Source organism: Ixodes scapularis, unplaced genomic scaffold (genome assembly GCF_016920785.2).
Source record: "Ixodes scapularis isolate PalLabHiFi unplaced genomic scaffold, ASM1692078v2 PGA_scaffold7__128_contigs__length_106722199, whole genome shotgun sequence".
NCBI classification, from domain to species: Eukaryota; Metazoa; Arthropoda; class Arachnida; order Ixodida; family Ixodidae; genus Ixodes; species Ixodes scapularis.
The window spans coordinates 106,293,449-106,365,537 of NW_024609882.1; the positions used below are offsets into that span (position 1 = coordinate 106,293,449).

At 45.1% G+C, this 72,089-nt stretch overlaps 1 pseudogene; it reads right to left on the reverse strand.

Moving 5' to 3' along the window:
• Nucleotides 1-25,463: 25,463 nt before the first annotated feature.
• Nucleotides 25,464-41,240, reverse strand: LOC115312894 (annotated as a pseudogene).
• Nucleotides 41,241-72,089: the final 30,849 nt, after the last annotated feature.

Consider the following 72,089-nt stretch of genomic DNA (forward strand, 5'->3'; position numbering starts at 1 on the left):
GGATGAACTGACCTGGGATGAAGTGAGTAGCCCTTGAATCGGCTGAACCGTGTGGACTATTCTGGTATCAAATGTCGTGGTATGAATTGTCCATGGGATGAACTGTCTTGGGGTGAAACATCCTGGGATGAAATGACTTTGGTAGGATGTGTCTGGGATGAACTGCCCTGGGATGAAGCGACTTGGGATGAAGTGTGGTAGAGCCCTATTTGGAGCCTTTTTGTTTGAGAAGAAACAACAGTGAAAACATACGTGGCTTCACGTTGCAGTCGCGCGAAGTGAAAGTTCTTTCGTGCGCAGACGATGTGGCTGTCTTTTGTGTTGACCGAGAGAGCGTGCGTGAAGCCGTTAGTGTTGCCTCCTCCTTTTGCAAAAATACGGGCAGTGTAATTAATTGGGGTAAATGTGCAGGCTTCTGGCACGGCAGCTAGGACACAAGGCCTCAAATCTTTCTGAATGTTCAGTGGACATCCTTGCCCATGAAATATCTTGGTGTGCCGCTCGAGCACTACAGTGATAGCAGCCAAATGTGGAACGAAGCGACGGAAAGAGTGAGAGAAAAGCGGAGAATTGGAAGGGTAGGGACTTGTCGATGTTTGCGTGTGCTACAGTATGTAGTTTATTTTTAGCAGCAAAAGCGTGGTATATACTGCAGGTTATCGCTATGTCGCGCCTCAGCGTACAAAAGTTGCACAGAGTTTTTGCAGTCTTTATCTGGGGTTCAGTCTGGGGAGCGTTCTACCCGTACAAATTTGTTTCGCGCTGTTCGAAGTGGTGCCCTGGGATTCTCCCACCTGCTTATTCGGCAGATTGTGTCTAGGTTTCTGTTTTTACGCGACCAGAATGATGTATTCTTGCGTACTGTGCTGCAGGTGCGATTACGAAATGCGTTGCCGGAATTTGTTGTTTCGTCCAGTAACAAGCTATTGTGCTCTAGTGTTCAAGGCTTTATGCGTGAAGTTGTTCTTTCATTTCAAAAGCTAAAGGAACGTTTTTTTTTTTTTAAATTACCTCAGTTCAGTCACTCGGAAAAGACTGTATAAAGATTTAGTAATGTTTTGTTACCAGTACCCCTGTACAGGTCACTGTACTGCGAGGGCGATGGGCAGGATGTTAAAAAAAAGTTAAGAAAATGCCAGTCAAGCCATCCGTGAAGTCTTTTTTCTTTAAATTGCATAGTGGCGTTCTGCCAGTCAAGCCTTGGCTGAAGGAAAAAGACCTTTTTGTACCGTGGTCCATAAATTGCATCCTATGTAAAAAACCTGAGTCGATTGACACGCCCTCAGAGAATGTTGGGACGCCGTGTTCCACTGGGACGTTCTTCAGCGTACCTTGAAGAAAGACCTTCCTCTAACTGCACAAGGCATCCTTTTTTACCTGCCGAGAACGAGAACGGTGTCCCTTATGACATGTTCATGCTTCTCGGCCTCCATAGTCTATGGAAGACAAGAATGAGTGTACGCCATGCGGATGTTAATGCGCGCCCCGCAAAAGAAAATGTTATAGAAAGTGTAGCATATATCCGGGAAGTCTATCGAGCAATGTCACAACCTCCTGGTTGGTTGCTAATTCTGAATGACGTAGTGTGTCTGAAAAGATTTTAACGCAATTCTGTTTGCCACAAAGTGGCTGACTTGTTTCCTTTTTTTTTTAATGAAGCGATCTAAAGGTTCCGCCTCCATGCTTGTGACGTTAGTAGGGTATATGAAATCAAGCTTTCATATCCAAGATGCAAAGAAAAACGTTATAAAATCGCTCTAGCCCACCAAGTATATTCTCCATTAGATTTATGTGCAATCTCAATGAGCACCCGTTTTAACGCCGGTTGATTTGCCTCCTCAACACCCCACAGACGTATCAGGTATACCGATATATCAGTAGTTAAAACATGTCAGTATATTAAGTGTAGAAGTTATGCACCTTATGATGACATGGAATTCGATAGTAATTGTAAGCATCAAATGAAACTTTGCAGACCAAGGCAAAAAAAAAGAGTGCTTAAAGTCGATGAAAAATACGAACACAAGGCATTGTCAAGTAGTGGCGGTCGCGTAACGCGATTCCAAGATGGCTGCGCCCATGCAACGGAAAATGGGAATAACTATATTTGTGGACACCGCGCACGTCGTTAGTCGCGCTTATAGCAGCCTGTCGCGGGTCCGGTTTCCCATGTTTTGCTATTGGAGGCATCCTTGCTTTAAGGTCGTTCTATTAATCACCCACGTCTTGTAGAACCAGGAAATTGCAATACGCGTGGTGCTTTTATACATATTCATCAGTGACTTTTATACATATTCATCAGTGACAGGCCGTGACGGCGGCATTAAATCCTTTTCTTTGCAAACGGCACCCGGCGGAGCTACTGTCTGGGACGTACCAGCGAACTTCCGGTTCACAGAAAGAATTACCAAATCCCATTAACACCGATATTTGAAGCAAAATTAAACATTCAAGCAACGAGTTTACAGCTGAACGCCAATCAAACCAAGAAGCCTGAGATATGTTCAACATTTTGGTTATTCTTGTGATCCGACAGTTTTTCTCCAAGACGTTATAATGTACAGCCAAATGTAATCGCTAAGTTACCAAAATTGTTGCCCGTGTAGCATTTCTCTCTCTTAGCACTCTAGACACAAGCAAGCTCGACAGGCTTGCAAAAACGTAGCTTCCGGATGTCGCTTGCGAAGCAAGCAGCAGTTTATAGTTGGAAAAATGAAAAAGGTATATAATGCTTAATAAACGCGTTTAAGCGGACAAATCTTTGGCGCAGTGCTCAGGCCAGCGTCCGCCAAGGCAGGAGCAGACGCTCCGAGCTGAAAGAGCGCGCGCCCAGGTGCCATGAAAACAAAGCACTTCTTCGTTTTGTTTGTTTATTTATTTAAGTTATGCCCTCAGGGCCCGTCTGCTCGAAGCCGGTCAACTTTAACCGCGGTTAAAAGTTAACCGCCCTTCCCTACTAGGTACCTACAAGTACCTAGCCAAGTTTGACGAGGGTTGGATGAGTGATAGCTCCGTGTTTTATTATGGGGTGGTAGCTGGTGTCACCTACTGGCTATAGCGAATATACGTGGCTTCCGTGGAAAGGTTCCCAAATGGGGACCCCCCGAAAAATGAGCGCTGCCTGGTTTTCGCGATGCAGCGCGGCATACATTTGAGCTTAAGAAACAATTGTTATTGCTCGTGATACAAATAATCGCCAAGGTAAAACTAAATCAACCCTTGTTTGGAAATTTTCTAAATATTTGGTTGTATGAAGTGAAGGAAAGCCTCGTTGAAATTTCATTCCGAGTTCGAAAGAGGACGACGAAGTTCAGTCCTAGAAACGATGAGAAAGAAGTGAGCAGTGAAAGGCGGGCGGTGCACCGGCAGCATGGTTGGCCAGCATGTAACAACTGTATATAACACCGTCATAAATTGAAAAACCTGTGACTCGGCTTTACTGAAAATTGACCTATAAGGAGTATTCACTGGGCGCCATATTTGTGGGTGCTGTTTAGATCGCATGCTCAGAACGAACTCACATTACTAGGTTGCTAAGACCGGCAATCTTGATGGTGTGGAATGCACGTTGCAAAAGAACTGTGAAGCTCGCCATGAGCACGCGCTCAGCAGTCGCGCACACGGATATGGGCGCCATTGAAAACTCCCTATTAGTAAATTACCCGAACATCGAGAAGAACGCTGGAAGTGTAATTCTACGATCCGCGCGCGCTGGCCTTCCACTTGTAAAACATTTGAAGTAAATAATCATAATAAATCTTTGACGAACGCACGTGCGCGGCAAATTTAGTTTTAGGCTTTTTGCTTCAGAACAGTTATTACTGCAGACGCCAGCAGGTTGCTGCGCGTGTAACTACACTCGTAGCAAGCACTTCGGTGCTTTTGAAATTTAGCAAAAGGTCTATAAGAACGCTCTCTGCTTTTGTGTGGTATCAACACCCGGCCGATTGAGTCAAGGCAAGCCACTTCCAAAGACGTTGCCATGCCGACAACTATCGCGTTCATTTAGGCTTAGGAATGGCCAGAGTCGAAAGTCAATCTAAAAAATGCGGCGAGGTCATTGCTCATGTTTTGCGTTTTAAGTGAGGTAAGGAAACGCGAAAACCTCCTCCACCATTCATTGCTGACTAACGCGCCCGCTACTGCAGCTACTACGACGTAATAGTTCCAAAGCGAGCGGCGCTCACTCACCGGGGCACCGCCACGTTTCCCCGCCGTCCTTACGCTACCTACCCAAAATTCCCCCTCTTAGGGAAATCCGGTTAACCGCGGTTAGTTAACCAGCTTCGAGCAAACGGGCCCAGCACCAACATTCTTATATCTATCAGTGGACAAGCTCCGCGAAAAAGCGCCGTTCGAAAACAATCCTCCGCTGTTGTCCACACGCAAGCCGGTACTGGCAGACAGGGATCCTTGCATCGCAAGGAAGCGACACCGCGCCTACTAACAGCGGAGGAGGACCACAATTCGAACGACGTTCGTTTTGCGCAGTTTGCACAGACTTTTTTAAGTTCACAATAAAAACCGCAATGTAATCACAGTGAGCAATGTGCAGCCACTGTTGCTACGGATCGGCCGCTTCTATTCATAGGGCGGACAAAAAGGGTAGATAGCGTCACCAAGTGACCCGCCACGGAAAGCCGAAATGCGTTCTAGGAAGCTTTTTATTTCACTTAGATACTGTAACTTTAGTTTGGACATAGAGTTATTATAATGCACACTATGGGCATTACTGGCGCTAATGTGCGGTCTTAATTTATTGCAGACTGCGGTGGCTTAAAATGAACCAATGTAATTCATCTCTATAAAAAAATGAGTGCGTTTTTTGCCAGCGCTTGATTATAAGAGCAAATAGAAATATTCCACTCAGTTTAGATGGCTTGAATTATTTCTCAGTCACGTAAACAAAAAAATTGTTCAAGCACAGAAAATATTTCTTGCAAATAATGTCTATAGACCTTTTCCGCTTACTCTCGCCCCCGACCGTCAAGTAGGCATATCGGTATGGGCGACCAAAAAATATCAGAACGTTTCAACGTGCAAATAGTAAAAAAATAAGGGGAGGCAAAACGAGAATCTGTGACGGTTACGTTTATGTCCTAAACGCCTTCTATTGGCGTGGCGACGGCAAAACAATGTTTTCGCCCATACTGGAAGTGACGACAATTCAAGATGGCGGCGCCCTTGCGAAAAAGGTCTATAAATCTGAGAAACCATGGTTTCGTGCTTTCAATTATATCACAGTCCAACCCTCTTATCGGAAACACGGCATCGGCGCTTTCCTGTAGGTTTCAAGTGCCAAAGAAATAAAAATAGTCTCAAAAATCAAAAGACGTCAAGTGCTGCGCTCTGACACAGGGACAGTGTCTACCTCTGCATAGAGACTATCAAATTATCGTGAGTCAGGAAACTAGTGCGATTTGCAATAAATAACATTCGTTTTATTCACTCCGCTGCTCGTGTCAGGTGCAGATGTAAGATTGTTATACACCAACACAGTGTTTACAAACAAAGCCCGCCTTGCCCGCAACAGGTGGGGGCACGGCGCTTGCGCAGAAACCAAATTTAGTAGGAGTGGGGCATCTGCGCATGCGCAATACCGACAGCAGCGCCACCGTATTGGCGTGACGTCAGTGAGTTGAGTTGGCCTATAGAGAGCCGGCAACGGCCAGGCGGCGCCAGCAGGGTGAGGGCGCACGGTTATACCCTATCTCGTTGTAACTTGGCAAACGGCGAACGATAAGCCCCACATTGTGTGCCGAAGGCTTCGAAATGCGCGACGTATACGAGCGCAACGCACACATATTGGAGCATGACGCAGCGAAAAGCCTGATACTTCTTCGGAGTTGAGGCGCGCTCCGGTGATAGGCAGTCACGTTCCGATTGGCCCGCCAGGGCCGTAGCTTTCGCTCTACTGGCACGTTACGCGATCACGGCTTCCTGGGATACCCAGTATTTCTTGCTTCCGACACTAGGCTCAGCGGCGCCACCAGAGTAAAAGCTCACGTTTGAACAATGCAGCCGCCACTCCCAGGGGCACCCAATATTCCTTGCTTCAGTCGCTAGATGGCGCCATACCAAACAGCATTGCAGGTTGCCTATAGAGCTCAACTCACATCTGCACGCTCACAAACTTTTAGAAGTGGGGAGAGTCAGACACACTTTATTGCCCAATACATTCAGCCACTATATTAAAAAGAAAAACACAATTTATATTGCGACTAATTTTAACCGCTAGAAAATGCGGAAACTTTTAGTCGTATATAAATATCGCAATTTACCAATATTCGTATCATTAGGATGCTGGCGCTTCTTGAACAATCTTTACGTTCCTTTAAAGTGTTAATCTTGTATAGATTGGACGCTTGTCTTCTACGCTTTCTGAAGAACAGAGGACTGTTCTCGAAAGGCAGGGAAATAAAACGTCGTTCACTGCTGTTAAAAAAAGAAAAAAGAAAAAAACCTGTGATTAGCAGCAACGCTGCCTTGTTAACGTTAATGAAATTACCTAAAATTCCTCTAAGGCCATACTATGGAAGGTAATTTATTTTACTCTCCGGTGAAGACACAAGACTCACTCGCGTCTTTCAATAGGAATGCAAAAGACACCACAAAAGTCGACTGGTTGCTTTCTGCTCCAATTTGAAAGCGGAAATCACAGACAGTAGCGTCAGTTGAACTTCCAGGATACATAATAATACCTCTATGTGCAGGAAGGCGGAGCTGCTGTCATTGGACGCTACACGGGAAAGCGCCAATTTGACTATATCTATGGTCGAACGTGAAGCTGCGTCTCCGTGCTGGGTCTTCTCACCAATGTTTATCGTACACTGTGGCCAGACGGTAACCTTACGGGAGTGCGATATTACAATTTCAATTACGTGGTCTTGAATACGTAATGCTAGCATTCGTGGTAGACCTTCTAAATTAACCCTCCTCTCTGTTACACCAGTAAATATCTAAGATGCAGTTAGACCCCGCTCTGTAAAATTCCTTGAAATACTCATTTTGGGTTATATTTTTATAAGTGATTACTTAACACTTCAATTAAGAAGAAGCCTCGAATAATAACCCAGTCGTCATTTGAATCTTGTCATTAAATAATAATAATAATAACAATTTTGTATTTAGGAACATTAATAAATTCATACAGGAGTGCGGGGGCCATCAAAGCCAGCAGTGGTTTGTGTGACGCCGCCCTCCCCTCAAAAAAGCAACAGAGGTATGATGTCCAAAAACACAGTCAGTAAAACGTTGCAAACATCTCACGGACATCACTTTTGCTCAGCGAGTTAAAATGCTAGAAAATGTAGAATATGCACCTAACCTAGTTTCGAGCTGCTGTGAGAACCTACTAAATAAAGTTAAAAGATCTGTACATGTGATTCCTTATTGGCGTAATGTGTCTCACAACATTAAAAAGATAGCTAGCAGATACGATGTAAATGTTGTTTTTTCGGCCCCCTGGAAGGCTCTCAAAAATCTGTCCGATGCTTACACAGCAGAAAAAAAGCACTCTGTTCTAAGAAGCACGCTGTACAGTACACTGAATGTGTGATCAATGTTGTATACGAGATACCATTAAGCTGTGGAAAAGTTTATATTGGACAAACCGGCCGCTGTTTTAACGATAGGGCACGGGAACGTAATCTTCTGTGCGCAACAACGCGGGGGGACACCTTGCCGACCGCTGCAGGGGATGTGCTGACTCTAAGCCTCTTTTGGCTGCAACAAAGTTTTCAAAGAATTCAAGAGCTAAAACCGAGAGAGAGAGATTATACAGTTTTTATATCAAAAGGAAAGATGACAACTGCGTTTGCATGCCTTCCCTCTTTTTCCTCCAGAAAGAAGTAACTTCTCTAGATACCTGCCTGTGAGAGTGGTGATTGGTTGTAGTGTAGGTGTGGCAAATGATTTCGTGTATAAAATTGACAGTGTTTTTTCTAATAAAATCAGCTGTGAGTTAGCGCCCGTCCTGTCGTCTTTGTGTCTTTATTCTCCTTGTTTTGTTTGCGCTTTTTAACCTTTAAAAAAATTGGCATCATAATGGTAGTTGAGCTGGTGTATGCAGATATTATTTATATTGAATCGGTGGCTCGCATGATCAATTGCAATACCTTAATATCTTGCTAATACAAATTCTATTAATACGAATACCGCTATACACAGACTACATTTTAGGGGAACCTGGGTAAGCACATGCAAAAAGTAAAGTACGCGAAATGTCTAAACTCCAAACGCCAGATGAAGACACCTGAGCGCAAACGCGATCGCGAAATAGGAGAAGATAACGCAACTTACGCCTTGGCTGTACAAACATAAAACGTTATATTTGAACTCATCCTAATTTCAAGAACTGTGCTGGAATTTTTTTTTCCGATTCTGAATAAATATTCAAACTTACCATTGTCGTCTTCCAAGGACGACATTTCACTTTGGTCGACCTCTGAGAAAGCAAAGTAACAGTGAAACCCAAGTTTATTAAAAAATCAACATTTCTATTATCAAGCATGTAATACTTCTTAACGCTACCCACCAATCCCAAAACGTTTTCCTACCGTCCGTCCTTCCATCTATCAGTGTACTTCTAGCTAAATATAGCGAGGAAATGGGTATCACTTGACGTTACCTGACGTCTCGTGACATATTGCCGTGAGCGAATACATGAGTCAGCATCGTGCTAAAATCCCACTCCGCTGGCTGGGGTCTTATCCCCGACAGCGCTTGTACTTTTTATCTCTCTTTGGTTTGCAAGACTGGAAGTTCCAAATTTCTCAAGAATCTTTTTGTTTGCTCGAGCGTGGACATTTCTAGATACCCACGAGCTTACAAAAGCAGCTATGCATTGCTTCTTGAGTAAGTCGTCTTTCCGTCGCCCTCAAAGCACGGTCTTTGTTACGTTATGTTTCTGGGCACAAGTTGGCCGCATTAAAAGCTCATTTTAAGTTTAACTGCTGCAGTTTGATTTTATGCGTGACATTTTGGTGAAGGTGCGGGGTAACGCTATCAATGTCCACGATGCGTAGAACCTTTGAACACGATGACTCTGAAGATGACAACCGGGAAGACGACATCCCCGACAACGTCCTAGGAGGACTCCAACTGTGACATCAACGGTGACTTCCACTCTGGATTCCAAGAGCTCCCGGACTATGTGCTCAAAAAAGCCCCTGGCTACGACCTCGACGATAGTATGGTGACGACTTCGACGAAGACGCCGACGAAGAAACGGAGAACGATTCCAAATACTAACCCCGGCTACTACGTCAACTACCAGCTCGACTACGTGCTTGACGACAAAGAGTGTCTTCGACCTTGACGACGAGACTGACGACTACACTGACAATGACACAAGCGACGACTAGACGATGACATCAACGACGGTCTCGACTGCGACTTCGACAGCAATCATGACGATGATTTCGACGGGGACGCAGGGACGACCCAGACGATGACTTCAAAGACAACCCCTACTAAAACCTTGAGGACTACCTTGATGACGAACCTTATGACGATAGCGACGACGGGTTGAATACCGACCACGAAGAAGAATGGGACGACGGCGCTCCGTTCGTCACGCTTCGAGTGGAGGAAGTTCGCCAGCGTGGACGCATTTTGATTCAAGCTGCACTACATGCTGATGATGTCCGGTACAAACTTGGTCCCCACGATGCCTTATTCCAGTCCAGCTTACCTGTGTGGATCTCAACACCAATTCATTGTCGCAAGCCGTTAGCCGACGGAACATGAACATTGCCACGTCGACCTCTGCGACCCAAAAGGTAATTAATTTCGTCCGACACGGACTCAACTGTGCTTGACAACACTGTGACAATCTGTGTTTTAGGTGACTGTAGATTTTGCGACTTTTTTGTTTTGAGTTTCCGATTTCTATTTGTGATGTATTGGGGCGATGCAATTTTTCAAGAGGGGAGTAGTGCCGAGCGCGGATAGCTGAGTCAGCAGCGTGCTTGAGTCCCACGCCGATGGGTGGGGTTAGATCCTCGCCAACGCTTGTCTTTTTTTATTTTTTTATTTTTGTTTCTTTGGCCGGAATGTTCCAGATGACTCGACAATCTTGCTGGCTATTTGAGCGCGAAGATTTCTAGATACTCACAATCTTACAAGAGGAGCTTTGAATGCGGCTTGAGCCAGTCGTCCTTCCGTCGCCGTTAAAATATGTAGCCAATGTTCTACTTTATCTTTCTCCGCACAAGTTCGCTGAATTAAACGCTCATATTAAATTTTAATGATCAAGTTTATGTTTGTTTATTCTGGCAATATGCACCTGGGGGAAATTCACGGCACGCGACCCATACGTCATTTAAGTTTTCCCACTAAATGTAGCAGGAAAATGCACGTGTTGTGGGAAAAACGTCAATGCAGCTTCACGCTGAATTTAGCGGGAAATTAAAGCGTTGTAAACTATTCACCAATTCAGTTCCCCATTAAATTTAGAGTGAAAATTCACGCCTTGTAACCTGGACACCAAACCAGACTCCCCGCTAATCTTAGCGGGGGACATCAACGTCATGGGACCGGCACAACAATTTATTTTGCCAGCTTAACTAAGCCGGAAATTACATGTCAAATGGCAAAACAATTATCTCTAATGTAGGTCAAGCACTACACAAATTAAGCAAAAGGTCGCTGCCGAATTCGGGTGCCGCCTTTTTTTACCCAGGGTTACTCTTGTATCGCTCGTAGATTGCAGCAGAGCCGCTTGAAGTCGATTACTGGCAGCACCAGCTGCTTTCGACCATATAGTAGAATTGACAAGAGGCCCTTTTTGGACGGAGAGTCACTTCAAAGGGCCCATCTGACCATAGAGTACTATAGCAGATAATTTGTGGTTGAGCCGCATTGGAGCTACTCAGGCTCGGCAATACATTTAACGGCGGGGAGGAGGAGGAGGGGGGAGGCGTTTTGGTGCTGATTTTAAAACTTTGGGAATAACGAAATAACATCACCTAAGTTGTTTGATGTACTCTTCAGTCCACATAGAGTGAAGCGTTATAATGTTGTGCTTGGTCTCGAATGTGTTTAGAGTTGGCATAGAAGGACGAGGAGGAAGAAAATGGGCACTGACCTGCGCCGGCGGCTACGCAGTCCGCATTCCCCCCTTTAAAAGTGCATCGCCCTGTTGCTCCCGATACAAAATAAGGCATATAAATAAAACTATTATGAAAAGTCATCGGGAACGCAAAAAAGTTCACAGTCCTATCAAGTGTAGGATGACTTGAGTCGAACGACGTGAACTACCTCGGGTCGCGGTCGACGTCTTGAGGATGCTTGTGTTCTGTCGGGTACTACCTCGTGGTTCAGCTCTCCATGCCGCCGAAGTAGCTTGTAGGAACCAGAGTAGCGTTTAGGAGATTTCTGCTGAGGCCCGGTCGTCGAATTAGTATCCACACTCACAACCGATCTCCGGGTTGGAAGTGGACGTCACGACGATAAAGGTTGTACCGGCAATTATCGACACGGTCTCTGTCTTGTAACTTGAGCCTTGCTAGCTGTTCGACTTCCTCTGCCAGCTAGGTTACCATCTGAGAGTCCGCTTTGTCGTATTCACCAGGTTCTTGGGGCGTCATTGCGTGCACCCTCGTCGTTACTTTCCGACCATGGACCAGCTGGAATGTTGTGACCCCAGTATTTTATTCAATCGCAGGACTACAGGCGAAAATCACATCCGGTAAAATTTTATCCCACGTTTTATGCTTTAATTCGACATACATCGACATCATGTTGGCGACGGTCTTGTATAGCCGCTTTGTCAACGCGTTGTTCTGCGGTATGTACGCAGTTCTTCGCCGGCGGCTCGTGTGGCTGAGTCGGAAAGTTTTCGCGTCAGACGACAACCCTCGATCTGTGATCAGCACTTTGGGAGCAGTGTGCCGGAGAACAATGAATTCGGCGAAGAACTTGGGGACTTCACCAGCAGTCCCCGACGGAAGGTTTCTTGAATTGAATTTATTTAGTTAAAGTTAGGGAGATGGAAAGGGAAAGAGATGGCGAAAAATGGGGCCAGGACCCGCAACCTTCGCCTGTCCGGGGCGGGCCTTAAATCAGCAACGGCTGTCGTCTATTCAGTTCAGTGAATTCGAAACTAACAGTACACAGAGAGCTGGTCAAAAATTGAGTCCGTTAAAACCAGCGGCCGGGATGGTCTAATCGGTTAAGGCGTCGCCCCGGACAAGTGAAAGTTGCGGGTCCTGGCCCCATTTTTCGCCAACTCTTTCCCTCTCCCTAACTTTAACTCAATAAATTCAATAATCACTTTCTCCCCTCCGCAGAAGGGTATGCACTTGGGCTAATTGGTGATCAATGTTTTTGAGGGTAAAAGCCCTAAAAACGACGGACAAATAAAAGAAACATTCGTTGTTCGTTGACCACGGCTGCACTTGTCAATCTTCACTTATTCACAATATATATCTATATATATATATATATATATATATATATATATATATATATATATATATATATATATATATATATATATATATATATATATATATATATATATATATATTTTTTTTTATATATATATATATATATATATATACAACGGTCGTGGTGGCGGGAAAAAATCCTTAGTGAAAACAGCAACGACGGACGATTTAATCTTCGACGTTTCGGCCGGAGTCTTCCTGACGAAGGCCGGACTCCGGCCGAAACATCGAAGATTAAATCGTCCGTTGTTGCTCTTTTCACTAAGGGTTTTTTCTTCTCAGTTATATATATATATATATATTACGACGAAGAACTCGGTTGTCCTTGTTTTGGGGTCATCGTTTTCGTCAAAAGCTGTTTGCATCCGGGTTTGAGCAAGGGTTTGTGTTTGTCGTCTTTTTGATTTACAACATGCATGAAAAACTGAATGTCTCAAATAAATTTACGAAAACGTTTTACACTTAATTTTTTGTCCAATATTCACTGTCATTTGGGCGTTTAAATGTTCACTATACCATGGAAGGTCTGACAGGCTGAATGGGTTGGGGGTGCGGGCGTTTGACGGGCTGAAAGGATCTCAAGCTCTGAAAGGGTTCCACAACAAATGAGGGCTCAAGTGTTATTTAAATATGCGTTATTAATGCGAAATCTTGCTTTCACAAAATTATTATTCAGTTACTTATATGTTCTATGTCAGGACGTCACATAAGATTCATTTTTAAACTTGTGTTTCTCTAAGGTCAATAGAAGGACACTTGTACCACATCCTTATAAATAAATTAATCTATTTACAATGGTCTCGAGTAGATTCACGATGCTTTTGTGAACAAATGGCCAAATGCGAATTCTCTCTAATTAAATGAATGGCATATAAAATTCATAAATATTTCTAGGTCACTATTGTACCCAATTCTGGGTCTTGAACGCTGTCCGTGTATTACGTGTTTTTTGTGTGTCCCTTGTCTCCATTTGCGTTCGCATACCAAGATGTTTAACCAACACGCCCTCACGATACTATCTAAAATATCTTACTTCTTTCTTCTGAAATAAGGGGACACAATGTCACCAGGTTCAAAGCATAATAAATAGGAAACATTCTCCTTTGAAGCCTTCAAATTGGTGGGTGAACATTCATCCAACGTAGTCAATAAATATTTTGATTTATAAGACGGACAGCTGAATGGAATAACTTTAAACATCTTCACTAATGTACGAGTTTTGTTGTGCTTAGTTGTTTCTGTGGGATGCAATGTGGGAGTATCAGAGGAATCGCCTCAAGCTTGCTTACCTGACATAAATGTCGATTCTTCACTGGCTTCAGATCCAGAAAAAAAAAGTAAAACAAGAATAGTAAGAATGGATGTTGGTAATCAGAGTCAAATACATTATTTCTTTAAATGCGCCGCGCAACAATACTGGGTTGGGATGCTTTCAATTTTACAGACGCCTACTAATACAACTTTTCCTGGAACACGTTCTCGTCGTGTTTGTTTAGCGGCCTATTTCGCTCATACATCAAAAGCTTTTCCTCAGTGGCAAGCAATGACATCACAGAGCATGTGCGTCATTATAATGCAATTAAATGCAAAGGTGTAAGCGAGCTGGACAAGAATGACGAAAGTAATTTCTGGAGAAGGGGAACAAGGGGGACAAAGGACAAACATAAATCTCCAAACACAGCTAGGTGACTGGTGCGCGACCGAAAAAATCCGCCTGGTCCGGGTATTGAACCCGGGACCTCTCCACTTGTAATGGAGAGGTCCCGGGCTCGATACCCGGACCAGGCGGATTTTTTCGGTCGCGCACCAGTCACCTAGCTGTGTTTGGAGATTTATGTTTGTCCTTTGTCCCCCTTGTTCCCCTTCTCCAGGGATTACTTTCGTCATGTGTGTCATGCTGTCTGATATCGTTATCCTGGCAGTCAGTGCTAAACGTACCGGCAAAAAGTCGACACGAAAGCGAGTGCTAATGTTTTCGTGGAGGTAAAACTTCTAACTGCTGAAGCATGTGCGAACTCTTAGGCGGGACACATCCTGCAGCAACACTGGCATCTGCCACATCCACAACCGCTTCTCGAACAACTCCACGATGGCGACCGGCTAGAACATGACACTTCTGTGATGTCATCTGGTGAAGATTGAGGGACTATTTGTTAGAGACGGCGGATACTCGAGTCGTAGACGCGTTCCAGGCACTGTTCTACTACAAGTATGATACAAGTGTACGTGCACCCTTGCCTTTCAAACATAAGATTTTCTCGTCGTGAAATAATTAAAGCGGAAGATTTTTTTACTCTCTTTTTTGTAAAGCTCATTCCCGTAGTCGTTGACAGTATGCTAATGGGGTAATCGTGCGGAATACTGCTGATGACGTCAATCCTACGTGCATCATGGATAGCGTCCGAGTTATGTGTGAAGGCTCGACTTGGGCTTGAGTCGCCACAACCAATGACTCGGCGAATTTTTCTGCTTTACGTTCGTTGAATCGCTTCGACAAACACGAGACACGACAAACACAAATTCTAAAAGTATTTGAAGCTGAAGATGTTCCATTAGCATTACCGGAACGAGCCCTCGGATGCTATAAGTAGTGGCGGAAAATATTAAAACACGGATCACGGTTCCTGGTTTTTCTGGTACTTTGGCTTTCAGTCGAGGAGGTTCAACGCAGTTTTTTTTTATCATTTTTTAAGGCTCTGGTGCGCAGTGAGGAAACAAGGGAACTAAGCATGGTTGTACCAATAATTCTGGTATATTACAAAAAGGTTCTTTCTCCGGAAGCAGGTGGATGAAATCTAAGACGTAGCTTTGTTTAGACGAGAAAATATGGGTGTTGCCTGCCATTCAGGCTCACGCGCTACTAAACTCAGAGGAAGGTAAGCCCACTAAATATGTCATCTCAGTTAATTGACCAAACTATATCCAACCAGTTTGACTACGCCACCGAAGCCGCAATTCACCGAGGGAAGTTTAGATTTTCGGCACGTACAACCACCTCGCTGGAGCTCTGCGGGTGTAGAGCACGAGACGGCACGATCCTATGCCAGCACGGCCGTCTGACAACAAGGAACTAAAGTTATTGCGGCGCCACGCATGCGTCGAATGCTTAGTTAGATCGGTGTATTTGTGCACTAGAAATGCCGTGAAAGCCAGCGCGGGAAAAGTGGAGCGTGAAGTTGGGTCTCAAGCGCCACGAGTGCTAGCCTTGGCAGGCTTAATTTTACACAAAGTAAGTTTTACGCCGATCCTAACAAGTCCGACTGGATGACATTGGTGACCGTATCTTTAGTTCTTAAGAATGAGAAGGGGGACGCTCAAGGAGGGACCGGCAAATATGCAACGGAAAGCGTGCTTTGCTCGTTATTGACAAGCGTGTGTAGATTTGGCAAATACCCATAAATCCAGAAGACTAAACCAAAATGCCGGTTTCTCAAGAGAGGGTCAAACAGACAAGCCAATAATTTGAACAAATAAGTTATATAAAGCTTCACAGCAAAAAACATTTGTGTCTACATTTTTATTTTACGTTTTATTTATTTTTTTAATCAAAAGCATTACTGATATTGCCAAAAGGCCACTGTTTTTTTCCGAACCATATTTATTACCTTATTTCTATCTCATTTTAAGACCGGGACGTTTTCCAAGGATTCTAGTCACGCGCATATCCTCTGGACTTTGGAGATTCTAATCTTGTGTCTTTTTTTTCTTCAATAGAAGACCGATAAACGCCCATTCTTTGTCCGAACGCAATAACAGGCACCGAAGAATACCCAAAGTCGACTAAGAACTCCCCCCCCCCCCCCCAAAAAAAAAAAAGGAAAAAAAAAAAAAAAAGAAAGTAATGAAATAGCAACGAGTTTAGCGGAAAATGTTCAAGTATACACAATACTCTACCTATATGAACGACGATGAATAGTTTCAATGGTTATTTACTGGAAGCATAAAAATCCTTGCAAGATTGATTTAAACGCTCGGATCATCTTATCTAACCGCAATATATCTTACATTTTCTTAGGCACTGCACGTGACGTATACGTTTCTAAACGCAGTGCCTAGTAATCATTGAAACCTTTGAGTTATAACACCAGTTCTTAGCAAATTTTGAGGCCACTCAATGTTTGTGCCGTTTTGATACCAGCAGTCTAGAAATAGTAGTCATGTTCATTGTAGAGCAGCTCGTTAGCGCATTTAGATTCAATTCACTAAAAAACAAGCTCACACATGCTAAGGAACACCTTGAAATTTCACGATAGCTAAGTTTTTCGTACGATGCTACAGACAAATTAGTACGCTTTGATCAAGGTATCCTGAGTGTAATTTTTTATGTGCCTAGGAACTGCTCATGGCCGGATATTTGACTGTCGTGTATTATTGAATTTTACCTTTGTCCCTCGAAAACATAAAGGGCAATTCGCCTGAATATATTTGTGGCATTTTGCTCTCAAATAATGCTGTTTTTATTTATGGACGTAAAATGCCTCCGTTTGCATGTTTTACGGGGAGAAGACATCATTTTTGGCACTTCTTGGGCCAGCGCGTGCCACATTCGCGCACTCAGAGCCTGACTTGTCGCCTGCAGGTATGCACCCATTCTATTTGAAAGAAATAACTAGCTTCATGCTGCTTATGCAGCTCGAACGCGCGGGGCCGGCCCTGGTCACGGCCTGTTCACCGCCAATTTTAGGTGAGCAATATTTGTCTGCTGTTACACGTGTCAGTCAGGACATAAAACCGGCTCTGTATTCCAGATAATTCCTAAGTTTTATCCAAGTTCGAACCTTTGAAATATGTTTGGTGGACGCCACATATGCTTGTTGAGTTGCGCGTTTCTGGTGCACTATCGTTTTTCGTGTTTGTAGTTTCGTCAGTTGCATGACAGGGAGTTGCTAAAGCAACTGACACAATGATATCGTGTGTCGGCTTCGGCGGCGATTGGCACTTGTTTCTCGCTTGGAGTTTGGTGACAGCTAACACGAGGCACGGCGCTGTAACAAAATGCACGCAGTGCGAATTTCACTGCTGAGCATCGCTTCGGGGAAGTCAGCTTTTAGACTGGAACTTATAAGAAGTAAGACAAGATGTATTGTACGTGTCTTATTGGAGTGACGTCATTTTGCTGTTTTCAAAAAAAGAAACGGCTAGATGGCGCTTGGCGCTCGAAAACGGTCGACTGACTTGTATGCACAATTATACAACCGGAAGAGCCATAAAACGATTTTGTGCTTTTCCTTAATACTACTTAAAATCACTCCCTAACATTCATAATGGAATAAACGTGCCCTCGATTCTCTTTCGAGGCAATGGCGGTCGCCAAAAACAACAAAAAAATAATAATAATAAAATGGAGAAACATGAGCCTCGTTCATCCCCGAAACAGAACAAGCGGCCTCGTGGCCTGGTGCCGATCCTATGAACACAAAAGTTAATCATATGCACCAGCTAGGGGTGGAAAAGTTGCGAATGCGTGCTGAGCTACATGCATTGCCCGAGTTCGGCTATTCTTATCACCGCAATTGTTGGAAACGAGCCACTACCCGAGTGTCCTCCGATGTATCGAATCTTACGAGCCAAACGCCATTGGTGATGCAGTTCTCCTGTTCAATCCATGAGCTGCCTTCGACTGTCGTCAGTCGGGTAATTTTTATTTCACAATTACGTCATCCAGCTTCGCGAACGCAAGACTGAAATAGATAGTCTCTTATAATCTTCTATATTTCACCGCGTCAAAGAAGTTTTTGAGTTAGTGGCGGTCTGTGCGAGTGTTCTTCGGCAAGACAAGGACCAGTATGCTTCTGCAAAGTCACAAACAATTCAACCCGATATCGTTTCATGACTCCTTTATGAAAACCTTGTGCCTATAGTTGTAGATGCTAAAGTTGGTTAATGCAGTACACCTGCTAGCCTGGGACCTTTAAGGTGTACCATGCACTTGTGATACACGACCGCACGCTGGTGCGACGCTCATTCAAATAAAAAGGGGCAGGCATGAGGGTTGAATCCCCTATTTATGAAATCTGTGGCACGAGCTCTCGCTAAACGTGTTCCGAGCTGAGGTGCGCTAACTTACCCAGCCACAGATTCCCACGCTTCTGGCTTTGAGACGTGCATTTCTAGTGCAAGCGCTCGTTCTGCTGAAGAACGTTTCGAAGCAGCGACCTCGAGTTGTCGTGTTCGTGGCATTGGTTGCATTCTCAGCTTAAGAGTGAACGCAATATGGTTCAAAGAGTAGACTCGATCGACGTACATACACGTCCTGCTCGCGTGAAGAAAAGTGTAGGGAGGTGTACTTCCGGTCGCATCTCAATACACATACCGGAAGTACACTGCCCTACACTTTTCTCCACCGGTGTAAGAGAAGCAGGTAAATTGAACGAGCCTAGTTGAAGAAGAGGCCAACAGTCTCTTGCTATTACGCGGACTCGTCAAGTTGTCTGGACCCCAACAAATTACAATGTTTTGTTTTTAGAGCGCAGCTCTTAGGCACCTGTTTCCGGCTTTAGCGACGTCGGCGTCCGCGTTGCCGTCGGCGTAACCGCGCGGTGCATTATGGGACGTTTCTTATAATGACGGTAATCGTGACGTCGCCAGTGACGTCATAGATGATGTCACGCGTGACGTCATTAGGGTCACACGTGGCGTCATTGATGGCGTCACACGTGATGTCACGTGTGACGTCATGAGGGTCACCGGTGACATCATGGATGACGTCAAACGTGACGTCACAAGGGTCACCAGTGGTCATAAATGACGTCACGAGCCACCAGTGACGTCACTCGTTACGCCACCGCGCGTGCATTATGGGTAAAATTCCCCGCTAAATTTAGTGCGAAAATTTCACCCCGCTAATTTTGGAATAAAAGTGTTCCCGCTAAATTTAGCAGAAAATTTTCCCTGCTAAATTTAGCGGAAATGTTTTCCCATTCCATCTCGCGGAAAATTTTCCGCGCTAAATTTAGCGGAAGAAATTCCCCGCTAAATTTAGAGAAATGATTTTCCCCGCTAGAAAAAAATTCGCCGCTACATTTAGCGGGAAATTTTCACCTAAATGGGAGGTGAGCACGAGAGGAGTGGAGAGTACGGATAAGGAGAGGGGCATAGCCTCCTCTCCGCATCTTCCCCTCCTCCTCCTCGAGGGCTTCGCTCTAATTCGGCGTTACAGAGGATTGTAAACATCTTTCATTTTTTCAGGCCAAAAACAAACTATACATCGTCGAATGGCCATTTGTTCCCATATATAGCGCTTGAAGTGCTAGCCGGATGGTAAATGTTCAGCAGAAACCGTTGTTTTAATGAAAAGGTATAATTTTTTTTAGATTTTTTGACGAGAAATGGGGACTATTTCCGCCCGTTTCGCGTAAATGGCGCCATAGAGCTTCATGCATTCGAGAGCTCTGTACCCCCCCTTTTCCCATTGGAAATGTCTCACTATCAATGAGAAATATTTAATAAGAAAACGATTAGTGTTGAAGCTATAGCATCTGGTTAGGACCGTTAGCGCTACATATCGGCAGGGAGTGAGCGTTCGGCAATGGGTAGTTTATCTTTGCGTTAAACAAATTCCTGTATACGTTTTTTTGGGACACCCTGTACATGGTTTGCACAGAACGTCCCCGCTCCCGTGATGTTGGTCAGTTTTCTTCTTTCCGACACGTTCCCGGCAAGAAAAACAATATCGATGGTGTGAAATGCGCGCTGCACAGGGTACGCGCTCAGCAGTCACCATCGTAGGTTGCATCGATGTACTGTGTTTTGGATAATGACATTCTTTGTAGTGGTCGATGCCCGACAGCATGCGCGAACAAAAAACATGCAAAGAAGTCGCCGAAAACATGTTGCCGTAGCGCAGTCAACGCAAAGAGCACTTGCGGGGAGACACTCTTCCGCGTACAATAAAACGAAACAAAATTCTTCCCGAACTAAATGATTGTTTTTATCACTCGAAGAAAAGCGCATATGAGGGCTCCCAAGACCACCGATGTGACTTTGAGCGCAAGCCTCGTGTAGCACCACACCCGTTATTTCGCGTTCCGCAATACACAGTACGCGTGCTTACGGTTAAATATAAAATAATATTTCTTTTTTCAGCGTACGGTACTTTTGCTGAGGAACTAACTCACCCATTGATGAGCTTGGTGTGGAGGACTGTTTCGGAAACAAAGTTGAATGACCTGGGTACTTAGAATATAGGGATGGATCGGGCACCAAGCCCGAACGGGTAGAGGGACGAGCGTCAGAAAGATCCTGTTTTTTCTGGAGCACATCAGCACATGCGGAACAATAAAAACAGGTCTCAGAACAGCAGCTTCATAGATGGTTCAGTAAAAACAAACATTACCTGACAAAAAGTGCTGGAACATTTGCAGATGTGTGCGTGACGCCAGAACCGATGTTCAGAATGAGTAAACGTGGCGATTTCTTTGTTTTCTTTTTCCCTTGTGCGCGAGAGCGCGTTCAGCCAACGTCTCCTGTACTAAGATGCCTGTCAAGTGGCTCGCTCTCCCATTGCGGCCGGTCTGCCATCATATTGTAGCCAACCGCCACGAGGTGGCGCTCGCCTCCGACCCTATTTTTTTGGCTAGCCAGGAGCATGGTTCGGTATCACCCGAATCAAAGGGAACAGCTACAACATCGTCATCATCAACTCGCGCTGGGCGCCCGGTCATCTCGGCGCAACTAAAGCCCCTCGATATGTTTGCGTTTGTCCTGCAAGTAGCGTCAAATGCGCGAGTGCACGAGACCCGCATCTCGAGCGGCCCTTGGAAGCGAATGGCGGCGCAGCACTGAATTGAGCGGCTCTAGGAAGCGAATGGCGGCGGAGCACCCGCTCGTGGCACGTGTCTCGCGCGGTTCCACAACAATGGTTGGCGGTACTTGTAAAAAACGCCTTTATCAAGGGGCTTTAGGCGCAACTGGCGCGGCCGGCCGCTCGCAACTGAGTGCTAATTTTATTTATTTTAACATTAATTTTAGTTTCAGTTTTGGTTCACGGTTTAGCATCCTATTGAAGAAAAATACCCAATTATTCTTCATGGTACACAGAGCAGAGCGCGTTGGATAGAGTACAAATGACACGGAAAGAATAAAAACACAGAAAATACACGAGGGACAGACGCACTGTTCTTTCATTGAAATGTGACATGTGACACTTGGACAGCACAAACAAGGCTCTAACTGAGTAACTAGGTACACATAGCAGAGCGCGTTGGATAGAGTACAGATGACACGGAAAGAATAAAAACACAGAAAATACACGAGCGACACACGCACAGTTCTTTCAGAAAGAACTGTGCCTCTGTCGCTCGTGTATTTTCTGTGTTTTTATTCTTTCCGTGTCATCTGTATTCTCCATGGCCCTAGTCCATAATACCAAAAGAAGACGGAGACGAAGACGAGAATCTACCAAAGAGTGAGCCAGTGCTGTGTGAGTGTGTCTTTCTTTTGTGTGCGTGGACTTGAGTAACTGTTTTGCGGGTACGCCGTTCCGCCTGTACAGCACCACGTCATTCATAGCCTATGCGGTGCAAAGGAAAGTCGACGCAACCGGCTCTCTTTGCGCTGTTAACGCCAGGGATGACACTGCACTATTCGATTTGAAGCACTATTCGCACACCCCTACTGGTATCACAATAGCAGACGTCAAATCTCCCGCGCTCTCGCTGCCGCGAGCGATAGTGTCAGTTGGCAGCGCCCCTCGCGGTCGTTTCGGTGAAGGGCAGAAGGAAAGAGGAAGAGGGCACGGCAGAACGCCCCTTTGCAAAAAATAGCTCAATCCTAGTATGCTTCTGCTGTGCTTATTATGCGTACTACCCCTGTAATAATTTTGTGTTAAATTGGCCGATCTTGACTATACTCGCCGATAATAAAAGCATACCATTAGTATGCTTGCAGCTCTATTTTGGAATAGTTTTCAGGACTCCGTGCATTCTGCTATTAAAAAGTGAGCATACCTTAGGTGAGCTTCCAGTCTGATTTCAGTGATCTGTAAGCTTGTGAGCTTATTCTGCTAAAAGGGCACTTGAAGCACCCGATAACGAGAATTTAATGTCAGGCAAAACAATTATATTAAGTGGTATAGTGAAATGAGAATGTAAAAAAAATTGCTAGCAGTGGACACAAACCTAGTCTTTATCACAGGGAATTGAGGTTTATGTCAATGCTGACAATTTGTTTGACAGAAGGCTCACATTTCAATATTCCACCTAAAATAGTTTCTTTACCAGTACATTTCCACGTGCACTCTCAGAAACGTGGGGTGGAACGTTCATGCCCCTTTGCACTATGATAGCAAAGAAAGTATGAATGCATGCACTCAAAAATTTAACAACGGAGAAACTTTATTTATAAGTTGATATACACCTTGTATACTCCCCAAGCTTATCTCTACGGCTAGGATATTCGACTCCACAAGAGCAGGATAATAAGACACCCATTCCCCTAGCCATACGACAACTCATCAAAGTGGCACCAATCCTACACGACATCCACTTGACGTACAACAAGGCACAACGAGCAGCAGGGGCACAAGCGGTATATGCACAGTACGACCATTTTTCCTCCACTCGCCATGCAGACTAATCTCCTGACCCCCACAAATATGCCCACGCTGTCAGTGTAACCGATGCCAATGTAAAAGAACTAAAAGCTGTCACGCTCATTACGGCATCCATAGAAGCAGTCGAAGAAATTGCTATCGCCATAGCTAACACCACTGGCTAAGAATATCTAATTAAGCTCACCGACTCCCGAGCTTCATGCCGCAACTTCCTCATCGGACGGATATCACGACCAGCATTGACAATCCTACAACAAGCGAGGCACCTTCCGAAACTACACATTGTATGGTCCCCTAGACACGAATCTCTCGAAGGGAACGAGGCGGCTCACGCCGCTGCCCGTGTCCATACACTCCGGGCCGTTTCCCTGGAGGGAGCAGACTTCCAAGCTAAAGACACCTCTGAGCCAACACCCATCGAAAAATACGCCAATATTCTCACCCTCTACTGGCACAAGCGCCAACAATATCCGGCATTCCACCCGCTCCTATCCAGAGACCAAGTAACCGTGTTCCGACAACTACAAACTAACTCTTACCCTACAATAATTTACTCCTTGCCATGTACCCCCCCCCCCCCACACACACACACACACTCTACCCTGCCTCTTATAAATACTGCCCTCACCCAGGCACCGTATACCAACTAGTATGGGAGTGTCAACTAACCCCCTCCCTCAGTCCTAATCCCCAACCCAGATACAAGAAGTGGGCGGCACAGCTGGCCAGCTCCCTCCTCTCCTCTCAGCGTACTCTGGTGGAGAGGGTCCGGTTAGCCAACACATGCCAGGGTATCCCAGACGAGAGGAAACCCCCACCAGGAAGGTGCCTAGACATCAGCACCTAAGGCTCGGCTTATAGTATTAAGTTTATTCTTCCTCCTCCGCAGAGACAAACATTTTTCTCTCCGGACAACAGATTTTGTCTTTGTTTTCATGGGCGTTGATGTTGAGTCTACAGAATAGATTTTAGAGCGCAGCTCTTTGGCACCCTTTTCCGGGTTTAGAGGCGTCGTTGACGGCGTCGGCGTAACCGTGAGCGTTACATTATGTTACGTGACAATTTCCCCGCTATATTTATGGTGGAAACTGATGTCACGTGAACTAAACACATATTCAGTTTCCTCGCTAAATTTCGCGGGAAAAATTAACTCGTTAAATTTAGCGAGCAAATTTTCCCGCTAAATTTAGCGGGTAAAGATTCCCTGCTAGACTTAGCGGGGTAATTTTCGCTACATTTAGCGGGAAATTTGGCGGAATTTTCCCGCTAATAAGGAGGGGAGCAGGAGAGGAGGAGGAGAGGGGGAGGAAGGGGAGGAGCGGCATACCTTCCCCTCTGTACCCTCTTCGCCTTCTTCTCAAGAGCTGCGCTCTAATTTGGCATTACAGAAAATTGTAAACGACTTTCATTTTTTTTTGTGTAACAATTCAAAACGGTCACCGGACAAGTCGACCAAACTTATCTGAAAACATCCACAATCATTTCGATGCACAACGCCCAGATGGAAATCAACCATGCTCAATAGAACACACATCTTTGAAGCAAAAATGTAGATGACGCCTCATACGAAGGGAGGCTCACCGAAGTGAGTGAGGGAGGAGGGGCGGGGGAAGCCCCCCCCCCCCCCTGCGCACTTGTTCTACAACTGAGGTAATTTAGTAACGTTGACCGTAAGTCACGTGATGCCAGATGAAGTGCCGTGTCACGGAGTGCACGGACGAGCATGCTATGTGGTTTAGTTTACGTTACAATTCTGCTTCATAATATATGGATGGCAAACAAAGCTACGGTACAAGAGACAGCAGAAAAAAACGAGTAATCAAGGAAGACAGCGTCTCATTGAGTGCCATTAGCCTGCAGATTCCAATTACATAACCTAGTTTACGCTACAATAGTAGAATTTCTTCCCACGTTGTGTCCCATACTACGTGTGGCGACATAGGCTGAGGCAAGCCCAACAGCAAGCCAGGCCTGCACAGGATGCCACGCGCCAGCCCAAAAGGGCGACAGAACAGGAAATAAACACTACACCGAGGAGGTGCTTCGAAGAGAGTCGTCCTTTGAATTTGTCGGAGTTGAAATGTTCACCGGCCACATACCTATTCAACCTATAGGGAGTGTTCACTGGACACCATATTTGTGGGTGCTGTTTAGAGCTCACATCAATAGGCTGCTAAGACCGGCACTCTTGATGGTGCGGGATGCACGTTGCAAAAGACTGTGGAAGCTCGCCATCAGCACGCGCACAGCATTCGCGCACACAGCTATGGCCGCCAGTGAATACTCCCTATTCAAATGTTCAACGCCACATACCTATTGATTACAGGATCTTGCAACCACAAGGCGCCAATTGCTTTCGTAAATATTCGCGTTAAAAGAGGTCAATAAAACAAGGCCGGGTGCCATGATTGCAGGGGTTTAATAATGCGACGTATGGTGGCCAGAAGACTACAGAGAACTCATGGTGTTGTTCCAGCGACGCTGGCGATCCAGTCCAGTTGTGTCGATACCCTGGCAAAGACGCTTGGCTGCTTTGCCTTTGCACATACTGCACCCCAAGATGTGCACCCTGCGAGGACGTAACGGCCGTCCGACCTCGAGCATTGAAGAGGTCCTCCGGAGTCACCCTGGGGCGGAAGTGAAAACATGCTGCACGAGTCGACGAAGCAGAAGCAAGTCCGGGATTACAAAATTTGCTGTACTTCTGATCCTTGAAGATCAGATCAGCTTGGAAAAGATATCAGCGGAATCTCTAATAAATTGTCGCTTTGGGGAGTGAAAAATAACATATTTTAATGCTAGCGCCGCGCATTCGCAGTACGGCGTCTCTGTTGAGAAGAACGTAGTGGTTGAAATAAGAACGGTAAGGGTTGGAAAAAAATGGCCTGCGAAAGCTTCGTATTGTTGAATCGTTTCTCCGCTAAATTTAGCGCAACAATTGGCATCACGTAATGTGTATCTACCTCGTAGTACTACAACTTGGCACCACGGCGTCACGTTAAGTGACCACATCAAATGACGTCATGGAATGACGTTACACCATAAATTCACACCGATGTGACGTCAATTGCCCGGTTACATTTACCGTGAATCGCAATGACGGACGAACAAACTAATTTCTGGGATCAATGCGTACCCCAAAAGAAACATTCCATGTTTTAATGTAAAAACCAATGGTGACGGCATACTTTTTTCTCCAGCATACTTGCCTTTAAATAGTATAGGTAGAACAAGGGGAATCGTGATCGCCTTTTCGAAGTCTATGGAATTGAACAATCCAGAGGCAGAGAGAGGATTAACTATATCTGCATGGGTTTAGGTTTACAGGTAAACACGGAGCGCATGTTCTGTCAGGTGGTTCTCTAAACCGCGACTTCCAACCGGCAGGCTCGTAACATCCGACAGCATGAGAGGCCGGCTTTTGTGACACCCCTTGTTGCAACTTCGAGACCACTTTTAGCGTATGGGAAAGATAGGACAGTCATTACCTGCGTCAATGACGCATTCCAGGCACCACAGCGGCGTAGCCACCTATACACTAATACGCGGCGTTGACGTCACGCCGCTCCGGTGTAACTGCTATTGGCAGGGCACATTCACAGACGGTACACTTCAAGCGAACCTGGTTTCTGCCCAGGCGCAGTTTTCACAACTCGCGAGGGCTTGCTCGTAAACAGCGCATTGGCCTATAGTCGCTTTCAAGGAGAGAACCGTAGTAGCGGTAGCTCGTCTCTTTCGAACGCCCGGCCTCCGACATGCGCCTATTTCTTTTCGGCGTAGTTTGGCTGCCAGTCTCCAGGCTCACAAGATGATTTATCGAAGCTCTTAAGCTCGCACTGGGACAACTGCAAGTCCTCCCTTTCGGCTTTATCAGTTCAGTAAAAAAAAGGTCCTTTTAGCGGTTCGCACGCTAGAGCTCCGTTTTGCTAGTGCGAGCTCATGCCGCCACTTCGAAGCATGGATTGATCACGCACCCGATGGGCCCGCTTTCTGTAGCGTACAACCTACTAAAACTCTCCAATGCCTCATTCACACTGGTGGTTTAACCACATTCGCGAAGCGGTTCCGAACGCGGTTGCTGAAAGATTCAGCGCAGTTTTACGTGCATCTGATGATGAAAACGAGCGTTATCTATTACTGTTTATTGGCTATTTGGTTTCTGGCATGTAAAAAATTTGAAATGTTCTCATTAACGGCGAAGGAGAAGTTAAGATTTGAGCAAGAATAAAAATGTGACTTAGTCGCTAGTCGGCGCTGCGAGTCTGTTTCCTTTTGTGTGCCTGTGAGTCTGACTGTATATCCAAGTTGTTCCATCCAAGCTCCTGAAGAGAAAAAATCTGCGTGTCCCGAAAAGGAGGGAAAAAAAAACATCTCCAGATGCCTTCCGCGAAACCCGCCTGCCACCGTCGAAGGTTTCGTCACAAACATCAAACGTGCTCTTCAAGCACAAGCCTCCCATTACCAAAGGCTTCAAGGCTTCGCTCCCCTCTCGCCGTCCAGTAGCAACACTCCGGAAATCAGCGAGATCACCCTGATCGTCGTCAGGGAGGAAATCACAAACTCCTACCTGCTGCCTAAAGCCCGGCTTCGCCCTCAATCTCTGAGGCATTAAGGGAAAAAGTTCATCAACCGCTCCAGCTACGCCGCCGTAGCTCGTCACCCGCCGCTCCCGTCTTTTCGGCAGTGCTCGGGGGCACCACGATGAGAAGCCCCATCGCCAGAGTATATTCCCCACCAGGAGCAACGTAGTCCTCGAAAGACCAACGTGTGGAGGCGTCAGGCAGGCGCCCAATAAGCCTCCACTATGGAGAGGCTGGGCATGTCTATCTATCACCGCTGCTACTACAGCCAGCTTAGGCTCTGAGGATTTCACCCGAGCGGCCAGTGCCCAAGATACCGCAAGCACCTCGGGACATCGGCGAATACCTCCGCCAGTCGCCATCTCCGGGGCAGTCTACCCGCCGCGGTTTCCGTTCACCGTCACCCCACCGCCCACCATCGCCTCTACGCAGATCCGCCGTCAGAGTATGTTCCCCCTGTACCGCCGGAAAAACAAAAGGCGGCAACCCGTGTAGGTGGAAGGTCCGTGGGCGGACGACGTAAAGAGCATCCAAGATCGCCGGAGAGCAAACATTCTTACGACGGCACCCATCGAAACAACGCCTTCACAAGAGTGTCCAACAAACTCAACGCTGTCATCAACGACCACAATGCGTCGGCACTTGTAAATACCGCAGCGGACTACTCCACTTTGAGTGGAAGCCTCTCTCGGCGCCCTCGGAAAGTCACTGCACCGTAGGGTTGCCTCAGATACGAACTGCCAGAGGACACCTTACTCCGTTGGAAGGTGCACCGCCCGAGTCACGATTCACGAAGAAAACTGCCCGATAAAGTTCGTTGTTCTTCAGGATCGTTCGAGGGATGCTATGTTCGAGTATGGTGCGGTCATCGACCTAGACGAGAACGGGTGGACCCTCCGACAACCTTGCCCAACACCAATCGGATCTATGATAAAGGGAGCCCCTGTTCGAGTACTCGCCGGCCATGTGAACCTGCTGTCACAGTCCAGTGTTTTGACGCTTCCTGCCTAAAAGTTCTGCTCTAGGGCAGCGTCCTGTTGCTATTTAAAAAAAAAAGGAAAGAGGAGTCGCAAGCGATGTAACTAAGCTTCAAGACGGACGTGCCGCAGTCCACGTTACAAACTTCCGTCAAGAGTCGCAACACCTCACCAAAGGTACCGCCGTGGGTCACATTGAGGGAGTCTGGGGCAGCCGTGATACCTGCACTTTGCGATGACCCGCCATCATCGTAGCCTCATACTACACCGCCAACAGAATTGGAAATCGACCCGAAGCTTCCTTCTCTAGCAGGAGGACGACCGCTTAAACTTCTCTTCAGGTCCCTGACTGCCTTGCTACTTCCTCAAGGGTGCAACGAACGATTCCAGGGAAGCGCCACATTGTTACTGACGACGCCGAGCTCCTGGAAGACAACTCATTGAACCCAGTATACGTGAAATAGGTTTGTAGTTATTTAAGCACGACGGTGTCGTCGGACTTGTGAACAGGAATAATTTTTGCATGCTTCAAGTCATTCGGCAAATTCTCTTCTTCGAGGGATTGCTGATACAACAAAGCTAGTATGTGCTAGAAAATGGCTGTGTAATTTTCAATAATTTAGTGTTAATATCATCTATGCCTGGCGAAGCACGATAAGGGAGGCCTTCGATGATTTTTCCTATACCGCGTGAACAAACGTGATCTTCAAAAGAGCATGGTCATAGGTCAATTCACAAGAAAGTAACGGAAACGATTCGTTGGTGAAAACTTCACTAAAACATTCATTAAAATTGTTAGCAGTTTCAAGGTTTGTTCATCTATTTCCCTCCGCATTCGTAAAGCTATGATTAGAACTTGTTTTGGGGCGAATTTATGCAATTCCAGAATTATTTTGGGGGGGATTTGACGTTAGAAGGCCATTTAAGTTATCTCTGTAGAAAGTTGTTTTAGCTTCTTTTTTTAACTTCGAGAGCACATATAGATGAATGAGAATTATACAAGTCCCAAGATAGGTTATCATTGCTTTCCATGGCCCTGTTGTACAAGCGTTTCTTTTTGCCAAGAAGAGACTTAAGTATTTTAGAAAACTACGGACGTAAAGGGTTGTTCGGAATTTTTATTCTTGGAACGAAGTCGTTGAGAATACAATTCAGCTAGTTTTTAAATGCGGAACAGTTTTCTTCGACGGATCGTGAGCGGAAGGACCGCTCAAAGTTATCTAAAAAGATCATCATAACTGTGCATATTTTATTCGTTTTCGCCTTTGAATAGTCACAAATTTTTTTAAACTGTTTGCGGGGGCGCTGAGTCGCCACTTCAGCTTCAGTTACCACCATTTTATGATCACTAATTTCTTCAAAAACATTTACGCGCTAAATTATGTCAGGGGCAGTCGTAAAAAATAGGTCTTGCATGGAGGTTCCTCGGGTAGGCTGAAGAACGACTTGAGAGAGGTAAATAGATTTGAAAACATTCAGGAACTCTATACACTCAGAAGCATGTCTGCAATCTGGTAGCAGTTCACAAGAAATCCAGTCAATTCCTGGATAATTAAATCATCAAAAAACATCACGACACCGGCCCCCGCACGGGTCAGACTTGCTCAAGAATGACAACTATGTCAAATAATGCGACAGATGTCGAACTGACGCACCTTTCTCGTGTATTTAAATATACGAGGGCTCGAAAATTTATCCCTTCATCTGCTGACTGTGTCATCCTAAAATACCCGTTTAACCAAGAACGGGGTTTTCAACCCTATCACGGTGTACTGCCAAGTTATTATAGGCGCATTTTTTGTTCATTAGCGTATAGCATAAAATAAAATAAACGTGTTTTAAATATTTTAAGGTAAAGAAACTATAATCCGAACCGTTCATGCGAATTCAAGCAAGAGATCACAATGGCCGCGCTCACCGAGCGTTGGCTTCCTCGACGTGTCGCGATTGTTTTAGCGGCAGCTCTAGCCCCTAAGTGTACCTTTTTCGACGATGTTTCCTGTTACGATACTTTCTACACACCTCCCCCAATCTTCCGCAATAGCAAGTATTTTGCTGGCGCTGACACTCGGGGGCAATGCGGAGGTCGCCACCATCTTTAACTCGATTGGGTCGAACCCCCATCAGTTATACTTACTTACATCTTATGATGGAGCGCAGCGAACGCTACGTGACACTCCAACCGATCCAAAGTTGTTAACCCATCACGCGACTACAATCCCCTCTCGTCGCTGCACTCCTTCCGTAGGTCACGTGACCCTCTCTTGGTGGTGTATTAGCGCGATTGCTCGTTACGTCCCACAGCAGTTCATATTTATAAGAAACAGGGAATAACTGAGATAAGGCAGCTCAGCTGAAGGATCGTCAGGCACTTAATAACAGTTGGCGCCGCTGTTTATCTACGGCCAATCGCGACTGAGTCAACTGCCGTTGACTCAATGAAAGTTTAGAGCGCTCGTGTACCTACATAATCAGATTTCGCCATGTTTGAGGGTTTTCGTGCTGGCAGTTTCACCCGAAGACATTGGGCGCGACAAAGGGAGCATCATATATCTCAAATATGATTACGGAGTGCCAGTGCAGTCCCAACCCTCCACACAACCTCTCCCACAAAGACATTACACTTACATGAACGACCCATTTCGTTGCCCCTGTGGCGGGTCTCCTGACTTCGATGCCGACAATAGTTTTTACATAATCTTCATATCATCGATTCTAAAAAGCCACCAATGGAATATGTGAATACAATGCTCTAATATTATGAAAACCGAGTTGAATGCAGATGCACCTTGTTTACAAATGAAAGGTAAAAAAAAAACAAAAAAACTCTAGTTTGGCGGGTCCAGAAGGCGTGTGTGATGATGACGATAGCTGGCGGGAATTCCGTATGCAGCCTATATTTTCCGTTTTAGGTGTATAATACGTGTACAAGATAAGGAAAACTGCGTTTAACCGCTTATAATTGTAAATTCGACGTATAAAATTACTTAATTTTTAGACTTAATCTTGACGGGCATTTTATCTGGTATTACGCCATATAAATCCCACGTGTGCATGTTTTTTTTTTATAGTGCTGATCAAAATGACCTGCAGCGCACGTCTCATTAAACCTTTGTTATTGTTGTTCTACTGTTCTTAGAATAATAAACGATGTTGTTTTGATATACCCTCACCTGGCAAGTTGATTTTCCGCCTTGTCTGGGATCAGCGCAGATCATGGTCTCCTCAACCACCGTGTTTATGTACTTGTAGTCGTTCTTGCATTCTTTGTAAGGAACTGTGGGCAAATCCACCTTCTGAAGAACGTTGGAAACAGTTCCAGATTCTGTTCCCAGAAAAGTAAAACCAGTAAAGTGTGAGCGCCAGGAACAGATATTCGTGTTCTCTGGGAACCTTAAGGGGGATCCACCCCATCGTCTCTCAAAGGGTAAATCTTGCTACACAAACCTGTGTTTCAAGAATGCACCAGAGTATTGAAACTTTTTGAGCATCATTATGAAGATATATTGAAAGTCGTAGGACTCTTGGATTTTCTCTAATAGCGCTGAAGTTGTTTAATCAATTTCACTCTTTTGAGCGAGTTTTGAGGCAATTTCGAAATTAAAATTACTTGGAAGATAAAAGTGGCAAAACGATTGCTTGTACTTCCTGGAGGTTTCACACATCTTAATTCGAAGACCCTAGCGGGACGACTGAATTTTTTTGTATTTGCGAATTAGTATAAATGGTCTTGACGTTGCAGTTTTCGATAGACTCTTTTTTTATATGGGTTCATTGGGATGGCGACACAAGCACCATATCCTCAAAATCAAATAAATTCTTGGGGGTTTTACGTGCCAAACCAACGACGGGCATCTGGCACGCCCCAGCGGAGGACTGAGGATTACTTTCGACCACCTGGGGATTTTTTGACGTGCAGCCGAAAGCTCGGTTACACGGCGCCTTCTCCGCAATAAGCCTCCGTCAGATTGCGGGCACCTCGGCCGGAATTTGAACCCGCCAACCAAATCCTCGAAGAGAGCATTTGTTGCTGTTGCTGTTAGCACGATCTTGCACGGACGGCAAGGTCATGCTAACACGACCTTGCCGTCCGTGCAAGATCGTGCTTGAGCCTAACAAAAGCAGGTTGGAAGTTTTTTTGTTTTTTTTTAGGGGCGAAGATTAGGGGCTAGCCATGTCCGTATGGCCGTCCGATGTCCGGCGTCGGGTGCTCGTGCTCATGAGCATGTGAGCACGTGCTCCCGTGCTCGTGTAGTGCAAAAAAACAACAAAAAAAACAACAACCGGATACCGGACCCATCCCACCGTGGCAGAAGACAACGGTCACCCCAGCCTGGCCGATCCCGAGAAGGATGAACTGGGCGACAAACACCGGCAGAAGGCGCAAATTCCCTCGACGGCACGAGCAGAAGAACGGAGGTGACGACGAACTTTATGCGTACGTTGACGCAGCATTCAAAGACGGAGTGGCGGCCACGGCGGCATTAGGAGAAGACAACGGAAAGCACGGAGCTGCAGCGATGCGGATCTGCTCAGGAAGCGGAAGTCAGAGCCGTACTTGAAGCCATCAAAGACGCGGCCGCGACATCGAGCGACAAATTCCGCACACTGCGCGTCTTCACTGACTCCCAGGCCACCGTGAGAGCGCTCAGGAAGCAAGTCATGGCACACGGAGCAGTCGGAGAAATATTCCGCTTTGCGCAAAACCTGGAACGACGCGACATAAACCCGCTCACCATCAGGGTGGAGTGAATTCCCGGTCACGCGGGCATCACCGGCAACGAGAGGGCGCACCGGGCGGCGATCGAAAAGCTTAACCGTATCGACCTTCGACGCCAGGACCCGGGGCTAGCCCGCTCTGTGGAACCGCCACCGCCCGCCTTCAACTTGTACGACCCCGAGGGAACCATCCTCAACATCAAATTAGCATACAAGAAAATTGAGCAGTCAAAACTCAACGCCAGAGGCGAACCCCCCGAAGCGAGCATTCCTTCGGGAACCTTCCGACGGCACGAGACAGTCACCCTCCGAAGGCTAAGGGCCCAAGCCGGCATCACGCCGGCCCGCACCCAGCGATGGGATCGAGCGGCCCGTGAGAGGAAGTCGAAACTCGCCAACGCTTCAACGGCAGCTAACCACGATTATAGTGTATTGTCAAAGAAGCAAAGGGAAGAAGAAGAAGCCTGCTCCGAAGGCAGCATCTATACTGCAGAAATCGAGACGTCAAGTGCGAGGAATGTCATCTGATCTGGCACTGTCCGATTTTTCATGAAGAAAGGACGAAAGCCCTGAACACGCTAGAACAACCACACCGCCCTACGTGCTTCGAAGCCTGGTGTAAACCAGTGGAAGACAAAGACACGCGTGTCGCGGTCCTGTCCGGTCTGCTCGGATTTCTGTGTGAGACCGGCTTGGACATTCATATCTAGGGGGTCTATACCCCAAGCGGCGGGACCACAGCTATACTATTACTTGTAAATTGACAATGTCCCGCCTATCCATTTATTTTGAAACTTGCTGCAACGAATTGACTGGTGAAATTTTCACCTATCAATAAACGTCTTCAACAACAACAACCGCATCTCCCCGTGGTGAATGATGTTGATTGGGGTGAAGCTCTGGTGATGCTTGTCTGCGTAGACGGTGAGCCGCAGCATGCCGAGCCTTTCGTTCGTTTTCATTCATGTCAGAAAGAGAATGTGTGGTATGGAACGTGCTTATATACGCATTTGAGAATTTGAACGCAGCGTGACTTGGATGAAAACGAACGAAAGGCTCGGCATGCTGCGGCTCAGCGACTACGCAGACAAGCACCACCAGAGCTTCGACCCAATCAACATCATTCACCACGTGGAGATGCGGTTGTTTTTGACAAAATGTTACAAATTATCCGGTAAAGAAACTAATCGCGGATGAAACAATAATTGATTAAGCGGTCGGTTAATCGACACTACACGCAACACTATTTCCCCAGATGATGGCCTTTGTCACCGGCAGTAAATGAGCTACGCTTCAGAGTAACGACATTTGCCCATCTTGTGGCTTAAAATCATGGTCGCCATTTTTCTAAAGCTTAATCTATAATCACAAAAAAACGCCTTTTCGTCCTCCACAAATGTTAAAGCAGTTTGCGATAGATCAATGCAATATTGCACGAGCTCCCTGACGCCGTGTCTAATGCTGAAAAAGTGGCGCTTTTGGATCATGACAATCGGCAGTTGTGACTGCTCTGCACCAGGCACCCGATGGCGTCGCCGACAAAAACGCTAATGCGATGCGCAACGATCGCAATCATGTAAACGTGGCCTATGTAACACCAGCATTTGATGGCATTCTTTCTCTTGTAAGCGGCATGAAATCTTGAAAAACGGCGATGTCGGAGCCCGTGCCTCGTACGACGCTTGGAAGCAAATGGCTGCGCAACACTAAAATGAGCGGCTATGGAGTGGCTCCTGAAGGACAATTGCGGCGCGGTACTCGTTTGTTGTCTCCTGGTACTTGTGTCCCGCGTTTGCCAAACGTGGTAGTCGGTACTTGTAAGAAACGCTAAACGTGAATTCTATAAGAGACTTTAGCTCACAGAGCTTGTTTGGCTACCTGGTTTCTTCGGCCGCTTAACACCTCGGTCTTTTTCTGGTACATCGTATCCCAGACAACACCCGACATCCTCAGGACGTCCTCGAGCGGTACAAACGTCCTCACGGTTTTCAAGACGTCCTCAGGACATCCTGAGAACGTCAGTCGCTGGATCATCCTAGAAACGTCCTTCCGAGGACTTATTGAGGACGAAGGATACAAAGTTAGAGGTAATATATACGTCCTCAATTTGAGTGCGTTTAAAAAAAAAATGAATGAAATGGCGGTAGTATACACAGTTCACGTTCACTGCTCAACTAAATTTCACATACAAATTATTACATGTAGTTGAGTAAGTTTAGGACATCTTTTAACTATGGTTTTGATCAAACAATTCTTCAATAAAACCAGGACGCACGACAATTATTATTAGTTTTATATTTGCGCAGTATTTTGAAATTCAGTTCCATTGGCAACATTCAATCTAGGTGGCGCAAGGTACCGCCTACTACAAGGTGTACCGTTATATCAATTATCCATTCATCTGAGAGACTTAAGCAAGCTAAGCCAGGGCAGAAACAGAAATAGCCTCGAGGTTGATGATGGCTTGATAATGTGAATGCTTCGGCTAGTTGGCAATTCATGCTTGGATGGAACAGCGCGGATACAGTCACACTCACAGGCACACAAGAAGGAAACAGACTCGCCGCGCTGATTAACAACTCAGTGATATATTTCTTCTTCCTCATATCGTCATCTTCTCCTCCTTCGCCGTTAATGAGAACATTTTAAATTTTTAAATACCAGAAACCAAACAGCCAATAAACATTAATAAATAAATAATAAATAAATAAATAAATGACAACTAAAAAGAAATAAAACTTGAAAAATTACAAGAAATAATTTTTTTAAGTTTATTAATTGAATTATAATTTATTTTCTAAAAAAACTAACTTCATTTTTTTTAATTTTCTTATTTTTATTTATTTTTTAGCTGTCATTTATTTATTTATTATTTACTTATTAATGTTTATTGGCTATTTCGTTTCTCGTGTTTAAAAATTTAAAATGTTCTCATTAACGGCGAAGGAGATGATGACGATTAGAGGAAGAAGAAATATATCACTGAGTTGTTAGTCAGCGCTGCGAGTCTGTATATCCGCGCTGTTCCGTGCAAATTGATGATGGCAGCAATGCAAGGCATGCAGTGACAAAGGTTAGTGTGTTTTTAAATGTAGTACTTCTTCGAAATGGCGGAAAGCAATGAACGGCAATTTCGGCGGGAAAGATGCCGGCGCGTAAACGAATGCTTCGAGCTTTTCAACTGTGCGAAAGTAAACTCGGTAGCAAGCTGGTATCTTCCTCTCACGAACATTAATTGTGACTTTTCTTTTAGACCATCAAAGTTTTCTGCAGTGACTGTTATCACAAATCAATGTTTTAGGAGCAGTGAAAGCAAATGTTGAGTGCGCAAACAAAGCTGACGTGGAGACCATCATCAAAGTATGGCTGCGCCACGCTAGAGAGAAACTGAAAAAGCTGCAGTCAAAGGCCGGAGATGTTCGACATAATGGTAAGTTTCTCACATTACCTGTTTTTATTATTAATGATTAAAAAATAGATTTTTTTTTTGTAGATCCCGCTGACTATTCGGACAAGTGCTGGCCAAGATGCGAAGCCAGACTGCACGTCTGGTGCAGACATTGAAAAAAGTCATGTATAACATTTGCTCTCCAATAAAGTATTTTTTTAAGAGTTACCTTTGTTTGCACAAATGAATGGCGCGATCATGCTCATAGTTACAGGCTAAGAACATAGCATAAGGAAATACACAGAGGAGAAAGCCGACAGGATGCTGGAGGGGAGAGGTTTTCTTCTCTCTTCTTCAGCATTCCGCCAGCTTTCTTCCTCCTTCACTTGCCCTATGTTCTTAGCCTCTCACTGACTAGTAGTCTAGAATTAGTGTGTGAATTTCACTTTAAAATAGTGCACAACAATGCATTTTTTTTTTCTGCAGGCAACTCTTGCAGGCGTTTTCAGGTACAAAATCCAGTTGGAGAAAACCTAGAAACAATAAAAATGAAAGCATCCTAACAGCTCAGTGAACAGCTGCGCCTGCAGTGCATTGTCCCAAAAATGTACTAGAAAAATCCTTGGCTGCCCTCCTGAGGACGTTCTGAGGATGTCCTGAGGCCGGACAATAGGACGTTTTTAGGATGTTTCCAGGATCATTTGAGGACATCTTCAGGACATCATAATGTCCTCAAAAGGTTGTCCTGAGTACATCCTGGGGATGTCCAAGTGTTGTCTGGGTTGTTTGCAAGAAACATGCGATGTGGTATATCTCAGCGTCAGAGCTCAGGTCGAGCTTCGTTTCGTGATCTGCAGCGTCTCTCAAACAAAATTTAGAAAATTTTAAAATAACTGAATCATACCAAGCGCTTATCTCCGCCAAATTGTAGTGATAACGGTAAGACCCAACTACCAAAGTTATGTGATTTTCTAAAATTTTCAATGGAAAATTGAGGCCCATTTTTGTTCATTTTCAGCAATGGGAGCTACTGATATTCATGCAATTGAGGGCTGCATAGGTCGCCATTTTCAAATTGAAATTGTTAGAAATAACATATACTGTTTAATTAAGATAAGGCTTAACTCTGCAACTTCGTCATCTGGTTCGGACTGTTGGCGCTACATTTGGACGGCGAAGGAGCCTCGGGCGACGCGTAGTAAATTTTTGCGATAAAAAAAATCTCACACGTTTTTGTGATGCCTGATGTTTGTGTCGAAACACCCCGTTTTTCGTATTAGTTCCATGAACTAGGGCGGGAGTTAATGGTGATTCTATGAAAACAGTGACTGCGGTGATCCTTTCAACTCTGATTCTACGGCGTCATGATGCTCACTAAGCAATTGTAGATAAGTTCGGCGGAGTTCGCACTGTACATGTCTTGCCCGTAACGTCGCTGCACTATGCCGGCAGTCATTACTACTTGTTCTTGTCAAACCTAGGGCGCCTTCATGTGCGCTCTGCTTAGGGTGGTGGCATCTCGCCATTTTGTCACACACGTTTATTTTTATTTTTTGTTCAGAAGCGCGTGAAAGAGCGTGTCCCTGCACGCGCTTGTGGCGCTGACTGTGCTATGGCGACATTTTGTTTTCGTCGATTTCTTTGTATTTTTCCCGTGAGCGCGTGCTGTCGGCATGTGGTACTAAAAAGGGTGGCATCACCCTAAACAGAAGGACATTAAGGCACTCTAGTCAAACCAAATCCGGTGCTAAACGATTTCCGCTGCAAAAGGATACGTGCTCGGCAGCAAGGCCACCACAATGGAAGCTGGTTTGACATCCTTGCAGGTCATAGATACTAGATGCAGTGCGCTCGTTTCTTCGAATTCCCTCGCACTTATGGTGAAATAGAGCCCTAAGGACGTATAGCCCTCGCACTCGTGCCAAGAGATGCAATAGCCCGTGGAATATCGAAACATCTAAAAAATATTGGACACCTGAATTGGTGACGTGCGCGACCGAAAGCGTCGCTGTGGTCGGCCTTCCACTATTCACCGAACGCTGACTATGACGTCGGAAAAGGATTTACCATCACCGGAAATAAGAGGAATGAAAGAGCTTTAATTTTGACGGTGTTGGTCGTGTTTCTTTGAGACCGCAATGATTTTAAGCTTCCACCTTGCTATTTACAAACACCATCGAACTTGTTGTTTGCAAGGTAATGACGTCACAAGGGATAACCGTAGGAGGGCGCCACTAAAACATCTCGCCGCTAATAGCTGAGATACTCGAGAGGTATCATGCAGACGCCACAAGCCATCAGAGTTATTCTAGCACTGAGAAGATGCGATTTTCTGATTTTGCTTTGCACTTCGCGGAGCTCGAGGTCACGTGCCGCTTGATTAGCTGAGATCTAAGTTACTCTTCGATAGCTTTCTGCATCGGCCGCGGTCACATTACTACTCTTGAAAGTTAAAGAAATGCGCGCTTCAGCGAGGCATTGCGCGTTTCCTTCTCCTCAATACGTGATACACGCATTGTCTCAGAGCCATTATCTAGATAGGGATAAAATCTCACAGTTTTCCGGCAATACTGTAGCGGCAATGCCCATCTCACCTTCGCCAGGCGGTCAAGCGGCGCATGCCTCGTGCCATTTTCTTGACACCTCTTTTCGTATAACTATGAAGCCGAAGATGAGTCCTTTACGTAAGAAGCTATGGCCAAAGCTATTGACCTCCGTGCGCTCGCGCAGCTCGGGCCCCGCTCAAAACTCTGCACGAACGATATTAATTTAATGTGTTAGCATTAGAATGCTCTTTTTACAGAAACTCGACAATATCAGCCCGTGCGTCCGTTTGTCCGCGCCATTCATGATGTCACGAGGAGAGTGAGGTGGTGAGGAGGTATCGTGTTCACAGATTCAATGTCTGACCGCGGCGGCGGGAAGAGAGGAAGAGGGTGACCCGTGATGACGTCAGAATTTCGGACCAATACGAGCGTCGCATAGCTGGCGCGGAGCAAGAGACGAGCAGGCGCCGTGCCACTTTGAAATGCGGGCCAGCTCAGTTGCCGCTTCGGTGATGGATGTGGTTCTTTCCACAAGTGATATGGCTGACTGTGTCCGCGACGGACGACAGAGGAATGCCTAGGTCACGCGTCGGCAACGTCAGGCCGAGACAGGGAAAGAGCACAAGCGTCGTTTGGCTGCTGCCGCAGAGGCAAGATGACAGAGGCGTGCAGCGAGAAGCGAAGAGGAGAAAAGAAATTAAAAGGGGGTAAACAAATATTCAAAACGGATCATTGGCGATTCTAAAGCGGTCATGAAGGAACGAAAATGGCCATTAAACGACAGTAAAACGGTGATAAACGAATGGCAAGCGGTGCTAAACAAATGAAAAGGGGTGAAAGGGGCTGAGGAAGGATCAATGCTCACTCATTTTTATGGGATGAATCCAATCGATCGTTGAACAATTTTCTTAAATGCCGTCGAAACCATATTGGATTGGTTGGGTCATTCCGCCGGGATACGTCGCATCTCTACACGGGCTCCCATTGCGGAGCCACGCCAGTCTTAACACTACACCCCCCCCCCCCCCCTTCCTCTCTAGTACACAGTGGCGGAAGCCAAACCGTGTACTATGTCCTGATTGATCCCTGGCTTTCGTCGTGCGTTCGCTGCGCCATGTAACGGTGTTCTCCGAGTGAACAATATCTAAATCTGTTAGATATGCGCTGAACAGCCAGTTCTTTTACGACTCGACAAGAGAAAAAGCCACCGGGAGAAGTTCGTCGGTTATTCGCCATATATTTGCTTGCTAGGGTTCAGCCGCTCCGAACCCACTTCGCAGCCCCCATTCCTACGCCGCGGAGGTAGAGGAAAAGAGTCGAGTGTCAGTGCACATACTTCATTAGGGACAACATATACACTCCGCTGAAATCCAGTTTTCTGTGAATGCTCTTGTAGGCGACAGATTTTGCGTACTTCGAACGGCTGGAGACAGGCAGCACGCAGCATCCAGATTTTTTCCTTAGAGTTTGGAGGAGTGGCTCGTGCGATCTATTGTCACGACAGCCTTTGAGAGAGCGGAAACAGACATCTCTGCTGCCTTGGCGAAGTCGGTATCTCGGCGCGTCGGCGGCAGTGCTCTTCCTCGGCGCCGAACGAGAGTACAACAGTATGGATGGAGAGTGCGATGCGCATGCGTTATCTCCGACGCAGTCTGTCCACGCGAATAAAGAAGGACCTGGTGCGAAATGCAAGCTGTCGAGTGTAAATAAGCGGAGTTGCATGTATTCTCCTGATAAAGTTCTTGGTCGGCTCACCGCTTACCCCACGCTTCCCCTCCCATGCGGGGCAAAGCTATTGTTTGCCCGCTATGACGTCAAGCCAGTACTTGTGCTTCTTTGTTGACACAGTCACCCGTGACCTTACTGTGGCGCGACCATATCAGCATGATCAAAAAGGGTTCGTACAAAATTCTTAGTTAAAGCGGTCACTTCGGAAACACTTACGATCTTTTAAATATCCCCATCCGGTGGCAGTGCAGGTCCGGTTATCAAAAACTTGGTTCTTCTCAGGAAGGCAGATTGGCATCAGCGCCTTTTGAGCACCGCGGAAGTCCAGTGGGGTGTTCAACTTCAGGATCGCGTAGTCATAATTTACCGTGTCTTCGTCCCATTTCGGATGTATGGTATACTGTAATTTAGGGAAGAGATACGCGCAGTTTTTTTATCTATTATTAATAATTATTAAAAATAAATTATTAGATAAAACTCCCAAATATTGGAACGGTGCATCTAAAAAAAAAAACTAACAAATACTTGTTAAGTTGACTTTTCTTAAATTAATTCCCAAATATATTAAAACAAAAGTAGCCTGTTCTTTTTAATGGTTTATACTTTGCCTATTTTGCACCTGACGTCTTAACTCATTACTGACTATAGTGCATGTTCTTGTAAACAAATCGACGGCGCGAAATGTAAGCAGCACACGGTACAGATGACGAGGGACACATATGTTGAGCTACAATAACGCGAAATGTGCGGTTACTCTAGCCCCCGCGAATAACAGCCCAATCAATCATCGCACAAATAACACATAAACAACCTAGACACTTCATGCATATGCTACTTCGACGCATTCTCTCTTCCCGACTTTGTAAGTACGAGGGAGAATCAGGAAATCTTCGCTCCTATTTTCTATTAGCCAAAATAAGGCACATACAGGTAATTACAAACATACGTACAATTCTACGTACCTTTCACTATTTTCCTTCATAGTCCCTAAACCAGTGCGGACATTTGTCCAATCGCAGCACTAAATTTGAGATGCCCTGTGGTAGAATCCGTCCGGCTCCCCGAATGCTCATTGTCATACCAGTCTTCAGAGCCCTTTGCGAACTCGCAAGTCAAAACACCACCGCCTCGCACTTCTCAAAGCGAGAAACCTTTCCCCATACGTGGGCTGCATTTCCCTGTGGATTTCGGTGGGCGTTTGTCTTTTGCTCAATAGAAAACGAATTACACTTCGTTGCTCGTACGAATTGGACGTGTGAAGCACAACCGCCATCTTCAACAACTGACAGCAGCGCCGTGCTGCGGAGCTACCGGCAGTAAAGGCCGGGCTGGTCCAAGAGAGGTCCACCGCTGGGAATGAATATGCTGACTTCGCATTTACAGCTTTAATATGGATAAAAAACTCCAGGCAAAGACTTTCTGATTTGCCCTCGTATAATAAACCTGGTTTAAATGTCTGCCTCGAAAGATTGAGGATGCCTAAAATTCCAAGTTCTAAATTTTTTTTATTTTTTTTTATTGTGAAATTTAGGGTGTTATTTGGAGATAATAGTTCGCTAAAAAATCGGGGTTCATCGGAGTTCATTATTTCGTTGTCTGTAGAATCAACGTGAAATCAAAAAGCGGACGCTCTCTGTCTGCCAACAAAGCAGTGGAAAATGGAAGCTTGACGCGTAGATAGGAGCGGCGAAAGGGAGGCGACGTCACTGGGTGAGAGCCAATGAACGCTCGGGAAACCGGTGAAGAGTGAAAGGAGCGCCAGGCAGCGGATGCCACTGCTAATAGCCGAGCCAGATGATAGACCGAATAACGATGTTCGTTCGCGGACCGTGTACCACGTGACGTCACATATTCCTGCTATGTGCGCCTCGCTCACAGACGCGCGGACGAATAAGTTAGGGCGCTTTTTTTCACTCGTGGATTTTCGGTGGGTGATTCACTTCAAAAGCGTTTAGTCTGGCAACGACAGAACGTTTTTTTTTTTGTTTTAGAGCGCAGCTCTTAAAGCCAGACCATACTAACGTGAACGGTGCCGCCAGGAGGCACCTCTGTCCGCCGTCCCAACGCAAGGAGTCCACATCGGCCTCCGTTTCGCGGGCGTCATGTGACAGCACTGGATCTCGCGATCGCGCCTCTCGTCGGATTTCCCGCTCTTTCGTCGTCTTCTCTTCGTTAGATTCTTCCGTTTTGGCTCTCATCTTTCGCATCTATCAGCATCGAAACCGCACTCGCTGCCTACATAGTACGGGTCTATGATGACCTGGTGATCAGCGTGAATGTGATGATCCTAGCATGCTCGTTGATCTTGTGAGGTCGCCGCGCTGTGATGGGAAGGAGGCCCAGGTTTTGGGTCCGGCCGAGTTGGTTCTACCGAAACACCGAAGGACAGGTCAGTGCTTTGCTGCCCCGGCGGCGCGCCAGAGATGAAGGCTACTTTCGAAAGTGTCACCAAATAAACACAACATCCGTCACAACACAGACGACATGCAACAAGTGCCACAAAGAAACTGATTTGTAATTCCGAATTCCTCTCCTATGATTCCCCAGCGGTTGTTCTTAGTGTCATTATCTAAGTAGTCTGGCTGCGTCTTGTCATACTAAAAGGGAAACAGTCGCACAGTTTCAAGGAACCGCTCCGTTCCGGAAGGCATCGGCGGGAAATAGGGATAGCAGACGACATGAAACACGTCCTTCGGAACGTGAAAGACGCCCGGAGGACCGGCTTGAGCGTTGCCATGGCATCGCGAAGTCACTATCTACGCCACCTCCCATTGGCTCCTCTCTTCTGCGGTGAGCGGCGGCGAGCTCTGAACCGCGCAAGGAGCGGTTGGCTCTGCGGCGCCGTACGTCGCGCCGTTGAAACCGAAAACTGGTTTCGGTCGGCAACCGGCAGCGCCGACCGTCTCGCCGCAGGCCTCCGCGACGCCAATGTGGTCGAGCCTTTAAGCGCGATCCAAACCAACGCTTCTTTTTGCGCCTGTAGGTCGTGCGGCTACGGATGTGACGCATTCCTTGACGTTTTTGCTGTTTCCGGGCGCGCTTTCTGAGTCAGAACCGTGCGCTTTGGTTTGGACGGGCCAGCTTCGGGCGAGCGCGCACGCGCGCAACAGACTGGCCGGCCAGGCCAGTCTGTCGCAGCCAGAAGGCGGCGAGAGAGAGAGAGAGAGATCGCGTTGTTATTTTGGAAGAGAATAAAAGTGGGGGGAGGAGAGGGCCAATTGTGGATGCGCACCGGGCGCTTTTGTCACTTGCTCTGAGAAGGCGGCGAAGAAACGCGGAGCCGGAACTAGCTTGCCCTCCACCGATTGGCCGGGACACAGGAGCGCCCTACACGACACCGCGCGTTTTTCTGCGCGTTGAGAAAGAAGTTGAAATTATCCAACTTTTTTGTGCGCGCCCGGAAGGAGCGAAGAAGTGGCGCGACGTCACGAAAATACGTCACATCCGCAGCCGCACGACTTACAGGCGCAAAAAGAAGCGTTGGTTTGGATCGCGCTTTAGGCGCCCGTTTCCGGCTTGAGCGGCGTCGCCGTCGCAGTCGGCGTATCCGAGCGTTGCATAATGGTCGTTTTTATAATGACGTAACACGTGACGTCACGTGTGATTTCACGGAGGCCACGAGTGCCGTCACTCGTGACCTTCGTGACAAATTTAGCGGAAAAGTTTCCCCGCTAAATTTAGTGGAAAATGTTACCCGTTAATTTTAGCGGAAAACTTCCGCGCTCAATTTAGCCAGGAATATTTTCCCGCTAAAGTTAGCGTGAGATTCCACGAAAATTTCCCGCTAAATGGGAAGGGAGCAGGAGGGGAGTAGGCTGGAGGAGTATAGGAGGGTACGGAGAGGAGGGGCATACCCTCAGGGCTGGGCAGAGACACTCCAAACGTATTCGGGAATACAAATACTGAGATACATGTATTTCAAGGCCCACAATAAAGATACTGAGATACATTTGTCTTTTATCTAACGGGATATGCCTAAGATATTTATGCAAAGCCAGCGAAAAAGTATTCCGGAATACAGATATATTTATAGAAATACATTTGTTTCCGAACGGTGTGAGGTGGGGAGGGTCTAGTTTGTGGTGAATATGAATGGTAATTTATCCCTGAGCTCCTTCTTTGTGCCATTTTATGCTGTTCCCCTTACCTCGAACTCTTTATTTATCATTAATGCCGCTAAAGAAACCATGTCATCCCCGTTGAACCACACACTGTAAACGACTTAATTTTCGCGTGGACCTAATTTTCGCGAATTTCGCGAATCGTCCACAATTCGCGAAAAATAGGTCCCGCTAACAATTCCGGTAAAATCTAAACACATTGGAATTTATACGCTGCAGTCATCATAACTGAATAATATGAGCAATGCGTAGGTCCTGTTTATTTTCCATATGAACGGCTCGATGACCTTGTGGCGAAAATTAGGTACAGCCAAATTACCTCTTTCACCTCATCGTAAATCTCATAGGTCCGGTATAAACATAAACAAACCCTATGCTGTGTCCCTCGCATACAAACGTTCAAATTTATGGCGAAGTTCAGTATATTTGTTTACAGGTTGTAGACACCACGTGCACATCGGAGGTGTTCAGACCCAGCAGCGGGAGCTACAAAGGCACCCTGATGGTTTTTGCCAAGAGACCGAGAATCAAGTCTCATCTGCCTACTGCTGCGAGGGAGAGCGAGATGGCGTGCCTGGACGTTACGAACAAATGAACCCTGGGGATTCCCTACTAGGGATGTGGGGAAAGGGGACATTATAAAATGAGCAGCAGGCCGCTGCTAGCGTCTGTTCTCAACAGTGTTCTCGAGTGTTCTGGACAGTGTTCTCGACAGCGCTCTCAAGCACTCTCCCTTCAAATGATGTAATCTCTCTATATGTACATATAAAGATTTACCTTTTCGAGACACCCTCCTGCTCCCTGGTCCTTCCCGACTCCGGCCTCCATATGACTTCCCGCCCTGGCTCGGCTCCCTGCCGTACCCAAAGTGCCCGGACAACCACGCGTTCAGAACACTACGGAACGCCCTCTATCGGAACAATAAATAAAATAATTACATACATCTATTATCAGTTCCTGCCCGGTGCCCTGTATGGTTACTAACGAGCATCGTCCATCTGGAAAACCTCTCTGTTGGGACACTATATACCAGAATTATGTACATCTATTTATAATTTCTGCGCGGCGCCTTGTCCAGTTTTTTGCAACCTAGCTTCGTCCATCTAGATCCCCCTCTTTCGCAGCACAATAATACAAAATGTACGTGCATCTCTTTACAATTTTTAAACTTTACGCGAGAGCGCCTTATTTGTGTGTATCTTCACGATGGAGATTTGTCTGTGACTACCAGGGCTTGGTTTGTCAGTGGAGGTTTCATAAACTCTTTGTACGTAAGCTTCAGGAACGTCTTTCTGTGTCCCGGTTCCCGATTTTCGCAACTAAGATGGCCACATTTAGAAACGCAGCAACAGCATTTTCTACACATACTTCCGGAGGCTTTGGAGTGGTCTTTCTTTAGAGCAACATAACGCCGACAAGTCTCTGTAGAACTATCAGCAGCATCAAGAGTTGTGTGATTGTGTATTTGAGTCCTCCCCGGTCTTTCCACAATATGAGCCCATCTACATGAGTAGTTTCCATCGGTTTCTCAACAAGATGAAGGAAGCTCTCGCAACTCAAATTTCTGACACCACACAAGCCAAGTAGCCTCCAATCAGGGCAATACTGACGACCTCAAGGTTGGGCACCCGCTGAATTAGGGTCGGGCAGAGCACTCGGAGTCTGTTAATTGCCGCTGACGGGAAAAATCTCTTCCGTGAATGGATGTCACTCTGGATGTTTTGAATAAAAATCGCTCTTGCGACACAAATTAATGTCAAGAGGTTGACGTCGCTCTGCACTGACGAAACCACAATTCCCTTCAACATTTTTCCAGTTCAGAGACCACGCTTCTTATGTTCATGGCGTCATTAGATCCTACTGTTCTTCAAAGAAACCCAAAAAGTGCTTCGATCGGGTCGCTTGAAAACTCAATCGTCAACACAATGTTGAACTTTTTTTTCTGTGAGTAGAAAACGTATGCACTGAACTTTTGATGATTTTGTTAAAACCAGTGTATAATGGGTCTCCTTGCTGAAAAATTGTCAATGGGGCTCTGAACCTTTAGTTTTGTATGGTAGACAAGGTATGTCTTTTCAAGGCATTCTAACCTCTCATCATTGACGTCACTAAATGGCGGCTGTCCGTATCGTTTTTCTGGCTAGTTGCTGGTTGTTGCAGACGCCAAGCACCTTACACTGTTTATGCATCATCATTATAAACTCTACGCTTGGGCGCACGTATGCGAAGGGCATGCCACATGGGAGGGCAGCTTCGTCTTTCATCTACTTCAACGCGGCTTTAACAGCTACGGAAAAGATCCGCAGAGCTGGTCTCACGCTCATATTCTCAATATTTCAGGGTTAGCGGTATTTGCGTGTTAGAAACCTGACCGACTTCACTGCAGATTTTTGTTGCATTCTATTCCTTGCAAAACATTGTACCCCCCCCCCCCCCCCATTTTGTTATAATGTGACATTGGTCAAAAGCAAGAAAAATATTTCTTGAATCATCCGTTCGATGCGGAGCCGACGTAGTGGTAGATTTTTTGCACAGAATTTCCATGGCAGCAAAATTGATCTTGTGGTTATCTGTGACCATACAAATAAATTTCAAACCCAGTTTTTTCGTCTTATTGATAATATCGACAATGTTTTCTTCAAGTTCGACTCCGGTGCAGCCCTTAGTGAAAAAAATATTCATCAGGTAGCTTGAAACGTTCTGCCGAGCCATAAACCAACCAAGACAAAAAGTAAACAATTCGCCTGGTTACTGTTGATGTCACGAGGCACCAGGTGCTTTAAATATGCACTCATGTCGACGTCACCATTAAACGCATCTCGCTGTTTATTATGTCTTAGCTTTTGCCTGATATGCATTTTGTCTGCTATCAACCTAAACACTCTCGATGGAGCACAAGTCAAGCTCTCGAGCTCCGTTTCTAGCCTACAACAAACCAGAGGGCTGAAACGAACTTCGCCAGCTTGGGTACCAATTAACTTGTGTAGAGTGCTTCTGCGTGAAAGACCCAAAGTCTGTTCAATTTTAATGTATTCGTATGCCTTGGTGGAAGGTTCCGGAGAATGACGCAGTACCTCACAGTTTTTTCTGTCCATGTTGGTCTTTTTATATTCGAGTTTGTCACCTGGTTAAGAATGCATTAAGCTTTGACATTGTTCTGTTGAGCAGCGGCTACAACATCAATAAACTTTTTCACGCAATGATCTTCTTTTAGACTGCGGATCTCTTCTTTACGTGGGAGCACTGCTTCTCTCAGTCTCGCAATTCGTAGTCGAAGGGCTCGCTCTTTAGCTCTTCATTCCCTACGATCCACTGTACCACTGAAGCTCGTCCTGCCCCTCCCTCTTTGTGTTGAAAGCTCTCGTTTTGCTAACACTCGTCTTGGGAGCGCTGGTGTCTGGTGTTAACGCACTGGTTTTGTTAGAAGCCGCTAAAATTCTCGTCGTGGCTGATGTTTTTTATGCGAAATGCGGGACTCACGTAACACATTGAATTCGCAGAATGTGCAGGATTTACAGATGTTGAAGTAAGGCCAACAGAGGTCATGGTTGTTGAGGTCACGAAAATAAGACTCGTCGCACTTGGCATCGTGGCGGTTAGGCTCATGGTAGTTAGAACCTTGGTTAAGATGAAACTGACATAAGTGGTTGTTATGAATGGTTGCTCGGGGAATTTACGAGCAAAGCCGTCTCCTGAAACTGCGGTGCTGTTGACAGAGAGCGTCACATGCGCCAGTTATATCCAGCTTCTGTATTTTATTCACAGATCCACCTTCCTCAAGGTCGAGCTAAAGTTGGCGCATGGGGCTACATAGCTCAGATTGTACCCTGTGCTGCGCTGGATGTATGTACGAAAGTTAATCTAAGAATAAATTGGGTAACGTTTTTTTTTTTGTTTTTTTTATTAAGTAGACGTTGTTCTCTATTTTATTTTCCCAGTATGAGGCAAAAATATCCAGACGACCGAAGAACTGGAGGTGAGAAATGACTTAAAGTTCTCGCTGAAGATCAGCTCCATCCACTGTTGTCGCACATTGAGGTTGGCTGGAATCTTGTAGAGAGACGGCCCGGGACCCTTGTTTCTTAATTCCGATGTGCACGGTGGCACGCAATAGCAACGAATAATATATATGTCGAAGTGTCGAAGGCAGGCCAAGGTATTAGCGCAAAGATGGCGCTTGAATGAAACCGCGCGATCGTATGTGCTTGCATTAGCCTGGATTGGCTGGTGGCGTTTTCTTTCCCAGTGTAACGCGTAGCGCCCCGAGCAGCGATGGGCAGCCAATGGGGCCAGCGCAACCGGAAAGGGTGTGATCGGGTCAGAAAGGCCCACGTGACAGGTATCTTATATAAAGAAGCTAAGGTTGTCAAAGAAGAGGGCACACGCTCTGCTCCAGGCATGAGGGAATTTTAGAAATGTGCGCCGCAAAGCTGAGGGGCCCCTAAAATAGGGAGACACGGGCACAGCGATAGTTTTGTGCTATTTTCACACTGCATACAAAACTTGCATGAAGTTCATATTTTCATATCCGGTATAGCGGCTGTGAATTGACGTTATGGTTCTTTCGTTCACATTGATCTCTACGAAATTTGACTTCCACGAGATGTGGATCAGAAGGCATGGCGTATAAATGACGCAACTAGAGATGTTCCTTGTCATCAGTCGAGGTTTTTTTTTTTTTTTTTTTTATTACAACATAGACCACAATGCGCTGTCCGATTTTCAAAACTTTCTGACACACGACCACATCTCGTAGCACGTGGAGTGAAAGCTCGCGCTGCAGAACCGAGGGCTCTTGGGTACAATCCCCAGCCCTGCCCCTTTCGAAAAGGATAACTGCGTAAACCGTGTGCGCTCGTATCTCAGTACTGCGTGATGCACGTTGAAGTTCCCTGGCTATCAGTGGTATATGGCACCAGTTAAATTTTTCACCTTTAGTAGGTACCAATGTCGCCATACGCTGGCATACTGAACTCTCATTGTCTGAAGAACTAACGTTTTTTTTTTTTTTTTTTTTTTTTTTTTTTTGCTTTTTTGTACAGTGCATGTGCATGATAGCTGATTGTCCTTGCCTGTGAGTACTGAACTTTGGTAAGGGGGGCTTTAAGCGTCTGGACGAGTACGCAATATGCATAGAGTTGTTTGTGATAGAGTCAAGATCACGAAAGAAAATTTGTCCTCTATTTGTTCTGCGGTCTTCGAGTCAGCAGTGCTATTCCTTAATACCAGTTTTTCTAATTATGCTAATGCACATGACGCCCTGCAAAACACATATTTCTTTTTTCTTAGCGCCTGGGAGCTATGAACTTGATTTTTTCGTCAGCGCAGGATATTTAAGGACGACCATGGTCCAAGCTAGTGGTTTGAACCGGTTTGAACTGGTTCGCACCTGTTGGAACCGGTAACCGAACCGATATGCCAAATTTGTGACTTAAGCGGAACCGAATTGGAACACGACACAGAAATCTGGAACCGACCCTGAACAGGAAAAAAAAAATTTGGCACCCTGATTTGCAGTTCAAAATTTTGTTTTTTTATATTTTATAAAGATATTTTTGATACCTATATCAATATATTTTATTAATGTATTTCAGCGTCAGTAGTTTCCTGTCCTTTTTTGTGTATATTAGTATTACATCGTTCTTTGCGTGCGTTTCAGCATTTGTATCCACAAATACACTTAGGTTGTGTCCGCCGAACCCTCCTGTGAATTGTGCGCGTTAGGTTTAAATACCCCATTCCTAAATGACGCAGGAAAAAAAACCCGCTTAATGCGAAAAATGTCGATACTCACTGATTGGACAGAAAACGACTTCTCGTTGGGATCTACTGTGTCGAGTTTTTGATCTCCAACAACTACGGTGTAGTAAGATGCCGACTGATAGGCCCTAAAAAAAAGTAAAAGCAGAAACCACTTCAAAAAACTGCGCGAAAATGTAAGAAATGGCGTAATAAAGAAAAAAAAAAGGGGGGGGGGGGGGGAGAGAGTTGCGTTTCAAACACTATTCATCGAAAATTACAGGCGCAGTCGCTTTCCAAAGCGACGTTCATGCGGGTTCTGGGCCTAGGAGATGGCACGCTGGACTGATTGATTGTAAATATTAAAATGGTGAATATGAAGCTTAAGAAAAAAACTTAACAAAGAGTATTCAACAGACTATCTGGACCAGCTGGCTAGTACAGCGCCTCATCTGAGACTGGGTAAACAAAGTCCGAGGACACCTAAGCACTTGATATTAGTTGTGAATGCGAAAACATGAATGTCGTTCTTCCGCTCCCTTAGTTCCTGTGCGGCGTAGTGTCGTGGGCGGCCACGTTGCAGTACTGGCGAGGAGCGGCCGACGATCGAGCGCGTGCCCTCATGAGCCGCGCTGAGCTCGGCTATGCAACTACCTGCGAGTTCGCCCGAACGGGCTCTGTAGCCAAGCGGCCAGGCACGCAACGCCGGACCTTGCCGGACCGCAGCGTGCACTGCGCCGCCATGGAGAGGGCTTCCATGGTGCCAGTTTTTGGAACCACGCCGCACATGAGCCAAAGGGAGCGTCGTTTCTTGATGACGCACGCTTGCCATTGGTGAGCATAAAGCATCAGTGATTTGGCTTCACTTGGCTCCTTTTGGAGAGGTGAATTTAGCTGCCATTTTGCGTGGCTTTTTGCGCGGCTTCAAAGCGGGATGCTGCAGATCGCAGGTTCACTTCGTTCGTTCGGGACAGGGGAATTTAGCTGCCGTTTGGTGGGGCTGATGACGTCGGCTCGCCCCATGGGAGAGTTAATGCTTTCGCATTAACATCACAGCAAAGGCTGGGGCGGGCGGGAATCTTGAGACGCGGTTTCAGTCACGCTCAGCTCGTGCGCTGGCTTCGGCGGTGCATTCATTCACACAGTCACAGCTTATACGCAGTTTCTAGCAAGCCAGCCCTGAAGTTACCCGACTTGGCATATGCCGTGTGTTGTCGTAGAGACGATGCAGCTGGGAACTAAGGGATAAGAGAAGACTCTGGTCTTCTCTTATCCCTTAGTTTGGTGTTTTGACGACGTCAAAACACCAAGCTCTGGTTGAAATGAGTAGACGCAAAACTTCTTTTGCCTCGTCCGAATCATTGAACGCGTTTGAACGCCGAAACCGGACGTTCTGTGTTTGCCGTTCGCATTCAAACGCGTTCGAACAGCGAATAGAAACAAAATTTGCGTCTGCCCAATAATCATTCCAAATCGAGCTCGCTGTTCCGACGTCCCCGTGCGATCCCATTTTCTCCTCTCCCTCAATTTATACCCGTGTATGCACAAACTCCACGGTTCCAACGAGCCAACCATACCTCCTTCTCTTGTTTTACTTCATACTCTACGTTTAGATTTTTTTTTTTTCAGTTGGAACACTATTGGTTGTCGCTATGGTCACGTCATCGATTAAGTCAACGAATGAAAGTGAGGCAACACCTAAGAAAAAATCCAGCTGCCCCACTGACAATAGGAAGTTTTAGAATAGGGGGTACTTTGAATGTAATCTTTAAAAAAAGCCCTACTATACGCAACGTGAGTGAAAGAGATCCTTGGCGCTTTGAAAATAATTTAAAGTTTGTTTTATTTACGTATCAAAATTAGCAGTTCTACCGGAGTGTCCGAGGTGTCCGAGGATGATGATCATTGTTACTCAAAGTTTAAAGATGATCTTAACTTTTACCTTTTAGTCTTACGGTGCTGTACTCTCATTGGTAACGGTAAAGCGTTTCGTGTTTGCATCTTGCTTTGGCGTCTCGCTTCCGCGCGTTACGTTTTGGCCAAGTTACACTAACCAAAGCATTTTCTGCAGCGTATTCCCGAAAACAATTTACATTTATTTATCGCAAGAATAAACTAGAAAATCACGGAAGCATAGTCTCCACTCAAATCTAGCGCTAGTGCTCTAAACTAGATGTCGAAGTTTCAGAACTGACCGCTATTTACGCCAAAAGTTGGCACCATGACAGAACAGCACACGACATAACAGCACGCGACAAAACAGCACGGTCAAAACAGCACGCGTCAAAACAGCAGAGCGTCAAAACAGCACGGCGACAAAACAGCACGCGTCAAAATAGCACGCGACAAAACAGCACAGCGTCAAAACGGCACAGCGACAGAAGAGCACGTGCCAAAACAGCACGGCGTCAAAACAGCACAGCGTCAGAACAGCCCAGCGAAAAAACAGTGCAGCGTCAAATAATGACATTGACAATATAGCTAGGGTTCGGTGTTTTCGGTTTGTATTATTTGAAATTCCGCGCACTTTTTTTCGGTTTTTATTCCAAACAAAATTTTTCGGTTTATATCGTTGAATATTTGTAGGCTCATAAACGTCTCAGTTATATTAGGTTTATTGACGAAAACCAGTATACTGATGAAAATGCAATAATTAAAAGCGTTTGTGTAAAATGTATATTGAGTACCAAGTACTGGTCTTCTTATTTGTTGCCGTCTTTGGCAGCCTACGCGACCTGTTCTGTAAATTGCACTGGGGCCTTATCGTATCTGACATTACCGTCGTGTGCTCGCATTTGTACACAGGACGAGCATGAGCTTCAGTACCACTTCGGTAGGAGAGGCAAATATCAAAATGAAGAAATTAGCAAGCATCGTAGTCGGTGCGTTTTCCCCCATTTTCACGACTGCGAGAGGTGATAAATTCGCGCCGACGGCAGAAATGACAATAAAACACTCGTATTTATGCCCTGCTCCAATAGACGGAGGCTAGGGGTGTTAAACAATGCGCGGCATTTACGGACGCTCTTGATTTCCGTTGTTTGATTTCACAATTAAACTCTCTTCTTTTAACAAAGAATTCGGCACAAATCTCTATCAGTTGAAAAACCCAGATTTCGTCCTGAGGACCCCTGCGCCCCCGAAGCTTATGTTGAAAGTTGAACCGATCTCGCAGACCTAAAAACTGCGAAAGGAAGTGGTCATGTGGTCAGTAATGAGTAGGGTTCCGTGTATTCGGAGTTTAGTTTTCGTCAAGTTCGGAGGGTGTTTTTCTGAGTTTATTTTTTGCCGAAAATTCGGAGTTTATCGGAGTTTATTTTTTTTAAATTCCGAATTCTCCGAAATTTGGAGCTCAAATTCGCAGTGTTTCTTAGTAAAAATAAACACATAATATCCAAATGTAAACGTACGCTGGACAATAAAAAAAAGCGATTGTATCAAATAATATTTTCTTCAGTTGGATTTGGCGTTGGTGCCATTACTACTGGCAATACTAATTTGTCCTAGAACAAAAGTGGTACACAAGTGTTATTTCGATAAGCGTCAATACCTTAAAATCATATCCGTAATAACCCTGAGACGAAGGAAAAAAACGGACAGTACAACGAAGTCTCGCCCAGCGTGTAAGATAGACAGGTGGGGAAACGGCCCATAGAACCCTACCGCGGCGCCATGACCGGATTGTGTACTCGTCTGCTTGCGGGTACCCCCGATTTGCGACAGATGGCGCTGCGGCGAGAGGAAAAAAATTGGAATCGAATTTGCATGGAACTTTATGTAAGAGTGCGCAAAGTAAACCGAGAGCACGAGATTCCTTCATTGAAAATCCACGATAAATCATCTCCGTCAGTTTAGCCGGTCGCCACCGGTCGCCCACCCGGAGTGAGAGTTCGCGGTACTCCACATAGATGGCGCCACAGAAAAAGAGAAACCCGAGGGGAACACAATCCGGTCACTCATTTGGCTCTCGTTTCCCCACCTGTCTATCTTACACCCTGGTCTCGCCTGTGTTTTTTACCTTTCTACCTTAAAATCAATAACCTACTGGAGGTAGTCGCTGGGAAGCCTGTATTTATTCCATGCTATTCCATCAACCTACGGTGCGGCCGCAAGAGATAGAGAGGAAAGGATGAAATAGAGAAGCTTCAACTGTCCTCTTTTTCACTTTATGTAATTTCTATGGTCCATAGCTTTCGCGGTTACAAAAACACAACCTCTCCTTCCCCTCAGGCACAAATAGTATGACCCAAACCGGAAACAGAAACAGTGACTTTTGTCTTGACCCGATAGTACATTGACCTGTTGTCCTGACCGAAATTCGAAAGATATGTGTAGTGGCATTTTCCCAGGACATTTAGTCTACGCGCTGATTAAACCATTAATTGTAAAATATATATGTGTGTGTGTGTGTGTGTGGGCGGGGGGGGGGGGGGGGGGTATTGGCACATCGAAATTCAGAGTTTATCAGAGGGATGGCCAAGCTGCGGCTCCCTAGCCGCATGCGGCTCTTCGTGTGTTAAAGTGCGGCTCGCGGCTCCCTCCCCTAGCAACTTCCCCCCCCCCCCCCCACACACACACACGTCTCCCTCCCGGTCACATGAGCACTTCCCCTAAAAGAGAAATGGAACGCGTTTTAAATTGAGAGAGGTTGCGGTTTGGTAGTCGTATGCTACTGCTACTTTACGTACAGTTGGACTGCTCTTGACTCGGATAGATTGCAAGTAGTCCGAGTTTCGTTTATTTCTCTAGACAAAGATTTGCCCCCTCCCCCCTCACGGCTCTTGGAAGTTTCGGGGGTTTGTTTGCGGCTCTTAGGCCGGGTCAGCTTGGCCAGCCCTGGTTTATCAGATAAATCCGAATAGAAACTTTTACAGACGGATGTTCTTCGAATTTATCCGAAAACTCGAAAACGTAGTTATGAGTCAAATTCCCCCCCCCCCCCCCCGCCACACACACACACACACCACACCAAACACGCTGGAAAATTCGGAACTTTTTCAGTTAAGACCGAATGTGGGAAAATGAATTCGGCGTACTTTTACCTGTTATATTCGGTTTAACCCGAAAACGCTGAACCCTAAATATAGCGTTTGAAGTTTAAAAAAAATGCACGTGCGATCCCGTCGCCGCCAGCGTACGTTTTTTTTTTTTTTCATTGTTTCTCCACTAGCTGTTAAATAATGGCATGCAATGTCCAACCCTTTTTCTTTACGCTGTGTTTTGTTTTCATAAAACGCTACCTATTACAGCCTTTTTACATGCGTGCTGTTTTGTCGTTGTGCTGTTTTGACGCCGTGCTGTTTTGGCACGTGCTCTTCTCTCGCTGTGCCGTTTTGACGCCGTGCTGTTTTGTCGCGTGCTATTTTGACGCGTGCTGTTTTGTCGCCGTGCTGTTTTGACGCTGTGCTGTTTTGACGAGTGCTGTTTTGACCGTGCTGTTTTGTCGCGTGCTGTTTTGTCGTGTGCTGTTCTGTCGCGTTCCCCAAAAGTTATCCATAGATTTCTTAAAATATTTGTGAAAAAAATATATTTGACGGTAGTTTACTCCATTCAGCTCGATGTATTAGAGGGCCCCGTATTGGTTTTTAACTTTTGAAAAAGCTGCCTAAAATTTTAATAAGATAACGTTTTGGTTCTGAAGCCTTGTCAAATGGGTCGTACCGCCTGACCTACATCTAAGAGGAGAGCGTTCGGCGTTGCATAGTAGATTATTTTCGCGGTGAAGAAGTACATTGTAAGTATTTGACGGGGACATCCGGCATACATTAAGAGGAGACTCACTCTAGAATGCAATGCGCCGCAGTTAGGATGTATTGCTTGTTGATGATGGAGCCGCCGCAGATGAGCTGTCCGAAGACGCGCAGGGAGATCTGCCAGGGAAACTCGAGCGGTGCGGCGTCACTGCCGCCCACGATCTGGACATTTGCGCCCTGGGAAGTGGCCTCGGAGCCACCAGACATGCCGCGTACGCCGCAGGCTGCATATGAACATATCGAATACCCGTTACCGTGACATATTTTCTCGCAGACGTACATCCATTAGTTTAACGCTCCTCATGCTCGTCTTTGTAATAGGATTAGCAAATTGAAATCGAATTTGAGGTTTTTTACGTTACGAACCAACAAAGTGCACCTGAGAAACCCAAAAAAGGGCGGTTCAATAAAGACCCCAAGCGAAAGTTTGTGTCGATTGATACATCTAACCCACTATACGTAGAGTTGTTACAATGTACGCTAGAGGTCCAACTGGCGCACGCGTGCTGCTTCAAATGAAAGCAGACAAAAACCAGTGTCAAATTTCCTTCCGGTAATGCATTTCTATTAAAAAAAAACTCAGTGCATTCTCTTGTGTAGCTTGAGTACAAGTACAAATACAGTGAATAACTCGTACGTAGTAGATAGCTTTACATTTCTCAGTCACGTAGATGAAAATATTGGTCAGTTACGGCGTTGTTCTCTCAAAATCCGGGCATTCAAAATGGTGCTCAAATTTCGCGTCGTGCATGCGTTTTTGTAGTGTCAGAAAATGTTAGCGTAAACGCAGTATCGGCTCTTTTATACGGGAAAGGGGGGGGGGGGGATCGTGCAGAGCAATGTGGAGCATCTGACAAAGCAAGGGAGACAAAGAAAACTACATACTAACATAGTTTTAGTACCTGCTTGTGCATGTACACGATCAAAATGAAGTATAGTCAAAGAATGAGTTCAATTTCGGATACGTGATATTTGTTATATTCTCTCCGCTGCTTTTATGTGGGTGCAAAAATAAGATGCTTGAGCGTCACCTTCTCCTTGTTTCGAATAATTTCCCGAATTTAAAAAAAAAGAATATTGCTGGCTGTAGTTTTATTTCCGCACCAAGTTTTACGGCTAGAACAGTTAATCAGGCCGCAACTGACCATGCTATACTTTGACTGGACGGACGAACTACAGCGCAAACGTATCCGCAGAGCACTTAAAATAGCACAAGGACGACGAATGCTACCAATTTGGATTCCGGCGGCTCCAGGCGAAAGTTTCAAACCTGAGGTAGGGTTGCATCATGACCTCGCGCAAAAACCCTACACGACCAGGCGGAAAAAATATGGTAGGTTATTTGTCACAAATATTTGAACAAGTAACTAGAATTTGTGGGATATGCCAGCTGAAAGAAGGAAGAAATATACAAGAGAGGGAGAGACACACACAAGGAACATACACATGCACTCCGCTGGACTGACGACCATTTACTGAATAACATATTTTTCTTCGTCGACTTTCATTTAATGGATAACTTCTTTTCCCTCGTCGACTTTCATTTAATGGATAACTTATTTTCCTTCGTCGACTTTAATTATTGCCTAGATGAAATAAATGCTCCTCGTCTTCATCACATCAGTTTTCAAAACCTTGCATCCCTTAGAGGTAACGTCATCTGTGGGCTCATGCAGGCAATTTTACACAGGGCGTGTTTCCTGCAAAAAGTTTTCTTTTGCATGTAGCACAATGGAGGCAGTGCTTACACAATCATCCTTCTTCTCCTCAAGCACTGCCTCCATTTGCTACATGTAAAAGAAAAGAAGTATTTGCAGGAAACACCCCCTGTGTAAAATAGCCTGCATGAGCCCACAGATGACGTTACCTCTAAGGGATGCAAGGTTTTTAAAACTAATGTGATGAAGACGAGGGGCATTTATTTCGTCTAGGCAATAATTAAAGTCGACGAAGGAAAACAAGTTGTCGATTAAATGAAAGTCGACGAAGGAAAAGATGTTATTCAGTAAATGGTTGTTTGTCCAGCGGAGTACATATATATGTTCCTTGTGTCTCTCTATCTCTGTCTTGTGTATTTCTTCCTTCGTTCAGCTGGCATATCCTACAAGTATGAATAACCAACCTGCTCAGCTTCAGGTAATCATAACTAGAATTTGTCATGCACTTTATAATTTGGAAAAATGTACATATTGTTCTAGTTGTAATCTTGCTGAGTGTCATCCGAATCAACTAGGTAGTGCGTTAAAGGGACGCAGCGTAAAATAAGTTTCTTTTTTATGCACATGGGACACGTATATGCTTAATTAATTATACAACTAAAAATATTTTGTTTGAAATACTTCCGCCGCTAGACGTAATAGAACATATGCCGAATTCTACGAACGTCTGGGCTTGGAGGCACACCACAGATGCAAATCTTAAACTTCGTTCTTCTATCCCTACAGTTCTAGAGCGGGACGGCCTTCGGTCTCCAACCTGACTCCTCGGGGGCCAATTAGTCTGAATCATGAGTTGGCTATACTCTGTTTCATATTTAGCGTGCAACGCTGTCAAAGCTACTGGTGCGAGCGAGTGGCTTCATCTATGGTTTTGTTTGCGCGAGAACGTGTGCAAATGATCAAGGAGATCAAGCGCCACGCTCGCGCTAGTAGCTTTGACAGCGTTGCACGCTAAGTATGAAACAGAGTATAGTGCCCACGAAGATGTTGAGCACGTTGAAGAAGACAATAACCTTTTGCACCCTAGATTAGACGAGATTGAAGACACGTCACGCAGAGATAACCTTGTATTTCAAGGTGTAGATTATTGCGCTGGCGAAACGTGGGCCCCGGCGGAAGGGAAGGTAATGGCGTTACTTTCAGAATACATAGAACATTGAACATAGTTTTATTTGAAGAAAATACATTTTTGAAAGTACAATAGAGAGCCGGTGAAAGCCTCAAGGGCTTGTGGACCTGGCTCGGCAGGTGGCGATACAAAAGAAAGCTTCGCTTCGCTTAGTATATCACGAGAAGTGATTGTGCGTGTTTACCCGTTGAGGTTTATTTATAACTGTAAAACGCCGTCCCTTTTTAGTGAAATTTCAGTTCATTAACACTGCAAAAAGTGTTCTGCAGATTGAAACCACAATTAAATATAGCCTTGATTCTGTCTCTGAAGGCTTTAGAGATTCGACACGCTTGGTTAGGCGTAAACCACTAAAATATCAGAAAGGACAGGAAAGCGCGTTTAAGTTAAAATATAAGAAACTGTTTATCAATAACACGTGATATTAGAAAGCGAAATCGAAGACTCTATTTATGAACTAGCCACGCCCAGTCACTAAGTTTTTGCTGCTACAGTTCACTTCTTATGCTCATGATGTGCCCTCTTCTCCTGTGCCTCCTCAACAGCCAGTGAGGGGCAGTGAAACGCGTTTGACTTTCAGAAATGTTTCCGTTTTGTTTACTAATGTTCGCAGTGTATATTCGGCGACAATTTTTCTTGGCAATCCAGTGGAGAGGAGGAGGGCCCGCGCACAGCTTTATTCAGCGCTTAAAATGGGAGGGGGAACGCGCGACTGTAGCCTCCACTGCATTGCCAAGAAAAGTTGTCGCCGAGTGCAATTCATGAACATGACGAACTGTGCTCAGTGTCCGATTCATAAGATGAAGACGTCATATCGCTCTCAGTGAGTCATGACTATTTACTAAAGGTACCGATAGCGAGTCAATTCATTGTCAGAAACGGCTCAACACGTTCTACTGCAGTAGACGTGCCAGGAGTGGCTTTGGTGTTTTGTTGGTGGTTGCTGATTCTTTAATTTCTCGTTCTGCCATGGTAGCTTGCTAACTTAAGATTGTTTGGGTCTGCGTTAGTTTTAAGCACGGACAAACTATTATAGGTGTATGCTATACGCCTCCAACTAGCAATTTTTTTCTTTTGTATGTCTGTTACATGATTGTACGAACTAAATTGTTGTATAGTATCCAAGAGCGCAGATTATATTTATGGGTGACTTCAATAAGCCCAACATTTCCTGGTCTACCGCTGATACTGTGTTTCATCCTTTCTCATCGTGCAAAATTTGTTAGTCTCAGACTAACGAATTTATTGAGCTTTGTTCTGACTAAAACCGTTCCCAACTAGAACCGACCAGGGTCACAACCCTATAATCTAATATACTCGATCTGGTGCTAACTACGCACCCGAGCGTCATATCACCCATAAATTACCTACCAGGTCTAAACGACCATTCAGTTATCCACTTTGCACTACATATTCGCCTGATAGCTCCGAACGTTGGCGTGAAACATATTTGTGATTGCAGCACAGCTAAATTTTCTTTAATTAACTTGGCCCTGCCAAATTTCTTGACGATTATTGGCTCGGTTTTAGAACGCTCCGTCGAGTCTAGTTCGAATATTGTTCAAAAACTGTGTTACAATGTTGATTGAAATATAGATACCATCGAGGAAACTTTGATGCCAAACTAATGCACCTCGGTTTAATGATAACATGAGGCGGCTGCGAAACAGGAAGAAAGGACTGTTTCGCGCTGCCAAGCGACTGTCCTCTTGGCGCGCTGGACAACGTACCATACTGTGGACTCTGACTGCTTTGACTTAATGAACGATTCAAAGGTCTGGCTATCTGGGTGTCTCGTTCGGCCCTTTTTTTGGAGCATTGCAAAGTAGACCGGACGACATTTCGATTCCATTGAGCAGTGAAGGTATTTCAACATGTGAAATCTCTCCCACGAAAGTGCGACCGTGTACCACCAATGTTCGTGGTCTTCGAACTAAATCAAAAATATTTTCAGCTAACGTGAATGCAAATAGCTATGACGTGGCTACACACAGAAATTCCATCCTCTGAGTATTTCAGTAAAAACTATAACGTATATCGCCATGACATTGACCCTGTTAAATCCGGCAAACATTTTGGAGGCGGGGTTCTGACTGCTATAAATATTGATTTTGTTTCTTTTCGCCGAGAAGACCTTGAGGATTATGAAGAATGCGTGTGGGTTGAGGGACCGATGAAGTGTCGAACTAATTTGCTAATTGGAAACTGCGACTTTCCACCAGGATTCAGCGCTTCTCAGTTCTAACACTATTTTAGAACGCTTGAGGCAAAACTTGATTCTTGCCGTTATCGCATTCTTCTTTTTGGAGACTTTAATGTTCCTGGTGTTCACTGGAGCTTCCAGCGCGGTGACAACACGAGCCACAATACCGCAGAAAAGGCCCGTGTCTTATTTGAGTTCCTAAACTTCAACTGCCTTTTACAACTAGATAGCATATAAAAAACTGCGGGAAATGTGTTGGATCTTTGTACTGTTAACGACTGTGACGTTGTAGTTTTGAAAGTTGACGCTTCAGTGGTTCCAGCTGATGTGTGGAACGATCCGTTTGTTGCAACCGTAAAATTGCATGTCGTTTCAACTTAAGCCCGCGTACAACCATGTGTCGTTCGACTTTAAACAAGAAAATTACCTGGGTCTTTACCATCATTTCACGAACATAGATTGGCCTCCTGTGATAATAAACACTGACGTGAATTCAGCCTGTAATGCTTTCACTGACATTATAACAGATGGTATTCTGCGTTTATTCCACTTAAGACGAGTAAAAGGCAGAAGTTTTCATGGTGCTTTTCATCTGAACTGAAGCGTACAATGAAAGAAAAATCACGATTTCATCGTCATTAAACGTGGCCACGGTGACGCTTGGTACGCGAAATTTAGAAGAGCAAGAGCCGAAGTAAAGTTTCTTTATCAGAGAGATAAAGAAAACTTCAGGAATAACACTAAGAATGACCTGATGAAAAATCCTAACAATATTGGGAAGAACAAGAATAAGGTATTGGGCAAAGAAGCGAAATCAGTTACGTTGTCAAATGATCCCGGTTTTGATTCTGACCCCCGTGTGGCCGGCGAAATGTTTTCTTCATACTTCTCAAGTGGAGTTTTGTGTGATATGCACTCTGCGAGCTTTAGAACCACGAGTGCTTAAACATGTTGTTGCGAAAACTGATAGTGTTCTCGCCCCATTTAGCGTCGATCACTCTGTAATTGCATGATTGTATTAGGACTTTGAAACCTAAACTTTCATCGGGTTTTGATAGCGTACCAGCGTTTATTGTTAAAGGTTGCTCTGATGCGTTTGTGGCGGTCTTGGCCTACCTTTCTAACTTGTCCATTCAAAACTGTATTTTCCCAGAAAAGTAGAAGTCAGCCATTGCGGTGCCTATTTTCAAATCAAGGCACTCTGCAGATGTCATAAATTATAGACCCGTTTCCTTACTAACCACATTCTCGAAACTGTTTGAGGTTGTGGTAGAAGTGCACATTTCTAGCTATTTCAAAGAAATATTAAATTAATCTCAACACGGTTTTGTACAATCTAAAAGTGTTAAAACCAACTTAGCTGAGTATTTGAGTCACGTTGGCCGCATTGTTGCCAACCATGGGCAGGTCGACGCCATTTATTTTGACTCGAGTAAAGCCTTCGACCTTGTGCACCATGACCTATTAGTGCACACGCTATCGGAATATGGAGTGTGTTTGCCGTTACGTTTGTGGTTTCAGCCATATCTGTCCGGGCTCATTAACGACGTTCGCGTTGACGGTGTGTTGTCGAAATCATACATATCATCATCCGGCGTTCCTAAGGGTTCTATTCTAGCATCCTTGCTCTTTAATATTTTTGCCAACGACGTCTCTTTTTTCGTAAAGCATTCAATTCTGCTGTAATTCGCTGATGAGAATATTAAAATCTTCAAACAGATAAAATCACATGTTGATTGTGTTCTGCTACAGGAGGATATTACTGCTATTTCATAATGGTGTCTTAAAAATAAATTACGCCTAAACGCCAAAAAAACATGTGTAATCTCCTTATCAAGGAAGAAGTGTGCGCTTGATTTTTTGTCCACAATTGCGACGCGAATATTGTTTACGTGACTTAGGAGTGTATATTGATTCATCCTTTAGTTTTACAAATCGTGCGACAAATTTGGTTAGCTCTTGCTTGCGACTTTTGGGTTTGTTTTCACGTATTATCCGTCATTTCAAAGAGCCGTTCTGTCTCGTCAGGCTTTACACATCGATTGCGCGCTCAAAACTGAAGTTTGGCTCTGTAGTTTGGAACTGTCCGGGTGTGACCAACTCTGATGGCCTAGAACATCTGCAGAGAAAGTTCGCAAGCATTGTTTACAACCGTTATTACGGCCGCCGGATTTTTTTTTTTTTTTTGGCTACGAGTCAATGTTAGATCGACTCAACTTGCAATCCCTACAGGCTCGTCGCAGTTTTCGTGATTATGTATTTTTGTATAAAACTGTGCATAGTAGATTACGTTGCCCTAGGCTTGTTTCTCTGCTTTCTATACATGTCCCAACCAGTAAACTGTCGACACCACAACACGTTTTACGTGCAAAACATATGTTCATTTTCCCCGATTTTACGAATGCGGAGGAATTTTAATGCACTGAACGCGGTGGTTGACGTTTTCGGGAGTGAGTCGATTTTAAAAGCGCACTAACCATTCAAATTTACTAACATCAGTGTTCGGGTTCTATATGTGTTCTGCCATTATGTGCACGTGTTTTCTTTTTCGTTTCAAAGTGTATGTTGTGCGTGAGCGTGTACCAGTATTAAGGCCTCGGCTGTTTTTGGACACAAGACAAACAAGTAAATAAAACAAATAAAATAATGGAAATAACGAGTACACAGCAACTATTACAAAACTAAGTCACATTTTATCTAATTATTTACTGCCTATCACGTTAGCGAATATTTCTAAACAACTTTGGAGTATCGCTAAACCTAAGGTTCAGTGTAGCATTTGTCTGGATTCTTTTGATGGCGTAGATATACCGATTTTCGAAAGTGCTACTGTATTAAACGATGCCTTTAGTATGTCCTTCATGACCTCCAATGTTAATCAAATGCCAGAATTGCCCGTCCATACCTTTTTGGCAATGGACCCTGTACCCATAGACGCAATTGGCGTGGCTGGCGTTATTAATATTATGAAACTTTCATCCGGTGCCAGAATCGATGGATTAGCCTTGGTACAGTCCCAAGCGATTGGGTGGTTGGGAAGGTGGTAAGCATGCATAAATCTTCTAAAAAGAATAGCCCATTAAATTATCGACAATTTATTTTTAAGACGTGTTCGGTGTAAATTTCTCGAACCTATAATCTACTCGCAGTTGATGAATTTTCCTGAATCTAATGACTTTTGTTTGACAAACTCGCAGGATGGCTTCAGCAACCATTTTCTTTTATATCAGACGCAACACATCATTCACGAATGACCTCCATCCCTATCTCGATCATTATTACGAAGATAATTTTGTGTATTTAGATTTATCCAATGCCTATGACAAAGTTTTACGCAAACTTCTAGTACTTCATAAATTTCAATCACTTAACATCGATGCGTGCATACTAAATTGAATACATGCCTTTTTAACTAACCGTCTCTAATTTTTTACTGCTAATAATACCAATTCTAGCTCTGTTCCAGTTAACTCGGGTGTCCCATAGGGCTCCGTACTTGGCCCGCAGCTGCTATATTTATTTACATTAAAGACCTGAGGCTAAATATCTTTTCTTTCATCTGCCTGTTTGCTGACGAGTGCGTAATCTAATTGAATTTACTTACATATCTAACACTATCATTTTACAATCTGAACTTTATCTGATATCGCTATGGTATAACCAACGACGAATAGAACTAAACACTTCCAAATCCAAAAAAATTATAGAATCAGGTTCTCAATATGCGTGTCATACCTACCATCTTAACAGTAAACATCTCGCTGCAGTGTCTGTTTATAAATATCTTGGAGTTAACATAACGCCAAACCTTTCTTGGAAGATTCATGTCGAATACGTAGTTAACAATGCTAACCGCATGTTAGGGTAGTTGAAACGAAATTTATATCTCGCTCCGTCTTCATTGAAACTAACCATGTACGCAACCCTTAATCGTGCAAAATTGGACTATGCTGCAGCCGTAGGCAACCTTGCTCACTCGTCACTAATTACCACATTTGAATCCATTCAAAACCGCTCAGCCCGTTTTATACTGCCAAACTATCACCGCACCGCCTGCGTTACCACTATGAAAAACACGTTAGGCTTACCATCACTTACTCATCACCGTAAAATATTTCGTTCGTGTCTTTTTTATACAATATTCCACCAAAGTGCTCTACTTCGTCAAAAACTAATTAAGCCACCATCCTACATCTCTCGCATTGATCATAGTCGTAAGGTCGGCATTCCAAATTTCAAAACCTCGTTATTTCAATATTAGTTTAGGCGTCATACGTCGCTAGACTGGAACTGCCTTTCCGCCTCGATCGCTAACTTCAATAAAACTGTCCTGTTCAAAAATGGTCTTACTAATATCTGCACATTCTAAATATATGTATAGCTCACTCCCCTCCTCACTGTATTTACCTTGAGAATATTTGAAATAAATGAACAAAAAAATAAACAGTTTGTACGCTGCCACGTTAGTTGCCTTCAGAGTCCTCCGCTGTTTTCAGAATTCGTAGCTTTGTCAGTAAGAGTAATAATGATAATAAATAATAAATGTCTTTATTTTGCCAACAGTTTACAGTTCAAGGTGAAAAGGGAAAAAAAGCTGTAACACAGCTTGACTATAGTCCCGAGCCGCCTAAATAACAGTTGAGACGCGTGCACCAAATTATTTACATATAATTCGGACATAAATGAAAACATGAAGAGAACCTTTGCACGAAAGAAAAATTTATTAGTGTCATTATATAATGCAATTTCAGTTTGAACAGACTAGCATTAGTAGACAAAACGCGGCAAAAAAACAGCTTCAACCCCCCCCAAAACTTAACAATTTTCTTCTATTCGTTTTGGTTTAAGATGAGTATATCAACACTTAGCTTTTATTAGGTTTGGTTTGAGATGAGTAGGATTAATTCCCGTAAGCTGCTCACCGACATATCGTTAAGCTCTATATTTTCCCTACTTAACTGATTCAGCGTAGTCGGAAGGGTGTATGATGTAGTGTATTGTCTGTAATTAGTTCTGAAAAATGGTACTTCCCATGGTTCTAAAGTTCGCGTTGGATATGCATATACCTTTTTTGTTAGGGTTGCTAAGTCTTCGAGATAATGTTGAGATACGTTTTTTTCTACCATATATTTCGAACATAGACGATATTTGTATAGATAAAAAATGTTCACTACTCTAAGTTGATTGAAGCCAATGTTCATTGGATAATCCAGCGTAACATGAGAAATGCTTCTTAATATCTTTTTTTTGTAATTTAAATAACTTTTGAAGATTGGTATATGTAGTGGTTCCCCATATAAGATGGCCATAATTTATATGCGAGTAAAATAATGAATTATATAATAATAACTCTGTTTTAAGAGACAAAATATGTTTATGCCGATATAAAATACCAACGACACATGATAATTTAGATGCGATTAAATTAATATGATCGTCCCATGACATGTTTTCCTGAAAAAAAAAAAAACCTAAAGTTTTAAATGTGGGTACAATTTCAATTTTCGAAGAATTTAAAAAAAAATATCTTCAGTAATGTAGACATATTTATTTCTTGGTAGAAATAAGACTGTTTTTCTCTTATTGGCATTTATTTTTAGAGCATTACATTTACTCCAACTATGAAGTTTTTGTAATATTTCGTTGGCGTCACGTATCAGCTCTGTGGCGTTTTCTCCAGTAAAAAATAAACTAGCATCATCAGCGTAGAAAAAAAATGTTGTTGAACTTACGTTTACTATGTCATTTATATAGACATTTAATAATAAAGGCCCCAAAATACCCCCTCGGGGAACGCCGGACATAATCGGTTTTATTTCAGATGACTGACCATTTATATCTACATATTGTCTGCGGGAAGACAAATATGAATTTAAGAGAAGTGACACTTGGCCACGAAATCCATAGTCATTTAGTTTCCTAATTAGCAAATCATGATCCAGGCCTACTGCCCACCATAGACGATCATCCTCCACGCGTGCGAGCAAAGGTTTACTCTAATTTTAGGCTCTTCTTGCGGATGTAGTACGCACTCGCTCCTTGCCGGTCGCTGGTTTCTCGCCGCAACTAGCCTGGCGGACGTACTCCTCAGCTAGAAATTAGGCTCTGCGTGCCGACCAAGGCGCGGGCGCGAGAGCTTGGCTTCCGAAAGCGTTATCTTTGCGTGAGTACTTGTGCGAACCAATAATTCTTCAAGACTAGGCTTTCCCGCCCTTGCCTTTATTAGCGCTGAAGCCAACTGGAGAGACGAAGCCTGTTCTTCGGCGCCGTACTATAGATGGTGCTGTTAATTATGCATATGCTGTGTTTAGGTGCAGAATGTGGAGGTCGCAGCTCACTAAGAGCCTCCACAAGCTTACAAAGTGCTTGCATCTTTCATTGGCTGGAGAGGTGATTGGCGTTAAAAGTTGTGTTTTTTTATGTTTGAAAGGGAAATAATGCAGATAGAGTCAATATTGTGTTCAAATGTATTTGGAGCTTACTTCTACCACTTTGGTTTGAAACAATAACAAACATGCCTGCCGGGGTCTGCGGAGTGCTTAGCGAAAACAAGCATCCGCACAGCGCATCTTGTGCGGATGCTTGTTTTCGTAGAGAATACGCCTGGAGGCCACATCAACAATTTTGATCGACATCGTTTGATTCGTTCATGTTGATGCTAAATAAAGATGTTAGTTTTCGTAAAAGCTGCCCCTATGCTTTGTTAATTGTCCAACCGCGACCGTGTTTTGCGACCATGTTTGAATACAGAGAAAATACGTATACGGCCGGGTAAGATTTCGGGAGCCATTTTGCTGGAGGCAATCGGGCGGTTGGCTCTTATCAAGTTAGTCCTGGTATGTTCCCGTCATTTCACTTCGAAAGACAAGTAGATCCCAACGTTTTCACCTGACCTGTCAAAAAAAAAAAATAGGTCACGTTTAAATTTGGCGTCATAATGCTTCCTCATCTTGCTCGCGGAGGACATGCAAAAAGAATAACAAAAACATAAGAGCGGAATTGACCGCATATTTATTTTGTTAGTTTTTTTCAGTCCTCTCAGTTTAGGGCAAATCTACGGACGCTGACATACGCTTGTATTGAACCGTCTTTCGCGCATGATGGACGCCTAGAACGCCGCTTTCGTGCTCGAGTCTTGCGAGCGTTCTAGAAGGTTTTAGACGTGGGCGGAATAGCAGAGGCACGAAGGCGAAAACGGACGCCGACGGGCAGCGCACATGCCCGCGTCCTACAGGCATGGCAGGCGACAATTGACGGTGGTGAAATAGTAGAAAATGCCGGAGGTTGCCGCGCCTCCGCTCACACAAGAAGCAGGCGTTGTCACACGTCAGAATAGACGCGCCGGATGTCGCGAGAGGGAGACTCAAGGCTTGTTAACGTGTTCGGCCGAGCAACGAAGCCAACGGAGTAGGAATAGGTGGGGCAACGTCTTTGTGGGCGGGGCTTAGGACGGGCTGTGACTTCCTCCTAAATTGAATATAAAGGCCTAAATATTGCGCGAAATTTGATTTATTCTCGTGCGTATTTTGCAAAGAATACGTGTCCCGTCAGTCCTTTTAAAAAAACGTTTGTTTTTTATTATAGTGTTTTTTAAGTTAAAGTTACCACTTGCGTAATATTCTATTTTATATTTGAGGAAACACACTCAAATAATCTTTACTTGACCTACAAAATCTCGAATAATAAAATTATGTTTTAATTTGGTGCATGGATGCTGCAGAGCATCATTTTTAAGCTGCCGCTGAAGGCCTTCGGTCCCGCAGCGTAACGTCACAAAAGCAAAATATTTTCGAAGTCTCCGTTCTCGCGCATCTTGAGCACCCATCAAACCTATGCACGCGCGCTCTTGCTATTTAAAAAAAAAAAAAAAAAGACGTCACGACTGGTGCCAGTGCGAGGGAATATAGCTGGCAAGCTTGCAATTGCACGCTTCTCCCTCCAGCAACACACGCTTGGCTGCCGAAATATCTTCTTACGACGAAACGATTGGTCGGAAGTTTTTCGTGTTTTCGAGCGTTTAGTTACATCTTCACGTGAAACGAACGTGATATTCAGATTCACGTGAAAAAGCTACGCTAAAATCAATCTCTATCTCATTTTGCGTCAAGAGGCGTTTCAGCTTCCCTTTGAAGTTACCACTCGCGCACTGTTCGGAAAACTCTGGGTGCGCGAACGTGGATGACAGGAGTCGTAAAGTCGCTCGGATGCGATTTTACACCAGCAGCGTTGTGTCTGTTTCACGAGTGATAAACTTTAGGGCAATAGCGTGTTTGCCACGTACTCCAAATAATATTACAATTTACTGACATGGTGGTTTTGGAATACCCTCAGCAAGTGTAAATGTATCTTTGTGGTTCATTCCACTAAATAAAAAGGTATTTAGGATGACCTTGCTTAATTTTTGGAGAAGTGTGACAATTAGCCTCCTGTATCATATCCTCCTGGCAGTATATCTCACGTGCAAAAAACCGCTTTGGTGTAAATTTTGTGGCTTTATTTACAATGGTGTAGAGCTTGTATATTAATGAATACTGCCCCTTTTCCGGATAAACCTTTAACAAAAATCACAGCAAGCTTCGTTCGGTTAACCCATTAGACATAACTTTTTGCAGTGTGTCACTGGGTTCTTTAACTCTGCAGTGAAAAAATTCTGACCTTCAAGACGGTCAGAACTAGCTCAAAGATATGGATCCGTTAAAGTCTTGTTAGTTACGACATATAACCGTTTAACCCAGACAATTGGAGACAGAGGATACAGTCACAAGCGCACATTTTCCTGCTCTTGAGTTTCTCTACTGTCACAACGCCCAAAGCGATGTCCCACATTCTTATTTTACCCTGCACCAGGCACGGGAAGGTGCATTCCGGCGCTCCGGTAAACGGGAGAGTCAGGGCGGCGCCTTCTTTTTCCGGTCAAAGCTTTCGAAATAAAACTTTTGGAGTTCCGGTTTAACGCTGTGTCACCAAGAAGGGGATTTTTCTTTTTGAGATCGCTTTCAGCAATCGGGTTACGGGCGCTCGAAAGCGTGCATCCTTTTCGTACACCATAGATACCAATCCTGACGTCTACGTCGTTTCAGCCTGTGAGGATCGTGGCCACGAGGGGACCGCACTTGGGCCCGCAACGGCCAAGTGAGAAGAAGAGGACGGCAAGGGGAAGCGCTCAGGAAGCGAGCTCGCAGATGATTGGCGACGAAACGCTAAAGGACTAAAGGCTAGCTCCAGGTCGCCCAGCTGTGATATAATTATCTCCATCGCACCTTGCGTTATGTGAGCTTCTTTGGGGCGGTCGAGGCGGGGCCTGATCGGTCGGTGGAGTGGACAACCACATTATCTGGCGCTCGGGCGCGGGGGTCGATCAGCTGGTCCTCGCTTTCGTCTTTTCTTGGAGGTCATACTCGACGCGTTTGTGGACCATTTATGGAGAACGGGCATCTAACTCGCTAAGCGCTCGTTATAGTTAGAACCAAGGTTGCCCGTCGATGCAAGGTCAAACGTGGCAGCGAACAGGGATGCTTTGTACCACCGGAGCTCAAAGGGTCGGGTGCCGCCGGACGTGATCCGGTGAACAGAGTCGTGGGATTCCGAACGCTGTCGGAGCCTTGGACTCCGGCTCCGATGGCGGCCATGGGAGACGTTGGTGTGCTTATGCGCGCCATGGCGGCTATGTTCCAGACGGTTTCGCCAGTGTTACGAATATTGGACCTACGTCTGTGCCCCGACTGAGGCTGAATGACCCGGCATCAATATATCCAGGCGACCCTGATATAAAATTCGTTTGCGCTTTCCTAGATTACCTGGATAAGTGCATAGCCCCCCTCCTCCAGCCGAAGACACGTTGGAGCCCGGCTGCGCGTGGACAGGGCAGATCGCAGACTCCACAGATGGGGTAGCTTAGCAGTATTAAGTAACTTTACGATTGAGTAGAGTGTCGTCATTTGGGGTGAAGCGGTGAGCAAGGAAGGGTTTGTTGAGGCCCGGGGAGCAAACTGATTTTATCAGCGGATGTCAGAAAGATTGCGGGAATGGCAGTTGCGCGGTTGTAAGACTCGTCGTCACCTGTGATTTAATGTCGGGCTTCGAGTCGTACGGAGAAACCGCCCACTAAGCAGCGCGGCTGGCGGTTTCGCTACCTCGCAGGATCCGAAGTGGGAAGAGTCCTAAGAGGTGACGACGGAAGTGTTACGCCTTACCTACGAACAAACTCGGCTCAGTAAAACGAGGAGTTCGAACGTGTTTACGTCGCCAATTTGAAGGGCCATTTCCTTTGCCACCAGGTGGGGAGCGTCCCGCTCCAGCCATGTCTTGCGCGGAGCCCTGAGCGCGGACTAGGCGCGGAGTAGGCGCGGTGGTCAGCCGGTTCATCAGGATGTTAACAACAGTTCGGACCTTCGCAAGAGTTACTGGCGCAGTTTATAATAAATCTGCACGCCTTTAAAGGTGTTCTATTACAGAGACTGTACGTCTAGAACGACAGCTGGTGA